Source organism: Mesocricetus auratus, unplaced genomic scaffold (assembly GCF_017639785.1).
Source record: "Mesocricetus auratus isolate SY011 unplaced genomic scaffold, BCM_Maur_2.0 Super-Scaffold_100018, whole genome shotgun sequence".
In the NCBI taxonomy this organism is placed as follows: Eukaryota; Metazoa; Chordata; class Mammalia; order Rodentia; family Cricetidae; genus Mesocricetus; species Mesocricetus auratus.
This window is the reverse complement of record NW_024429199.1, coordinates 11,337,922-11,410,010: the sequence shown is the minus strand read 5'-3', so window position 1 is coordinate 11,410,010 and position 72,089 is coordinate 11,337,922. Positions and strand designations below refer to the sequence as shown.

At 39.0% G+C, this 72,089-nt stretch overlaps 1 long non-coding RNA gene across 2 annotated transcripts; it reads right to left on the bottom strand.

Annotated features, from left to right (window-relative positions):
• Positions 1-14,173: 14,173 nt before the first annotated feature.
• On the bottom strand, positions 14,174-67,943 carry LOC121144457. 2 transcript variants are annotated; one of them, XR_005881811.1, is made up of 4 exons: positions 67,781-67,943; positions 60,792-60,952; positions 26,647-26,730; positions 14,174-17,888 (listed from the first exon to the last, which is right to left on the bottom strand). It is a non-coding gene; the product is annotated as an uncharacterized LOC121144457 (long non-coding RNA). The 2 variants fall into 2 exon arrangements; XR_005881812.1 differs by lacking the exon at positions 14,174-17,888 and adding an exon at positions 20,636-24,260.
• Positions 67,944-72,089: the final 4,146 nt, after the last annotated feature.

Sequence of the window (72,089 nt, the reverse complement as noted above, 5' to 3'; positions counted from 1 at the left end):
TAATTCTTTTTCAGCCTCAGCTGATAGTACTCGTGGGCTGTTTAGGTCTTTATCTCCTTTTAAAGCCATTTTCAGGTGTTTTAAATCATGCCCTTCTACACCAATAATCGTCTGTAATTGAGAGATTTCTCCTAATAGTTTTGAAGATCATTAAGAGTCTGGTAACGATTTCTTCTGATTTGTACTTTCTGTGGTCTAATTTTCTGAGCATCTATTTTATAACCTAAATAGTTAATAGAATCTCCTCTTTGTATTTTTTCTGGGGCAATTTGTAATCCCCAGCGAGGCAAAATTTCCTTTACTGCCTCAAACATCTTGTCCAAAGTATCCTTATTTGAATCAGACAATAATATGTCATCCATATAATGATATATTAACGAATGTGGAAATTTTTTACGAATTATTTCTAGAGGTTTATTCACAAAATATTGACACAAAGTTGGACTGTTTAACATACTTTGAGGTAGTACCTTCCACTGGAATCTCTGTAACGGACGGGAATTATTATAGGTAGGTACTGTGAAGGCAAACTTTTCTCTGTCGTTTTCTTGTAACGGTATGGTGAAGAAACAATCTTTTAAGTCTATAACTATAATTGGCCAATCCTTAGGAATTAGAGAAGGTAACGGCATCCCAGGTTGTAGAGACCCCATAGGCTGAATTACCTTGTTTATGGCTCTAAGATCAGTAACCATTCTCCACTTACCAGACTTCTTCTTGACAACAAAAACAGGCGAATTCCATGCACTAGTTGATTCCTCAATATGTCCAGCATCTAGCTGTTCCTGAACTAACTTCTCCAAAGCCTCTAACTTCTCAGATGTCATAGGCCATTGACCCACCCAGACGGGTTCATCTGTCAGCCATTTTAATGGTAGAGCTTTTGGTTGCTCTGTAGGTTTGGCACTAGCATCTTGCTTCTGTACAGCCTGTACATTTGGCATCTGTTTTCTGTACTGTCTTACTATATTCTTTCTACCACTAAGAGCTTGTCTATAATTCCTAGCTGATACAGGAGGAATGTTGATCTGCGTATTCCATTGCTGGAGTAGATCACGACCCCAGAGGTTTATAGCAATATCTGCAACATATGGCTTTAACCTTCCTCTCTGTCCTTCTGGCTCAATAAAGTCAATCCATCTGACACTCTGTTTAACTTCAGATAGGGTTCCAATCCCTAAGAATTGAACATTAACCTCTTTTAAAGCCCAGTTGTGTGGCCAGGACTGCTGATTAAGGATAGTGACGTCACTTCCGGTGTCCAGTAATCCGTAAATCACCCTATTATTTACCTTAACTGGCAGCTTGGGTCTATGATATTGTATAGAAGTTTGCCAAAATATATGTTTTGTATCTCCTCCTGATGTAATTGATTCATCCTCTGGAGCTAATGTATTATCCAGTGCCGTATTATTTACAATGGGCAGTGGATCTTCTAATTGTCCTGGGAGAGGCTGTCCTCCACTGTCACTGGGAATGACCGGATAATCTTCCTTTTCGGGGCTCCAGTGAGCCCCGGAACCCCGTTTCCCTGCTGTAAAGATCTACCTTGTCTGTCTATTGTGGAAAAGCATTCATCAGTCCAATGGCGCCCCTTCCCACACCTCCTGCATAGACCAGGAGGCTTAGGCCTTCTGTTTGATGCATTCCTGGTAAAAGCATTATTTCTAGGAATGCGTTGTCTACAGTTCCTACTAAGATGTCCTATTCTACCACAGTTAAAGCATGTTGCATCTTTACGCCTATTTAAATTCTTTGAGATTGCCTTCCCTACCCATGCCTCTATATCATCACAGGTAGGGTATTTGGCATCCTGGTACGTCCTCAAGCCTGTAGAAATAGCTTCACCTACCCAAGCTCCTGTATCCTGACTTTTACATTCCAGGTTCGCTGTATGTAGGACCCATTCCTCCAATGGCGCTGATCTTATTTTTAACGGCCAAATTACCTGCCTGCATTGAAGATTCGTGTTCTCATACGCCAAAGATTCTATAAGGAGACGCCTGGATTCTGGGTTCGCTACCTGTACTTCTACTGCTCTGGATAATCTCTCTAAAAATTCAGTGAACCTTTCCCTTGGGCCCTGTAATACCTTGGTGTAGGGTTGCATTATCTCTCCTGTTTCACAAACCTTATCCAAGGCATTTAAAGCAGCTGTACGGCACAAAGACAACATGTGCTCGTCATATGCAGATTGAACCTGCGTGTCAGCGTAAGGACCCTCCCCAAGAATCTTGTCTTGGGGTACTTCATGACCGTTCTGTAATTCCTGAATTTCTATAGCTTTTGCTTCTTGCCTCCATAAAGCTCTCCATTGAATTTGACAAGAATTTTCGAGCACTGCAGAGGCTAATTGGGCCCAGTCTTTTGGGGTTACTTTATTTACAGTAGCCCATGAGGTTAGGAGCTCTCTGACAAAGGGAGAATGAAGACCATACATGACAATGGCCTCCTTAATATTTTTTAGATCCTTCATCTGTATAGGCTCCCAGTGATAAGCAATGGGACCATTTGATTGTTTTTTCGTTGCTAGTTTTTCTGTTACAGATACTGGAAAAACCATAGGGGAACGCATAGCAACCTTAGGGAAATCATTCCGGCATTTGAGAAGCTTTGGAAAACTCCTGTCCTGACCTGTTGCCTGTATTTCTGATTTTGAAGTATCAGATTGAGCGTCTTCTAAATCCTGCAGTCTATTCATCATTGTTTCTCTGAGCTCTTGAAGTTCTTGGGACAAATAATTTTCTAAGGACGTCATGGAATCTTTCATTTTTTTACATTCATTATTTACATGTGATTCCAAATTTCTAATATTCTCATCCTTAGCAAGTACCTCAATAGCATGTAAACTGCCTTCTACAAATGATATTCTATCAGTTAGTTTATCATTGCTCTCAGACATGGAACAATTCTTTTCTGCTAGCATTTCAATTTTATGTTCCAGTCTTTGTAATTTGCTAGTGAAATCATCAAACATGGAACCGTGTTTTTCGTTAAATGTTTCCACATTATGTTCCAATTTTTCAATTCTATCTGTGGAACACATTTTTCCTGATAGTAATTCAATTTTGTGTTCCGTCTCTTTAAACCTGTTCGTCAGACCTACATTATCATTTTTTAATATCCTGAATATTATCTACCAACCCTTTCTTACTCTCCTGCAATGAATTTTTCACTTCCTGAATCCTTTGTATTAAGATTTCAAAACTATCCTGCGATGACTGTATGACCTGTATAAGTTTATTCCTATTTTTGAGCCATTTCATTAACAAAATTATATTGATTATGAAGCTAATAATCACCATCGTGGGTAGGAAGTACCTTTCAGGTAGGTCCTCAACCCTTTCTAAAATCCCATCCATACAAAAAACAAGAAAATTCTTAACATCCTGCATCATAGTGTTAGCTGTTGACATTGTATAAAGCAGTTACGTTTGTTACCAATGGAGTAATTCAGGCCGAAATCAACAGGCTGCCAGCGAAAGAGCACGTGGCCGGAGTCAGCAGGCCGCCAGTAAAACAGCACATGGCCGCGAGAGAAATCTTGGAATACCGCCTAACCTTACTGGCAGGTAGAAGGTGCTGGTTCCTGGCGGCAGGAATCGTGCCTTGCCGAGCGAAGTGGTGAGGAACTTAGCGAAAGTAGAGTCCACGTGTGCCTGGTCGGGCCGAGAGAAGCCGCTTTTCTGGGTGCCTGGGTCCGGATTCCAATCCCACCGCTGCCACCAAACTGTAGGCTTTAACGGACGCTGTAACAATACGCGACACACAATTACTGACAGTAACGCTAAGTATTTAATGTAGAAAATTACTCACAAGATACCAAACCCAAAGGAGCAGTTTTCAGTGGCCGAACCGGAAGCCGAACTCCAGGAAAAGAGACCGAGACTTCCTGTGTGCTGTCTTTTATGCCTTCCCCCGTAACGCCCCTAGCCATGCCCAAAAGTGGGCCTGGCTAGTGACATAGTTCCGCCTATGTACGTATACGTCTTTACGTCCAGCCGTATACGTCTTTAGTCCTGCCTAAAGTGGGTGTGGTTAGCGGTGTGGTAAACCTCCCTTTTACTACCTCATCTGTATGCGCCTCTAATAAGTCACATGTTTAATGGCGGCATCAGACTTCCTCCTACAGGAGATAAAGGGGACACAAATGGAAAGGAAGAAGTCAACATACAGTTATTTGTAGATGATGCAATAGTGTACATAAGTGACCCGAAAATTTCTAAGAACTCCTACAGCTTACAAACAATTTCAGTGAAGTGCTAGATTCAAGATTAACTAAAAAAATTCAGCGGCCACCTATATAAAAATAACAGACTGAGAGAGAAACCAGGGAAACAACACCTTTCACAATAGCCTCAAATAATATAAAATATCTTGGGGGTAAATCTAGCAAAGCAAATGAATGATAAAAACTTCAAGAAATTGAAGAAGATATCAGGAAAGATCCCCCGTGTTCATAAGTATATCAATTCTTACAAGCCCCAAATTATAGTCTTTGAAACTACTATAACTCAAATGAATCTTTTAAACAATAATTTAAAATGCATGATAGGGTTTATAAATTTTGAAAATCATTCTGGGGTTATTCAAATTAAAGAACATTCAGAGTGCTGAAAGAGAGTTGCTCATGACAGCTAAGTTGTGAAACTCACAGCTCTGTGGCAGACTGGTATGACAGGAGCAAGAAAGAGCTTTGCTCTCTCAACAATTGTGTAACAGCCACCAATGTTCTATTTTCCCTTTCTCTGAGCATGCTGGTCCTAAACAGGAATGTTGTTTACACATCCATTGTAGTTGTAGTTGTATCTTTCTCCTCTGACCAATTGGTACTCTAACTAGGAATTTGTATCCTCACAAGGAGACTGGGTGAATTATTACCTCTTACACACAGCTTTTACTACTGAATAACAAACTTTCTTTTATCTCTTATCCAGGAATGTCAGCATCAGCAAAGCTATTTTCCTAATCATTGTGTGCAACACATGTTCTACAACACTATTACCAAAAGATTTTTCAAAATGAAAAAAATGAAATGTGGACATTATTTAAAGGAAGCTACTTATATACAAAACATTTCTCCTTTATTAAGACATCACAGCTTCTGAGTAGCCAGGCTTCCATAACTTGTCTCAGAACACACTCTTTTTGTATAACTAGAACTTTGAATGGTAGCCAGAAGTATGGCATTTGGGATGAAGGTTAAGAAGCTATAGAAAAACTTGACCCTTTATTTTCTGTAACTTTCCCCCCAATGAACACATATGGCAACCTTTTCTTCCAGGAAGATAGAAAAATGTAATTAATCATTTGTCTCCAAAAATTACAAAATATAAACCTTAAAGTCTTTTTGCTATTTAACTGCATGGAGAGATGGCTCAACATTTAAGACCAAGAGTTGCTCTTCCAGAGAACCTCAGTAGTGCAAAGAAGTCAGCATTCCTTTCTCAAGGACATCAGGGCAGGCTTTTCCACACACAACTGCTGCTGCCTCGGGACACCAGGCCCTGTCTCTGCCTTACTTTGAGCCTCCAGAAAGCAATCATCTTTATTCTACAGCATTGTTTTATACTCATAAGTCTGTTTATCTGATCACCTTACTCTGAAACCCCAGTAAAGTATCTCCTTCTTCCCTGGAAGCTGTACTGTTTAGAAACTAACACATCAATTAGTCAGTTCATCAGATGCCTGTGTTCTAGACTATGGTGTCAACACCTTCCATCTATCAAAGAAAAGAAGTGTTCAGGCAAGTTTTACATAGCTCATTCCCTTTTTAAAGGCCAACAAGAATTCGGAGCAGGTGTCCAAACTGAACGATTTTCTATCGTCCAACTACCTCCTCTTTTGAAAAATTGAAGTCTTCTGTTTGCTTTAAATAGTAACTTTATCAACATACACAAGCCAATGCAATTCCTTTAATTTAGGCTTTTGATGCAGTACACAAGGCTCCCAGGAGGGAAGAAAATACATTTTGCCTTCCAAAAACTCAACTTCCATCCACAGGCAATCAAGGCTAAATTATTTTAAACCTGCATGTGCTTGAAACTACATCCATCAAAAGGTATTAGGCCAGTGAGGCGGTCCTTAAGACACATCTATAATTTCCTAGATCTGCCTATTTACCTAACAGCATATATACTTTTTTCCAGCCTGGCCAGTTTTTTCCATATCATTCTGTACAGGCAGCCTCATCACCCAGTACACACAACCATCACATTTTCACTTCCCTGTCACGTCTCATTACCATAAACGTTCCCACTCCATCAGGCTGCAATGTGTCCTTTATTTCCAACTACTGTCTGCGTGTATTGTTATGCCTTTCGTCTTTCACCTTTAAATATCATGCCCTAGATTTCTGTGCTGGGAAGGGGATGTGAGCCTATCTGTGGAATTCTAGGAAACCCTTTACCCGTTTTAAGACTCTATTTCTTTATCTATAAAATAGAACTAACAGTACTTACCTTAACACTTACAGTTAGAGAAAACAAATGAGATAATTTATGTAAAACACCTGGCTCCACACCTGGTGATATCAAAGCAAAATGGATGAGGCTTTTGAAATATAATTCACCAGATGTGGTTTTTAAGACTCATTCTATTGTTCATGGCTAATAGAGGTTTGTTTCAAACCCCTAGAGGAATTTCCCCAGATGTCATATGATTTGTTTCTAGAAACAATCCACAACTAATCAAAAGGCTGTTTTATAAGTTCTAGGTAATGTGTATTCTAGGTAATGCCTGACTGCTCAGATAACAGATGTGCCAATGGTCTTGCTCAGCCCTGCCCTGCCTCCAACTGTCACTTTTGCCATTTAAAACAGCATGCTCCCAGCCACATGTTTAAAGTTTACTTGGGACAGAAATTATGCCCCTATGTCTTCCCAAGTCTAAACTCAAAGTGTTCAGCATTGCTAATAATGTATCTATCATTCTACAAGCAATCCCAATGTCCATATAAAAATTTCAAAATCAAGTGATTTTTCCCCAAAGCACAAAGTAAAAATAGACATGAAAACATAAACTGTCAATCAAATCCATTTTAGAACTGGCAATTTTTCTACCAGTTTTCTTGGTGTTCTGACCTGTGTGCAGGTCCACAATAAGGGGTAAGCAATATGTTTATATCACACAGGAAATCTAAAGGTGACCTGTCTGGTCTTATGTATCCCTGGGATGGACCATCTCCTGTAAGTGATGAAATAGATGAAAATGTACCACTCTACAGGATAGATTTCAACATATACTATCTCCTAACAGAAGAGATTCCATTTTCTCTCTTTTCTGATGTAGATCAAATGTCATTATATTGCAAAGGTCACATACTAAATTTAATATGCTTCCACAACAAGGTGTTTAGTCACTAAGAATATTGTTATGAACAAATTTAAATTGCATTTAAGTAAACTTAAATAATCATGTAAGTAAACTTATCAGGAGTATTTTGGTGCTAAATATTTTTAGAGATGTTCTACAGAAGCAATTATTTCTTATTTTTGAGACAGGGCCCCTATGTACCAGGATGACCTTGAACTTTTCATCCTCTTGTTTCCACCTCTAGAGTGCTGAGGCTTTAAGCATCTTCACACTGGGCTTATGAAGTGCAAGAGTTTGAGCTAGGGCTTTTAGTATGAGTCATGTACTCTGCCAATTGAGGTATATCCTTAACAAAAAATGCATTTTATAAGAAATTTGTGCAGAAGTAAATAAAAATGCAAATTCAACATTAATCTTTACATTTTAAGGAAAATTTCCTAATGACATATAAAAATGTCCATAATGTAATCATCCAAAACTTTGAACTATTCCTTTTCCTACTTCCCTTTGAAATTATTTGAACTAGTATAGCTATGTGATTTTAAAGACTGAACTTTCAAATCCATCATTATAACCTGAATACTCTTTATATCATATATAAAAAGTATTTGTAAACATAATTATAATAATTCTGTAATACTACACAGGTGTATATAATTTGCCTAATTATGCTCAACATGTATGGTTATTTTGTAATACAGTGATAGCAGTGTCCAATTAGCAGGTCAAAATTCTTTACCCTTTTAACATTCTTTATGTAATATATAGTGGTACAGGAACATGAACTCTTAAGGTCATACATAACATGAATGGATTATTGAATCCATCAAAAGTATAAGATGGATGCTTTTTGGTCTTAATATCCCTGGTATTAAGTAAAACAGGGATCATTTTTGACAAACGCAGTTCTAAGATAATGATATAAAATATTTATATGGTATAGTGTCAAAAGCTCCTATTAACCAGGTTTTAAACCATAATTTAACCAAAGACCAGTAGTGTGCTCTTGACTTTATCCATTTATGATTCAGGTTGTTTTGTTATTTTAATCTCAAAAAATGGAGGTTGTTGAGGAGCGTGATGCCTACTTCCTAGGGTTATTTCCACACTAAAATAAGATAGTCCATTGAAAGTAAAGTGGGGGTGAACAGTGGTACATGTTGATAATTCCAGTATTTGGGAGGATTGTGAGTTTGAGGCCAGCCTGGTCAAAAAATGGACCCTGTCTCAAAAAGAAAGATGAGATGGAAAGATAGAAGGAGAAGCATAAAAGAAGAGAGAAGATGGAAAGAAGAAAAGAAAAAAGAGAAGTAGAGAGAAAAGAAAGAACCAAAGAGGAGGGACAGGAAGAGGACAAGAGGGGAGAGGAGAAGAGAGGAGTACATAAGAGAGATGAGAGGAGTAAAGAAGAGAGGAGGTGGACAGGAAGGGAGAGAAGAAAAGGCAGGGGCAGGTGGAGTAAAAGGGATGAGTCTGGTAAACAGCCAAATAGTAGGTTTTACTACTGCAATAGTTGTAGAAAGCCATTGCCCTGTCCTCACAAACAATAAGCTCCACTGCTGTATTTGCCAAAAAATTGATGCACATATTTCTTGCAGTCAACATTAAAATGCACATATGAGTTGTCTGCTCTGCAAATTAACAAAACAAAACTGCCAGCAATGTTAGGGATCATATGTTTTAACTTGCCACTGATGCTTAGGATGACTGATAATGGGATCTTTTTCTTTAATGAAGACACGTCTAAGTATTGATCTTGATCAACCCAATTATTTAATAGCAGTTGATCACCATCCTAAAGGTAAAATTATGTCAACTCTCTTCTTAAAATCCAACACAGTAGATCTTACATTCTTTTTATAGATTTTATTTAAATTAGAAAAAAATCTTATTTTACATATCAATACCAATTCCCTCTCTCTCCAATCCTTCCAAGCCCCCCACTGATCTCCCCATCCCATCCCCCATCTACTCCCCAGGGAGGGTGAGGCCTTCCATGAGGGCTCACCAAAATCTGTTAAGTCATTTGGGTCAGGTTCTAGGCCCTCCCCTGTGTATCTAGGCTAAGAATATCCCTCCCTGGGAAATGGGCTCCTAAAGTGCTTTCTTGCACTAGGGAGGGATACATCCTGGTTCCACTGCCAGAGGCCCCATAGACTGCCCAGTGCTACTAGCTGACACCCACATTCAGGGGGCCTGGTTTGGTCCTATATTGGTTCCCCAGCTGTCATAATGGGGTCCATGAGCTCCCACTTGCTCAGGTAGCTGTTCCTGTGGATTTTCCCAGTGTGATCTTGGTCACTTTGTTCATCATTCATCCCTCTCTGAAACTGAATTTCATGAATTTGCCTGAGTGCTTGGCTGTGAATCTCTGCTTCTGCTTCCACCAGCTACTGGATGAAGGCTCTAGGATGGCATTTAAGGTAGCCTCTCCACTATTGCTTAGATTCTTAGTTGGGGTCATCCTTGTAGATATCTGGATTTCCCTAGTGCCAGATTTCTCTTCAAACGTATAATGGTTCCCTCTGTTATGGTATCTATTTTCTTGCTCTCATCTATTCTCCCCTGACTCAACCTTCCTCTTCGCTCATGTTCTTCTCTCCCGTCCTCTTCTCCTCTTCTCTTTCTCCTAACTCCTTATCCTTCTCCCCCATGCTCCCAATTAGCTCAGGAGATCTTGTCCCTTTCTCTTCTCCAGGGGACTGTGTATGTCTCCCTTATGATCCTCCTTGTTTCCTATCTTCTCTGGTGGTGTGACTTGTAGGCTGGTAATCCTTTTCTCTATGTCTAATATCCATATGAGAGTGAGTACATACTATGACAGTCTTTCTGTTATTGGGTTACCTCACTCAGGTTGGTTTCTTCTAGTTCTGTCCATTTGCCTGCAAATTTCAAGATTCCATTATTTTTTTCTGCTGAGTAGTACTGCATTGTGTAAATGTACCACATTTTCTATAACCATTCTTTGGCTGAGGGCCATCTAGGTTGCTTCCAGGTTCTGCTTATTAAAAATAATGCTGCTATGAACATATTTGAACAGATGTCCTTGTTGTATGAATGTGTATCCTTTGGGTATATGCTTAAGAGTGGAATTGTTGCCACTCTTAGGCATATATCCAAATGAGGCAAGTTCATACAACAAGGGCATCTGCTCCACTATGTTCATAGCAGCATTATTTGTAATAGCCAGAACCTGGAAGCAACCTAGATGCCCCTCAACTGAAGAGTGGATAGAGAAAATGTGGTACATTTACACAATGGAGTATTACTCAGCAGAAAAAAAAACAATGGAATCTTGAAATTCGCAGGGAAATGGATAGCACTGGAAGAAACCATCCTGAGTGAGGTAACCCATTCGCAAAAAGACAAACATGGTATGTACTCACTCATATATGGATTTTAGACATGGATCAGGATAGTGCCAGTCTGCACTTCCACTGATAGAGAGTCTGGGAAACAGGAAAGAACCTAAAAGATATGCATATATGCATAGTACCCAAGAGAAGAGGATTGAGACAAGATCCTCTGAATGGATGGGGAACACGGCGAGGGGTGGGGAGTGGGACATGGGAAGAAGAGAGGGGGTGAAGAGGAAGAGAGTTGGTCATGGGGGAACAGAAAGTTGAGGGGGTGGGGGTAGAATAGGGGGAAGAGGGAATCATAGGATCAAAGACAGATCAGTGACCTCGAGTGATCTAAAGGGATAACACCAATTGGCAAGCTAAGCAATAGTGGAGAGACCACCTCGAATGCCCATTCCTGATAATGAACTTGATGTCTATAACCATCCGGGAGCCTTCATCCTGTGACTGATGGAAGCAGAGGCAAACACACAATTAATCACTGAACTGAACCCAAGGAACCCAGTGACAGAGAGAAAGGAGTGATGAGCAAATTGGCAAAGAATGGGCTGGCAAAACCAGCAGAGACAGCTGATCTGAACAGGGGAGAGCTCTTGGACCCCAGACCGACAGTGGGGAGGCCAGCATGGGACTGATCTGGACCCCCCCCAAATGTGAGTGTCAGCGAGAAGGCCTGGGCAACCTATGGGGCCCTGAGCTGTGGATCAGTGTCTATCCCTGGAATACAAACAGTCTTCGTGTGCCTATAGCACAAAGAGGGATGCTCTCTCAGCCTGGACTCTTAGGGGAGTGCCTGGACCCTACCCAGAGTGAAATGACAGACTCTAGCTATCCCCTGTGTGGAAGGATTTGGCAATAGGGTGGGAGGCTGGGGGGGGAAGGGGAGTGCGGGAGGAGGGGAGGGAGAGGGAACTGGGATTGACATGTAAAACAAGCTATTTAAAAATAAAATTAAAAAATATTTTTAAAAAAGAGTGGAATTGCTGGACCTTGAGGTAGACAGGTTCCCATTTTCTGGAGAAACGGCCATACTGATTTCCAAATTGACTGTACAAGTTTGCACTCCCACCAGCAATGAAGAAGTGTTCCTCTTTCTCCACATCCTCTCCAGCATAGACTGTTGTTGGTGTTTTTGATTTTAGCCATTCTGACAAGTTTAACATGATATCTCAGAGCTGTTTGATTTGCATTCCCTGAGGGCTAAGGATGTTGAGCACTTTCTTAAGTGTCTTTCAGCCATTTTATATTCCTCTGTTGAAAATTCTGTTTACTTCTGTACCCCAATTTTTGTTGTATTATTTGGTGTTTTTGTGGCTAGCTTCTTGAGTTCTTTATATATTTTGGATATCAGCCCTCTGTAAGATGTGAGGTTGGTGAATATCTTTCTCTGTTTTGTGGGCTGCTGTTTAGTCTTGTTGACTGTGTCTTTTGTCTTACACAAGCTTCTCAGTTTCACGAGGTCCCATTTATCAATTGCCAATCTCAGTGTCTGTACTACTGGCATTATGTTCGGGAAGTGGTCTCCTGTGCCAATTCTTTTAAGGGTACCTCCCACTTGCTCTTCTATGAGGTTCAGTGTGACTGGATTTATGTTGAGGTCTTTGATCCATTTGGACTTAATTTTTGTTCATGGTGATAGATATGGATCTATCTGCAGTCTTCTACATGTCCACATCCAGTTTTGTCAGCACCTTTTTTGAAGATGCTTTCTTTGTTCCATTGTATAATTTTAGCTTCTTTGTCAAAGATCAGGTGTTCCATTGGTCTACTTGTCTGTGTTTGTGGCAATACCAAGCTGTTTTCATTACTATAGCTCTATGATAGAGCTTGAAGTCGGGAATGGTGATGCCTCTGGAAGTTCCTTTATTGTACAAGGTTGTTTGCCTATCCTGGGTCTTTTGTTTTTCCATATAAAGTTGAGTATTATCCTTTCAAGGTCTGTGAAGAATTACTCTTGGATTTTGATAGGGATTTAATTGAATCTGTAGATTGTTTTTGGTAAGATTGCCATTTTTACTGTTGTAGATCTCATACTGTAAAATGTCATTATCTCTTTCTTCAGATTACCCTTATCTTCTGTATAATACCATCATTTTGTACAAATGCCACCATACAGCTCTTATGTATGTTCAGGCTACTGAGATGAGTTCCTTAACAGACATTCATTATTTACCTGTTATATGCTGTTTCTTAAGCGGAATAGAATACAATAAGTCGTATGGCTGCACTGTGGAAAACATAACACTACCCACAATATTTTCCTCATTCCTTTTCCTTCCCTGTCTCATTCACTCACACTTAGACAGGTACAAAGGTGTAGCATGGTGCATCAATTCCTCAGAGAAATGTGAAAGAAGCACATCAAACAAGGCTTCCTTCTTGTGTGCCTCTCAGTTAAAGAAGAGAATCCGCACTCTGGAGCAAGGAAGTAGTCAAATAATAAAACACTGAAGATGACTGGATAGTGTTTCCCAAACAAAGGGTTTCAAGCCTGCTTTTTCAGTTGGTATGAGTGAGTGGTACATGGTATTCAGAAAATGACATAATTGAAGAGTACAAAAGGCACAAGGTAAATTCATGGGAGTGATAGATACATTCATCGTTTTTGCTGTGATGATGGTTTCCTGGTAATACGCATGAAGCAGAAAATCCAAATTGCACCTTTAAGCATATGGAATTTATTCATTTCCACTAATATTTCAATCATGTTGAACAGAAACAGATATGAACCGTGAGAAAGAAAATGAAAAAGAAGCAGAAATATGGAGACCAGGAAAGAAGTGTCATCCACTAAGTTCTAATGGAATGCCAGAGAAAGTGCAGGACCCAAAGAACACATGGATGCAGGATTGTGGAGACAGATAGGGTCTCCTGGTATCACAGGAGCATCTGGTCTTTGCTGAGGCCTGGACCCCCAAATGAGATTCTAGTCTCGGAAGTAATAAAGGAACAATTAAGGACTGTCCTGATTTTGTAGTGTCCTGTGGTTGAAACAAATGTTAGTTACAGTCCAGTATGTGGATAGTTGACGGGGCAACTGATGAAGCTTAGGCTATTCCAGCATTTTACTGTGTCACCAGGTGACAGCACAGACCTGTGGCAATTTCCTTCTCACCCAGCCCCTTGATTTGCCTTAGTTAAATGCTCAGGAACTCTGACACCATCAAAATATATCATGAGGTAGAAGCTAAGCAGGCATAATTGAATAAAATATCATTTGTTGATAATGTATATATATATAAATTTGGTGACTTGGTAATGAGACCATATGTGCTTTCATCAAGGAATATTCTTATCAAGTAGCCTACAAATTAAAATATAAGATGTACAAGTATAGCTTTGTATGCCTACTACATATCTTGATATAGAGCACATAATTATGTTTGTTGTGTATCTGTAGGATGGATTCATGAAAAGAAGGGAGTATGGGTGGATGGATGGATGCATGCATGGATAGGTTGATGAATGGATGGATGGATGCCTGGATGGATGCATGGATGGATGGATGGATGCATGGATGCATGGATGCATGCATGGATGGATGGATGGATGGATGGATGGATGGATCAAACTAAAATGCACAGTAAACCACTAGCAGTCACTCAGAATAGCAAATTATGAGTACAATGTGGGATACTATAGCACTAAGTAAGAAGGTACTTCTAAGACTGGAGAAATGGCTCAGCAGTTATGAGCAATGGTTGTTCTTCCAGAGAACCCAGGTTCCATTCCCAATACTCTCATACGCAGCTTATAAACTTCAGTAACTCTAATTCCAGTGGATCCAATGACATCTTCTAACTTCTTCAGGAACCAGGCATACACATGATGTGTGAAGGCAAAACACTCATGCACATAAAATAAAAATAACTGTTTATTTATTCTATTTTAAGGAGTGACCTCTGAAGACTGAAGTCAGTACTTATTGCTTCATTGGAGGAGAAAGAAGTTGAGTTGATTCAGAATTAGAGAAAAATGTGGGCAGATAAGTCAGGGTACAAAGAGGACAGCCAACAGCTACACAGACTGAAGTGATGTGGTGATAACCCAATATAGTTTCTGTTACTCTTCTTTCTAAACACAGTATGTGGCACAGGATATGCTGACAACATATGATGGATGGAGGAGCAGGGATTGACTGGAAGAAGATAAATAGAAGGAAACATAATTTTTAAAGAATTCAGAGAATTGGGTATGCACTCTCCAGACAATTTAGTCTTTACCAAAATTTTAGTTTTCCTTTAAAAGGGAGTATTTTTATTTCAGTAGTAGATTCTACAGTACTTGAAATTATATTTGAGCTGATCAGGGTCCATTTTTAACCATGCTATTCAATGTCAAACTTTGTACAAGATGTCTTACTATGGCCACCTACAAAGAGCTCAAGTGCACAGCATTTCTCTTGGTCCATCCCCACAATAATTTCTCTATCAATTTCTCATTTCCAACCTTGTAATAATTAGATGATACTTACAATTTACAACATCTCTTACATGGTACTATCTTGTTTATTCCTCAAAAAAAGTGATTTGGGAGGCAAGTGCAGTTATCTCTCATTTTATACCTGGAGAACAAGACTTGTGGGACAGAAACACTTGTTTTAGTTCACTGTCCAATGAAAGGGAAAATCTACATTTCTACCCAGGGTTTCCTGAATACCGTGTTGCCTGTTACCACCTGATATCCTTAAAGAATGAAGGAAAGATCCTGCCCCACTGGGAGAGAGAGGAAAAAAGATAAAGCAGTTCGGTAAAGGATACTACATGGGACAGCATTCATTGTCCCTATGCATTAAAGTAGGATCTTTACTCTTTAGTGGGAGGAGAGAGTGTTCTTTGTTCTGCTGCTTCATATTCATCACAGGAACCTGAAAGACATTTTAGATGATCTCCCACGCCGTCCCCTCCTTTGTAAAGTTTGCTTCCTGGAGCTAGAGTGCCAAAGAGGATTTTTTTAATGGAGAAAATAATTAAGCTTTCTCACAGAGAAATCCCCCAAGTGATTCATCACAAAGAAGAACTGTAACAACAACCTTTCCCCCACCCAAACGCACTAATGTAATTTTACAGCAGATCAGCTTTTGTGATCCCAAGAGCAGGCTCAGGAGAGGAAGCCCACCTATTTGATTTGTAATTCAGTCCCTAAAACCACAGGTTTGAATCATACTGAGAATGGCTTTACTTTGTCACACGTGAGTCTACATTTGTTCTGGTAATGATGCTTAGGTCACTTAGAATGGGACAGGCTACTGTACTGGTGAGTTTTATTTTTTTTCTTCTTGTTTAAGACAACTAGGGCACTTTTCCAGAGTAGGATTAAATGATGGGTGTCAAAAGACAATGATAGCTGGCTGATATTCAAAAATGGGTGTGTAGGAGAGAGAGGGACGTGAATGTGTGTTTGTGAGTGGGTGAGGGTGTGTGTATGTTTGGGGGCAGAGATCGATATCAGGTACCTTATTCTGTCACTCCCCACACCCACCATGTTTTGTGAGGCAGAATCTCTCACTGAGTCTGCAGCTCATTGATTTGACAAGACTTGCTGGTCTTGCAAGCTCTAGGATTTTAGAACTGCGCGTATAAACCCAGCACTTTATGTGGGTGTTAGGGGTCCAAGCACAGGTCCTCATGCTGGCACAGCAAACAGTTCACTAACTGGCCTATCACTGGAGTCCTTCTAGACCTAACAGACTTTTACATGAGAGTTTAGATACTTCAAATGAATCTAGCTTTCCCTTCCTTCCACTCCTTCCTCTCGCTCTCCTCGTGCTGATACAGTAATTGTATTCAGCCAAAGAAGCTAAAGATTGAAAATGTTCACTTGGGAGACTGTTCTGACATTGTTCAAGGGGGAACAAATTAAAAGGTGCTATACCGTATTTTGATTATTTTTGCCACACAGAAGAATTGTGCATACTCAAACATATATGACCTGTCTTAAAGGCCTGTTTATACTTCTGATGCTTAGTCATTAGAGGAGAGCACAATTGAATAATTGACCAAATTCCTGATATGCCAGACTCCAGAGTGACATATTTCCACAGCATCCTGCTGATGCAGAGATCTTAACAGTTCTGTTATTACAGTACCATTCTCAAAACCTGTCAAAATGTAAAGTCACCATTTTAAATTGTTAAGTAATTATCATGGCTCTGTTGTCTGATATCCACGTTATACTTAGTCCCACCCCTCACTCAAGTCACTTCCCCTTCTCACATACGAAGCTTCTGATTGTTTACTTTTTAAAAATACATATTTATTTCATCCTTAGATGAAAACACAAATTACTTTGACTTTAATCTTTGAGAAGCAGACTAACCCCTTAATATCCTGTCATCCTACCATAGTAATACAGTGTTTTGTTATATTAAGGTGCTATAAATAGTCACTGAATTCCAAGAGGACTATTAGAGAGCTAATTGAGAGTTAATTGATCCTTGGGTACTTTAGGACTGAGAATAAGACAATATATTTTTGGGAAACTGCCAAAAATGGTGTCTATGCTCTAGATTTTTAAAATAGAAAACAGAGAACCATTACTAAGCAGACAAATCAATTTACTAATTATAAGTAAAAGAGTATATTCATTGAAGTTTAATATTATATGCAAACTCTTCAAGGTTCATAGGAGAATAGGTGAGTACTTAATACTGCTTCACCTGATAGATGGACCTGTATGGGAAGAATGAGTTTAGTGGACATAAATCTCCAATTTTATGGGATTTTCTCTGTGTTTGGTATGAATTTAAGTCACAAACTCAACTGTGCACAAAATCAATTTTGTGTCTCTATAATTGTACTTTGCATGAAGCCCCTGACAGGTTAGTTCTCTGCTATCCAGGTCTGACTCCTGCTATTTGTCCCCGTATCTCAATAGTATGCTCCATGTAGACTCTGCATCCTCTCAGTCACAACCCTTCTCACCTCAGGCCTGGGGACATGACGTGTTACTCTTTGCTCACCTCTGTGTGAGTCAATGTCAAGAAGGTACAGAAATTAGGATTGGAACATGCCATAAAGAAAACTTGGGGAAAGTAGACAGTGAAAAGAAAAATATTTGAAGACTAGTCAGTCAGGATAAAAGGCAAAGATTGACTGTGACCTTGTAGAGATCTCCATAGCCTTCCCACTGCCCAGTTCCTCTTGAGGTGAGTCACTTGAATTTCCGTAGTCTTCACTATGCCTTCAGTGGAAACAACTTAAATCTCTATTGCTTGCAGCCATGAAGAAAGAAAAGAAAGACACCATTAGGATGCTAACTGTGGGGAAGACATTTGCTAATAAACAGTCAGCCACATTCCCACATAACTACATAGAATATTAACCAAGTAAAGGTGTGTATGATTTCTAAGTATGGAAAATGGCGTAAGGGCATTCTAACCAAGAAACACCTGTAAGAAAGTTTGCAAAACTATGCCTAGTCCCTTGGTTATTTCTATAGCCAGTCTGACACTCTGTGGCTTCGACAAAACCATTCTGTTGGATACTGAAAAGGAAAGAAAACTGTGAGTTTACAGTTGGGCAAGCTACTTATGTTTACTCTTGATCTTCATTCCTGTGTTTCAGAAGCAAAGGGGAAAAAAAGAAAAGAAGAGAAAAGAGAAGAAAATTCCTAAGGTTATTCTATAATCAGACATAAAATTAAAAGGCAGACTCCCTCGGTTAAGTACTGAGCTGAACTCAAGAAATCCAGTGACAGAGAGGGAGGACTGATGACCAAAGGGATTAAGACTGGGCTGGTTTAACCCCCAGAAACAGCTGACCTGACAAAGGTTAACTCTTGAATCCCAGGCATCAGCCTGGGAATCCAGCATGGGTCTGATCAAGACCCCCCTGAATGTGGGTGTCAGTTAGGAGGCCTAGGTAATCTATTGAGCCTTGGGCAGTAGATCAGTACCCATCCCGAGTATGCACATGGATTTTGGACTCCCATCCAACAATGTGAGATGCACTCTCACCCTGAACTCTTGGGGAAAGGTCTAGGCCCTGCCCTATATGAAATGACAGACTATGGACACCCCCATGGAGGGCCTCACCCTCCCTGGGGAAATGAGGGGATAATGGGGGGTTGGGGGGGAGGGCATGGGAGGAGGGGAGGGAAAGGGAGAGGGACCTGGAACCGACTTGTGAAGCAACCTTGTTTCTTATCTAAATTTAAATTGAAAAATAAAAAAATAAAAAAACTTAAATCTTATAAAATGTAGGCTAAATTGCAAAACATTCTTGAAAATCACTGGGAAGGGTATCAAGAAAAGAAACACTCAAATGTATCCCTTGTGAATTAATTAAAGTGAACATATACATTTCAGTGTTGTGTGTGTCCTGAGTAATTTGCCTTTTATTTTATTAAGAACCCTTCAATGAAAGAAGGCTACTTCACAGCTGTGCTGATGTCTCGTGAACTTTTGAGATGGGTGGGGTAGGTACTAAACATTGCGGTCATGGGTACAGGCTGTTTTCCCTTTGCCTCAATAAATTTCCAGGTAAAAGATAAATAACCTGCGCTTTAGATGTGGCAGACTTGCTTACAGTTTTATCAGTATTTCCATAACATTTTGTGTTCCATTCACAGGATTTAAAGTAATCTATATCTCCATACGCTAAAGATCTTACATTTATAAAAAAAACTGACAATTAGCACTCACTGGATGTTAACTACACACTTTATTCATATGTCATGAACACTTCTACTTTGATAAGGATTTTGCCACGGATCTCCACTTATAATAATACTAAACAGCAAGTTTCTTTAGATATTCATGAGTATCTTAGTGACATTTAAATAGAGAACTATTTCTAAAAGCACTGGGGAAAAATAAAAACTCTCATTAAGAGAACAAATAATTAGGATTCTTGTATTATCCCCTATATTTGAATGTCTCATGGAAATGTTTCCATACCTGACATTCTAATTTAACTACAATGCGGCAACCCAGCACTGTGGTAATAGAATATTGATTGTACAGTGTTCAAAGACAAAGAACTCATGCTGGTGTACATTTTATATATGCATGATATTACAACACAATATCCATGTCAATAATTTTCAGAAAAATGAACCCTACTCTCCCTGCGGTCAATGGCAACTTAATTATGAAGTAGTCTTTCCTCTGATGAAACACTTTATCTCGCATTAACCTAAACATAACTGAACATGCTGATCTCAGAGTACTGCAGAAAAGGAACACAGTGAAAATACACTTAGGAAGTTAGTTCACTCAAATATACTCTTCCTAATTTTCATTACTAAGATTTTTATTCTCACTCTGAGTATTTGAGAGAATTTTCTCGAGGAGATTATAATCTTATGGAAAACAAGTATTAACACTGTATTCTGTATTGCAGCAAACAAAAAAAAAACAAGATAAGAATAGCTTTATTAATGCAGATGAGTTCTTTTACCTCCCATGAGACTGTTCACAGATATGGTGTTCATGCCTGTTAGAAAGAGCTTACTCATGAAGAAAATAATTAAGATGTTGTTTTATTCACTTGTGAATGCAAACAGAGAACCTAATGAGAATTGTAAATAAAAACTGGAAGGTTTTGCTGGCATACAGATCAACAAGTAATTGTGAAAATGGTTTAGAAAAGTTGGCAATGGGGAACAAGGAGCAGGAAATGGGGCCTTATACTGGAGCAGTGAAAAGGCTGTTAGACTTTGTAACCAACTGCCACCCAGTTTGAGTCCCCCTTCCAGCACCCTGACAGATACTCACACAGCATTTGCTTGAGTGTCCTCAGGACAGCTATATGGTGAGAATCATATTTCCCATAGTGAGGCAAACTCGTTTCTATGTCTTATGCTTGTCTTGCTCGGCTGGTGAAGGCCCAAGGAAGATGAGTTCTATGAAGTTCATTTTGACAAAACAAACCACCAGATTTTTAAAGTACCTATTTCATGGCCCTAATTCTAGGGCTTATGCTATTAGAATATTCAAAGTTCAGTGTGCCTTTGGATTTACCAGTTAGAAACGCAAAAATTTATTTCACTTAGGTTATGGATACTTTTTATTGATAAACATTTAGAAGTTGCTAAGAGAATAGTTTTAAGTGTAGTCACATTAAACACTGAATGATGTAGTATATATATTTAAAAACTAAAATGGAAAGAGTATTCTCTAGTACCTTTGGTTTGGTAGAGTAAGTCACTATATCACTGACAATCAAAATTTTAAATCTCTTTCCAAGTTGGAGAACAGTTCTAGTTATTACAGGTGTGTGTGTATGTGTGTGTGTGTGTGTGTGTGTGTGTATTCAACAGCAAAAGCCATGTTGTCAAAGTAAATATGCAGATATATAGATATCCTATTTTAACTATCAAAAGTTTTGATGAGACAAATTTTGGTATCATTTTAAGTCTAAGAAGTCATCATTATACCATACACATAATGAAACTTTTGTAGAGAGGATCAGAATGGCTATGAAGGCCCATATAATTGTAGAAAGGGGGGAAGAGGCCTTTAAGACCCTTCATTTGTTGAGAGGATTGGAGGGACCCTGGAATCCCATCATTATCCAGATGGTTTAAGGAGCCAATAGCTAAACAAACTAAAGAAAAAAGTTATCAAGGTCTGTAAAATGATTCCAACATTTGTATCACTTGTACCTTCAAAGGATCAAACATAGGAGAAGCAGTGTTGATGCAAAGAACTTTATTAGCTGTCCATGGCCCACAATCTCCATGAGTCAGCTCCTTTTCTCATCCAAAGTGCTGTCATGGCACTTTGTCCATTTATTTTCAACCTCAGTGGGGCTATCACAGGCTATTTAGCTTAACCCATGGCCAAAGGAAAGCAGGGCAGGCTTGACCTGCTGTGCCAATGGCTCAGTCTGACTCTGGATGGATGCATGTAGCACATTGTTGTCTGTCCTTCACCCACACCTGGCTGCTGAGAAGACATTGTGTTAAACAACAGGACCCGTTGGTATTTTGCATGCATGGACCTTATATGCTTTTAAAGCCTATAAATTTTGTATAATATAAAGTTTATATATAAAGCTGTAAAAGTGTTTCTAGTAACTGATGCTAACTGCATTATATATACAAATGCAAACTTGTAATGGTTGCTTACAAAGCAGTCATTTAACAAACTTTAACACTTAACACTTTTGTTAAATTTTTGCCTAAAGTAACAAAAATTTTTAACTCAGAGTGAAAAAATAATACAATTCTTATCAAAACATAAAATTTGGTTTTAAGTTCATCACAAATAGCAAAGCAGTCTATTAAACAGTGTCTTGATGCTTTAGATACAGGAATCAGGCTCTAGTTTTACATTGTTATCTTTATATTAGGACATTAGCAATGTAGAAAAGATGACTCTTACTCATTCTCAAACAGTATTTTTACATTTGTATGAAGGATTAATTTTTATCCTGTACTGCTTTTAGCCTTAGTATAATTTATGTTAGAGACAGTTAAATACATTAAGATACAACAGTATTGGTTAAATTACATAAGTTTTAAATTATCCAAAGATGACTAGCAGCCATTTATGGGACATACACATGCACTAACATACACAAACATAGAGATAAGATAGATGATATATATACAGATATTCCTCAACAGAAACATTATATACAAAGCACAGATTTTTTTAAATGATCACACAGATACACCTGTGTCATTCTAATTGTTGCTGGTTCTATGTGTAAGATGCCTCTAAAAGAAGTCCATGGGTATTGAATAGTTATAAGTTTGTGCACAATTACTTAATTTTCAAAATGATTCTACTCCTTTGGCTGTGTTTTTGTAAAACTGTCTGAGGAATTATTGTCTGTTACTTTATAATTGTGTTTTTGTAAAACCTTCTAACTAAATGTTAATGTCTAGAGGACAGCTTCTGAGAAAGAAACCTGAAGAACATTTTAAAAATGCTGGAACATCATCTACAGGACAAGCATATCAACTTCAGGTATCCCTGGCCTAAGAGCCACTTCTGTATCTCAGTTGTGTAAATTGAGTCCAAGTGGTTTACTGGCACTAACTCCTTGACAACTGTCCCTTATCTATTCTCCAAAAACGTAAGAAAAACTCAGAACCACCAGGGTGAATCTTTCCCTGGCATCATAGAACAATGAGGAGCAAACTACCTAGTGGTTAATCAGCAATGTCTTCAGAGAATATTGTTCAACGACAGGGGAAGTTGTCAGAATTGAAATAAAGTGACACAGAGGGTGGTGGTGTGTTCCTGTAACCCCAAAAACTTGGGAATTGGAACAGGAGAATGTATGTTCGAGGTCATTCTAGGATTGCTGACAGGACCACATCTCAAACCCACAAGGCAGAGCTCCTAGTGCCAGCCCTTCTAAGTATATATGAAAATATAGTTCTTACACTGTCACGGACTGGTGTTAGTGGGGTTGCAGTCGGGACCAGCTGAGCAGTCCCAGGTCTGCTCCTGAGTGGGGGGATGTGGATGAGAGAAAGGCTAACTATAGATGCTAAAGGAAAGACGAAGACATTAGATAGTGTCAGGAGGGCAGTTTCAGTCCATACTGAATGTGCCTCAGTTTATTCATACATCATCTTAAGTAACCAACCAAAGGTAGGGACAATGGCAGGAGCTTTCTATTATCATGTATAAAGGGCAAATAGCAATTATTTCCCTTAATCCTAAAGACACTCCATAGCTGAAGATACTACTTGGCCATCAGGTGTTTCAGAGCTGCATGTACCACCTAGCCTTAAGGATGAGTGTAAACTTGCCTGGGCCCGAGTCTATTGTTATTTAGATGGAGTCATTTACCACCAAGGCCAGGACATCCTGTAGCCATTAAGCTAATGTCTTAAGGTCAGTAGGAGTGATTTCGAGCTCTCTGAACTCATGGCAAGACTGAATGATCTTCCAAATACAGTCCAATAAACATGGCTACCTGACACTAAGTGTATTCTAATCTTGATCTCTATTTGTGTTCTGTTATTATGTTTGTTACAGACACATTCCACCTCAGGATGGAAGTGAGGAAATAGAAACTAGCCAACATGCCTGGCCAAAAAAAAGATATCCTAAAAAATATTTGAGTCTCTCTATCTAAATATCAGACTATTGAAACAGTGGATAACTAAATGAGAATCTCATACTGGAAAAAGAAAATAAAATGTGTTTCCCAAAAAGAGGCATCATACATTCCTAAGAACTCGTCAAACCATCACACTGATTTTGTTTAAATAGGTGCTTCTAGGAATAAATGAGGCTGTGAGAGTTTGGAAAGAGTTTTAAAATTTCATGTTTCAATTATTTACATACAAAAGAAAGCAAAGGACAAGTTGCTGACATGTTTCAGTTCTGTATGGTAAGTATAATCCTCCTGAATTCCTGTCCACTTCTTCAGAGATTAGTAGTGTGCAGTGTTTTAAAGAAAATGACCCCCAAAGGGAGTGGCACTATTAGTTTGGTGTGGCCTTGTTGCAGGAAGTGCATCACTGTTCGGTCAGGCTTTAAGGTCTCTTTTTCTCAAGCTTTCCTCGGTGTGACAAGCAGTCCACATCCTGTTGTCTGTAGCACTATCGGCTCCAGCACCATGCCTGCCTGCTGCCATGATCACCTTCATGTTCATAATGGCTGAATCTTTGAAACTGTAAGCGAGCCACCATAAATTAAATGTTTTCCTTTGTAAGAGTTGCCAGTGGTCATGGTGTCTCTTCACAACAATAGCAAACCCTCTAACTAAGACACAGTATAACAAAATGTAAAACATTTTTTAAGTTTTCTCTTTTTTGTGTGTGAGCTTTTAAAAACACTAGAATAGGATTTTTCATATAATATAGTCTCCTTACCCCTCCCAGATCCTCCTCACCTTTCCTGCGGACACAAATCTGTGCCAGTTCTTGCTCTCTCATTAGAAAACAAGTAATAAATGAGCACTGAACTTCAAGAAGTATTTTAAGAAGTAACAAATGTTGAGCATACAATTCTACTCCTCCATCCTAAATTCCATTTATATGCTCACCAAAAAAAAAAAAACACTAAGGATGCTACTAGTCTACTCCACAGACTAGCACAAAACTGGAATTTAACTTCTACCTCTAAGGAGCAACGAAGGTCAATAGCAATGGTCTATGATGCATTGGGATTCTCAGAAAACCCTGATCAATCACTCAGAAGAGGACTTCTCATGCCTAGTGTTGAGAGTTTTGTTGAGGGGGGTATTATCAGCCAAGATGGGAAATTTTAATTTACCCCATTTATATGTATTTATATACAGACTTACATGTATATGGGTGCTTTTAGGCAGTTATCAGTATGATTCCTTATATCTTTTTCAGATATACTTAATGTTATTTTGCCTTCCTCCCTCCTACTTATTTATTGATCTCTCCCTTCCTAATTTTTCCTTCATTTTCCCATTTCCCCCTTCAGGTCATTTGTACCCTGATATTCCCCTCAATATTGTTGCCCTTCCTAGTGGTCCCTTTTTCACTTCCCTGGTTTCTGCAGTTGTTCCAAGTTATAGTAATTATCCCTGCAATTAAGGAAATTCAGATCAAAGCAACTTTGTGAAGAAATCTTATTTTAATCAGAATGCTAAAGATTAACATAAAAACCAACAGCAAATGCATGTTGGTGGTATTGCAAACTGATCCATTCACTTTGAAAATCAATGTGGAGAATCGTCAAAAAATTTTTAAAAAGTCTACATTATGACCCAGCTGTGCCATACCTTGGCATATACCCAAAGGACTTAACATCCTATTCCACAGATAGTTGATCAGTCATGTGCATTGTTACTCTATTCACAATAACCATGCAATGTAAACAACCAAATTGCCCATCAACCAAAAGAGGGATAATGAAAAGGTGGTACATATACACTATGGTATACTATTCAGCTGTAAAGAAAAATAAAATAATGAAATGTGCAGTTAAAGGGTAGAACTGGAAACACTCACATTGAGTGGGATAACCTAGACCCAGAAAGATAAATGCCACATGTTCTCTCTCATATGAGGTTTCTAGAACCAACCTTTCATATGTGAGTCCTGTACTTTACTCTTAGAAGGAAAAAATGTAACCCCTTTCCACAATGGTGTATCTCCCAGAAAAAAAAAATAGTAACTTTGAAAAGCCAAACCCTAAACGTATATTCTATGTGATTCCATTTGTAGAAAAATAATGAAAAAAACAAACATGAATCCATGATGATAAACATCGGAATAAAAGTTACAACTCAGAGCAGGGAGAAACCTTGAAGGAAAAGTGCAGTAAGTTTCAATGTGGCACACATATTCTGTCTGTTGTTCTTGATAGTATTTACTTAGAAATATAAACATATAAAAGTTTCTTTGTGAATCAGTTTATGCTGGCTAAATTTGTGTCAAGTTGATACAAGCTAGAGTCTTTATAGAAGAGGGAACATCAACTGAGAAAATTATCTCCACTAGATTGACTTGTGGGCTAGCCTCAGATAAGGCTTGATTTATGATGTGGGAGGATTCAGTCCATTCAGATAGTGCTACCTAGCGAGGTGGACCTAGGATGTATAAGAAATCAGACTGAGCAAGCCATGAGAAACAAGCCAGAAAGAAGCATTCCTCCATGATCTTAGCTCTTGTTCCTGCCCTCAGGTCTCTGCCCTGACTTCTCTGAATGGTGGACATATAAGCTGTACACGGAACTATACCTTTTCCTTCACAATTTGTTTTTAGTCATGATGTTTTATCACAGCAATAGAAACTCAACTAACAGTTCTACAAAAGTTTTATATTATAAGCCTCAAAAATTATTCAAAAAACTTTTCATTTCATTTACTTTTATGGTATTGTGGGTGTACATGCCACAGAGTGCACATGGAGGTCAGGGAACAACTTGCCAAAGCAGGTTCTCCTTCTGTACTGTGAGTCCTGGGATCAAACTCAGCTCATGAAGCTTGGAGGCAAGCATATTTAGCCACAGAAAAATCTTACCAGCCCGAACTGTCTTTATGACAATAAATCATACCCTTGTGAATTGCTTATATCTTACCATCTTCCTTCTGCCTGTGGCATCCTGTTGAGAAGTTGAATGTGAATTTTCATTGAAATCATCCTGCAATTTCACTTGAAAAACCTACGAAAAGCAAATCAGATGTCAAACTCATCCTCTTGCCTGCTAGTTTACATTTTAAAGCAGTGTTCTGTAAAAATGTCTATCTTTTATGGAAAGGAAGTAGGAGTAAGACTATTAAAAAGAGCACAAAATCAAAAAGAATAAAACTTAAAATAACTATACAGCCCAGCTCCCAGTCAATCTATGTTGGTGTGTGTGTGTTAAGAAGAGAGAGTATGAGATAACAAAAGCCACTCAGTTACTTAAAATCTTGCATGCTTTTGAAAAATAAGCATCCTATTATATTAAAAAGAAATAACATGGTAAGGCTGTTTTCCTTTTGAAAGCAACATCAACTATTTTATTTTATTGGTGACACCATTGTACTTAGCTTCTAAATGTGTATTGTTTAGATAATACAAATTACTATATAATCAAAAATGAACAATGTAATAAATAATTACATCTATTTTATATGCCTCAAACAGCACTTCGATAGTGAACCAGTTTTTATACAGCAATACCAAACATCCTATAAACACTCATTAAATATGGGCAATAACACCATCTAGTACATGGCTGAATTCTCTGTAGAATTTTAGTCACTTAAAGCCATTTAATTAGTCCTATGACAACAACTCTGCTCTATGGTATGCAACTTAAATAATCACTGTTTCTGTGAGGGATCAAGGGAAGAACAGTCTGTTATTACTTACCAATGTCTTCAAGCAACACTCCAATATCATTTTTTAACAACACAGCCATTTCAGAGGAGAGTTATGCAATCAATCAACGACAAATATGAAAATAATTTCCAGGGCCCTTTTTATTACACAGAATTGTTTCATTGCTCAGAGTTGTCTTCATTCCTATTCTATACCTGTTTCCAGATTAATATCAATTTTAAAGCCAAGCAATCAATCTCTATGCAACAGTAATTTAGCATCTGCAGTGCTGTGACTACATTGGGGCATTACTCCACAATATTTCAGTTGAAAGGTAACAAAAGCACAATAGCAATTCAATCTAAATTTAAAAGCAGGGGTGCTAATGCATTAGTGTGTAGAAGCTGAGAGTCTAGCTCTAAGTCTAGGGTTGCTTAGCTAGACTTTGGCTTTCTGCTCCTCCTCTCTCTGCACCTTTGCATGTTGACCTCAATTTCTTGTACAGAAGAAGCAAAGGCCTGGTTTCAGAGATTCCAACTTCATTACACTTTATCAATCAAAGGAATATGTAACCCTCCTTTTCTCTGTCCTAAGAGCCGATGATTCAGCTGGGCGATGGTGGTGCACGCCTTTAATCCCAGCACTCGGGAAGCAGAGGCAGGCAGATCTCTGTGAGTTCGAGGCTGGGCTGGACCGACAGCCTCCAAAACAATACAGGGAACCCTATCTCGTAAAAACGAAAAAAAAAAAAAAGAGCTGATTCAAATTCTAGAGACAGCTTTATCTGTCTATTTGGAATCACATGATCAAGACTCATGGGAGAAACATGAAGAAACATAAGATCTCATTGAGCATTCTGATCATAAATCCACTTCATATCCCTACCCCCAAAATGTCTCATATCATGTCTTCCCCACAGGCTATTCCCACAGACGTTGGAGAGCGATGCTACTGGAAAGATTAGTGCTGAGGTGATGAGAGGGGCAGTAATGATGAGCAAGCCAAAGCAACAGATGTTCATCTTGTCCTCTCACTTTGGAGCTAATTCTTGTCCTGTACACAGTAGAGGAGTACTGGCTCACAGAATGCCACTTTCTGGCTTCTCCATCAGATCAATACAAAGTACAAGTGTTGTGGTTCACCAAAGAAACTGAAATCATGCGAGAAATTCAAATGCATGGAGAAAACCTGATTACAATTACTGTCCCATAGACTTGATAATAGAAATGTTCACATATCCTTATGAAATATCCTGCACCAATCCTGAACAATACATTTTGGAAATTAAACTGATAACCCCAATAAACATATATCTTTTGAGTTGATAATTCCAAAATTATGACCAAGAAATGTAGAAGCATTGTTACTACAATATTTTTGTTTTAATTGATAGTTAAGTTAAATGATATCTCTGGTCTGTGTCTATCTATCAACTCGATCCCTGGCAAAGCTGGGAAGCAAAGAGTGTAAGGGTTGTTAGACATTAGGAGAAGTTTTGGTAAATATTTCTACAACTGTAAGCCTGAGTTTTAATACAATTTAAAACAAAACATCAAAATCATCAAGGAAAGAAAAATATATTGCACAAAACATAAAGAATAACAATGAACAAAGTTACAGGAAAATGGGAAACTGGTAAAAATGTTTGGAGCACACATAAAAGACAGAGGATTAATATTTTTAATATAATAATAGCTTTTACAAATCAATATGGGAATAGCAAGCCCAGCAATAGAAAAATGATGACAGAATATGTTTTAGAAATTCCAACAGAAGAAAATACATACACAGACTCTATTGACATGAAAAACTGTATTCAAATCCATCACTAGTCAAAGACACAAATTCATACATTATTTGATTTTGTAATGCTGGTAAATATTCAAGAAAAATCTACTACTGTTGAACAACAATTAGATTGATAGAAGTTTTCAGAGGAGTCATTTGTCATTGTATGCAACTGTGTTAGTCAGCTTCCCAGCACTGTGACAAAATACTCAAGTAAAATAACTTAAGAGAGCTGCAAGGTTTCCAGGGGTTTTGCTCTATAGTTGGCTGTCTCCGGTGCTTTTAGACCTTTGCTGAGGAAAAACATCAAGGTGGCTAACATGCTGGAGCAGCATATACCTACTTCATAGAAGCCAGAAATCCAGAGTGTGTGCAGGCATGGGGAGTACCAGGGATTCAAAATATGCCATAAAGATTCACCCAACACTGACACACTTCTTTTATGACAGCCCTAGCTTCTTGAACTTTCCACCTGACAGGCACACCGACATCTGGCAGTCAAGGCTTTAGCACATGACTTTTCACATTAGTTTCAGATTCAATGCATACAATGATTTCAATGTATATTTCCTTTGACCCAGCAATCCTGCTTCTCAGCACCAAGGAGAAAATAAATCCTTATGGAAATAGTGTGTGTGTGTGTGTGTGTTTGTGTGGGTGTGTAAGGGAGTGTGTAATGTCATGTACATATGTGTGTACAAGATCATTTGTGTATGTGTGTGCATGTGGGTTTTTGTGTTTGAATATATGATGTTTGAACATATGTGTATAAGGACTTGAAACTTTGTTTTTACACTTTTTGTTATATATTTAAATTAGAAACAAGCTTACTTCCCATGTCAATCCCAGCTCCCTCTCCCTCCCCTCCATGCCCACTACCCCTGTCAGCCTCCCCAGCCCCCACCCAATCCCCACTCCATTCCCCAGGGAGGGTATAACCCTCCTTGGGGGATCTCTAGAGTCTGTCATTTCTTTCCAGGGAGGGTCCAGGCCCTTCCCAAAGTGTCCAGATTGAGAAAGCATCGTTCATTGTGGGATGGGTCCCCAAAGTGCCAGGGATAAATACTGATTTACTACCCCAAAACCCCATAGGTTGCCTGAGTCTCCTCACTGACACCCACATTCAGGGCATCTGGATCAGTCTCATGCTGGCTTCTCAGCCATCAGTCTGGGGTCCAAGATCTCCCCCTTGTTTAGGTCAGCTGTTTCTCTGGGATTCACCAACCCAGTCTAGATCCCTTTGCTCATCACTCCTCCCTCTCTGTCACTGTGTTCCAGGAGTTTAGCTGTGGGTGTCTGCCTCTGCTTCAGTCTGTCACTGGATGGAGGTTCTAGGATGGTATGTAAGATAGTCATCAAAATCATTATTATGGAGGGGCATTTAAAGTAGTCTCTCCACTACTGCTTAGTTTGCCAGTTGGTGTCATCCTTGTACATCTCTAGAGTTCTCATTAGTGCCAGCTCTCCCCTCAAACCTAGAATGGCTCCCTCTAAGGACTTGAAGCTTTTACTGAAACAAATCAGGTGAGGTTGCTCATGCCTACATGAAACACTGAAAGGAAAAGCAAAATCAGATAAGCTTCATTGCTTCCACATTTCTTTAAATTTGACAGTTACTAACCTAGTTTATGTTTCTCAAGTTAGTTTTGTCTCATCCAAATCTTTTGAAGAATCTTTCTCACTATATGTATGATCCAAGAACAAGAGTTAAGTAAACACTGTGACCAGTTCTGATACCCCTTAAGTTCTGTTATTTATAAGTGGGCCACACCAATAGACATGGTACACTTTTTTTCTCTATGGATACGGCTTACTTCTTCTTTTGTTACACAGACACTTTCTCTGTAGACATGGCTCAACTTGTCTACTGTTACAGAGTTCACCTTATCTTCCATAGATGCCATTATCTCATGTTCCGTATGTGTAGTTCAATTCACCTGTTACAGAGTTCACCTCATTTCTATAAGTATGGTTCACTCTGTCTTCTAGAGCCACAGCTCACTTCATTCTTCTGTAATGCAATTCATCTCATATTATGCAAGCATATGATTTGAGTGTACCTTCTAATGTTCACATGAAGGAAATTTTGTGTCCAATGAGGAAATACTGAATGATGGGAGCTTGAAGGGGTGAATGGGTCATGAAGTGCCTGACTTGATGAATGTATTAATGTCATTGTCATAGAAATGGGCTTGAGTTACTTCCAATGCAATCCTTTCTTTCTCTCGTTGTCTGTCAAGCTCCCTCTCCTTTCCTCACCCTCTTAGTGTCAACCATAGGATGATGAAGTTTCCACAATTTCCCAACATATGGTAACAGCACAAACGGAATAATAAACATTCAAAGCGTGAGCCTGTGGGGCATGTCAGAGTCAGACCACAATATGGCTGAAGATGGGATTTTATTGTTGCTCTCATATCACTGTTTCTGCCCTCAGCACTTGACAAGGTGGACCTTTGCATCTGTGAAAAGACCTGTTTTGTTTTTCTCTGCTTCTTCTGACATTGTTATTAGCTTTCTTTGCCGTGGTTACTGCACTGTTCACTCGCTCTACACATTTTGTGTCTTAGGTGTAGATTTCCCCTAGAGGTTCTCTCTGGCAGCCATTCTTGACCCTAAGTACTCCCTGGGTGATCTCATTCTCACCTCTTATTCCAACAATAAGCTCTAATAAGCCCTGATATATAAATCATGAGATTTTTATACTGAATCATTCCTCAATGTTTTGTGTTTCCAGAAACTGTCCTCCTCAATTTCTCTCCTTGTAAGCCCCATAGACACATCAAACTAAATAGATGCAAAACAGAACATTATTCTCACTCCTTCCATGCATGGCATGTGCTCTCCATCTGCAAAAGATGTCTCTCATCCACTTCCAAGAATATCACTGATCTCTTTGTATCTCACCAAGAACTGTAAATAATCAATTTCTGTTGTTTCAACTTCATGGTTGCTTCCCAGAGATCCACTTCTCCCCAATCCCTAGAGCTGTTTCTCAGTCTATTATATTTTTGTCATCAGATCTACTCCAGGCCTCTCAGTTCAGACTGAGTTCAAAAATAACATGCAGACATTTTTGTTGACTACATAAATAACTTTCATTGGACTTTCTCTCTTTCTATCCACTCCCCAAACTCCAATCATTCCATCTCACCTGGAAGGGTAACTAATGTAATGAGGAAAAAGAATAAGTATGAAATGGTAGCCAGTGCAATAGTTCAGTGGGTGAAGTGCTTGCCATGCAAGTCTGACAACGGGAGTTCAGTCTTTGGAACATACAGTGGAAGGAGAGAACTGACTCCACATGTGTGCTTGGTGCTCAAGCCCACACGCCCACATGCACATAGAATACATAGTATTCATAAATAGACTATTTTTAATTTTTACATAAAAAGAAATAAGAGTTTACTTTAACACCAAATGCAGCCTCACCTATCACCCCTCCACTCCACATGTCAAATGTGTCTCTATCTAATCACAAAGAACAGCCATAATTCCTTACGTGACACCAGAGTGGTGTTTCTATTTTCTTTCTATGTTAAATTCTTATTCAGCATTCTGTATTGAACATCAATGGTCCCACCTTAGTAAATATTCTCAGTTGCCAACACTAGTCTGTTATCCTTCCCATAGGACTCTGTTACCCCAGTCCTAACAGCAGTTCATATTTCACTAAGGGATAGACTATAATTTCCTTAAAGGGAAGATTCATGATTCCATCATATTATGCTTGAGAACCACCTACGATCTGACACAAAGCATTCTCAGATTCAGGATCCTTATTTGCCATCCTGCAATCCCAGTCACTTGGGAAGCTCAGAGAGATCATGAATTCAAGCTCTACCTGACTAACAAAGTAAGTTTCAACTTGAAGAGACCCTATCTCAAAATAAAAGGTAAAAACAGGGTCACTGATATAGTTCAGTGGTATAGTGCTTGCTTAGTAGATGCAAGAGCAGAAGTCCAAAATCCAGTACCAGAAAACAAAATTTTCTATGTGTAGATAATATTATCAGAAAATCTAATATAAGGTTGCCAGATAAAATATAAAACATCCAGTTAAATTTGAATTAATAATTGTACAAATGAGCTTGCATAGCAAGATAACCATGACTGAGATAGTGGGACAAATGTTATGGAGGTAACCAACAATCTTCTCATTGAATTTGAGGCCTACTCAACAGGAGGAAGTACATGCCTGTCACTGTAAATCTGGCCAAGAACCCATTATTGGGGGAACACAAAGGTCCTAGGAGAGGATTTACTGCTATTATTCTGCTAAATGGAAATATTATCAAACTGTTCTATAGATTCATATCACTATATAGATAGATTAGTGAAGTTCTCAGACATCATCAGAAAAAAAATCTTTGTATGGTGGATGATGGTTAACACAGAAATTCAGAAATGATAAATGTGCATAGAATAAAATTCAGTGGAAAGCTCAACAGCAATGGAACTACTACTCACTAAGACGCAGGAACCATCTTGGAAGAGTAGGATGAGAATTTGTAAGGGACACAGGCTGTGTAGTTAAACAGTGTCTTCTAGATATAAGAGGAATGTTGCATTCATGAACTCACAGTAGTTGTGGTTTCCTTCAGAAAACCTACATAAGATCAAGTGAGCCAGCATTATAGCATGGAGGCAAGGAGCCTATAAGCCTTTACCCCTAACTGAGGAGATATTTATGATTTTTAGAAAAGGGAGAGTCATTTTTTTCTAAGGATGTGACCTATAGTTAGTCTAGTCGATGGTCCTAAACTCCTGAGAATATGAGCAGCATGAAATGGATGTGATGGGTCATGTAAAAAGGAAAAGGAAAAGAGGACACAAAATTTGGAGGAGATGGGGAGGATCTAGGAGAAGTTATGGGAGTAGTTTGGGAGTGAAAAGGAACAAAATATATTGTATCAACAAATCAACAAAATATATCTTTAGAAACAATGAATAATTTTATGTATAAATGCATGCATATGTGTGTGTTTTATTGAGTATTTAAAATTATAATTAAACACTAAAAATTATTTTGTGTTTATAATTCAAATTTAACTTAGTGTTTTATTTTGTAAATCTAACAACCTGCTAAAATCATATATCTATTGAAATGTTTCATTATCTACAAAAGTATAAGCAAATGTAAGTTCTGTCATCTTACATGTCCAAAACAGATTTTAAATTAATAATGAGAAGTGCTTTCCTGTCAGGCACTCTAACTTCTCTCCATGAAACGGTTTTTTTTTTCTTAAAGAACAATATTTTTCCTAAAGAAACATGTTTAATTCCAAACAACCGACACCATAGAGGAAAAGTAAGATCAAGAGAAAAAGAATGGAGAGAGGAAGGAGTGAAGGAAAGGAGATTTATTGTACAACAGAGGACTGTCAAAATAGAATATTCTAAGGCTAAGGCTTCTTTAATATCTCTGCTTGCATGTAATGTTGTAAACTTGGAACACAGTAACTTACACTTCTTCATACTTCTAGAACAAATTCATAACATACAATTAAGATTTAAGATTTAAGAGGCACTGGTAAGAACTTGGAAGCAACCTAGATGCCCCTCAACCAAAGAATGGATAGAGAAAATGTGGTACATTTACACAATGGAGTACTATTCAGCAGAAAAATGGAATCCTGAAATTTGCAGGCAAATGGATGGCACTAGAAGAAACCATCCTGAGCGAGGTAAACCAGTCACAAAAAGAGAAACATGGCATGTACCCTCTCATATATGGATTTTAGACCTATATCTGGGAAGTGCCAGCCTACAATCTCATGGCCAGAGAGTCTGGGAAACAGAACCTTCATTCAGTGGCTTATGGAAACAGAGGCAGACTCCCACGGCTAAGCACTGAGCAAAACTCAAGAAATCCAATGACAGAGAAGGAGGCCAGATGACCGAAGGGATTAAGACTGAGCTGGTTTAACCCCCCAAAACAGCTGACCTGACAAGGGTTAGCTCTTGAATCCCAGACTGATGCCTGGGAATCCAGCATGGGACTGATCAAGACCCCCTGAATGTGGCTGTCAGTGAGGAGGCCTAGGTAATGTATTGATGTATGTATTTATCCCGGGTATACAAATGGACTTTGGGCACCCATCCAACAATGAGAGGTGCACTCTCAGCCTGAACTCTTGGGGGAGGGTCTAGGCCCTGCCCTGGATGAAATGACATACTATGGACACCCCCATAGAGGGCCTCGCCCTCCCTGGGTTAATGAGGGGATATTGGGGAGGTAGGGCATGGGAGGAGGGGAGGGAAATGGAGAAGTACCTGGAATTGACATGTGAAGCAACCTTGTTTCTAATTTAAATTTAAATTAAAAAATATATATATATAAAGAGGCACTGGTAAAAACTCAAACTTCTGTGGTCTACAAGGAACAAAGATGCTTACTTTTCTGGTCTAGCTCTTTCCAACCTTAGTATCTAATTTCTCACCTCTGAAAAAAAGTGTATTGTGTTGGAGTGATAGCTGGTATGTAGGGGACTTGCTTATTACATGTGAAGTTCAGAGTGTGGTCCCCTGTGCCACCACAATCATCACCGTCATTACCATCATCATCATGGTCATCATCATCACAACCTTCAACGTCATCATTACCACCATCCTCATTGTCATCATCAATCATCAACATGTTACTGATTCAGACTATCAGATGCCTCTAACCTTCTGAAGCTTTATGAAGTACTCATCAATGTCTCCCTGATGAAAACATTAGTACAAACAAAATATAAAAATAATCTGATTTGCAGATTAATTTGAACTAAATCATATCAAGTGAAATTCATAACTCCTTCTCTAATCTATTATAGTTATAAAAATCCAGTCCACCAACAGATATTAGACAAGGCTAACAGAATTTCAGTGGCAGCAGAATTGCACTGCTCAGAATTTCAATGAAATTAGAAGGAGATGCACACTGAAAATGATCAGACAGAAATGACATAGAAAGCCACCTTTCCTTCTATTCTTCTCTTCCCAGAAGGGGAGAGAAGTGACTAATTTGGAGCTGAGCTTGAATGTCACCAGTGGTAGGACGTTACACACAAGGACAATTACCAGACTCACTGGACTGGAAGAGGTTTAAAGAATCATCACAGACACACACAGATCATCCTGATAAACTTATTCCCTAGCAACTAGCAAGGTTAAAGGACAGATGTTCCTGTTTAACATATGCCAACCAGTACCAGAGATGGAACTCTGCAAAGTATACCTAACCCTGAGTGTGCTAATAAGCCACTGTTGCTCTGTTTACCTTGCCTATGTCCTTTCTCCCTCCCGCACTCATTGAAACCTCTCACTCTGTCATTGTTTGGGCTGAGGGTCAACAGACTGAAGCCAAAGTTTCTAGGGGCCAAATGTCCTGTGGAGAGATGTAGGAATACACTAAAGTGGGCCAGGAAAATATAAGCCAACAGTAAAGGGGGTGTTTACCATCTGAAGAAATACTCATATTCCCTGTTTCTTCTGAGAGCCCCATCCTCGTTCTACAAGGCGCTTCTAGCTCCTCTCCCCAATTCCACTCTGGGATGCTCCCAGACAAAACAGACACCTTCCTGAATGTCCCTACTCTTGGGAGTAGAATGCTTTATCCAGGTGGCAAGTGATCCAAGTTGGACCAGCCATCATTCTCTTTCATGATTTTCTAAAGGACAAAGAAAATGCATTCATTGTGTCTCTGGTGGCAAAGTGATGGGAAATGTCAGGCAATCTGTTGTTGGCAGCCACATACAAAGTCACATGGAATAAGTAGAGCTGTAGAAGTAACGCTGTAGCCAAGAGGTCCACACCCTGTTACAGTCACAGCCTACTCCCAATTTTATTCCTGTCCTTACTGGTTTGCTTTCTATGTGAGTCTGTGACATCCCCCACTTCCTTTTTCACACCAAGTCTCTGCCAAGAACCTGGAATTATACCATTAGTGGCCTAGGGAACATAATTCACAAAGGCAAAGAGCACTGACAGGATTTTAAAATGTCTAATAAGAGCCCCTAGTCTGTACATCTCCCAACAGTTCTGGTCTACAGAGCAAGCTCCAGGACAGGCTCCAAAGCTACAGAGAAACCCTGTCTTTAAAAAACAGTTGGAATATATACCATATGATAACGAATCAGAAAACATGTGCTTTTCTCTGATAATATATGTCATCATGAATTTCAGTGAAGTTGTTTTATGGAGGAGAATAGTAATTTTGAATTATAGCAGGGAAATTTGACAAGCATGGCAATGCATTTGGGAATTGATTAGACCCTCGAGGGTATTTGATATGGCATTTATATTTGACTCTTCAACAGTTCAGCCAATTAAAGACCAAGAAGGCAGGGCTTCAATTTTATTGCACAGAAGACAGAATTATAAGATCAATGGGCAACTTGTGTTCTAGAGAAATGTATGCTCACACGAACTAGGAAACACCATCAATGAAGCCTTCTGCTTATTACTTCTCAATCAAAAACACAAAACAGTATTGGTAAATATATCTACAAAGTTTAGTAGCTGAACACACAGACTTATTTCCATATAAACAGATAAGATTCATTCTTCTCCTGCTTATCAACAAATCCCAAAGCAACATATCCTTAATTCCATTAAAGATAATGTGTTGTAGACATGGACTTAAAACTTCATGAAGATTTATCCAATTTTTTTCTTGTCATGGAGACTCAGTGGCAAATTGTGTGTTCTGGTGCCATAAAAACACAAGCAGAAACTGAAGAATTGCTGGAAATTTTCATTTCAGTTCTGATAAATTTTATTTACATGCTATTTGTATTAAAACTTGCTGGTAGCCAATAGTAGAGAATGTAATTCTCCAAATCTTTTTAAAAATCAACTGGCTAGATGTAAGGTAAAGCATTATGTGAGTGCCTGGATATTGTAGTTTAAGTGAGATGTCTGTCCATCAGAGTCCCAGAGAACTGAATATTCGATCCCCAGTTGATAATGCTGCTTAGGAAATTTAAAAGGTATGCCTTGTTGGGAAAGGGTTTGGGGAGTTTAAAGACTCTCACCATCTCTAGTGCTTTCTCTGTACTTTGTGGTCACCATTCAAGATATGAGCTCTTAGCTTCCTGTTCCTGCTACCATGCCTTCAATTCCACAACCATGGAAGGCAGCCTTGGGAACTCCTTTTTTCTATAAGTTGCCTTTGTCATGGTGTTTTGAAAAAAAGTAACTAACAAGCTGGACAAGAAGGAAAAACCAATATGATCATCCAAGGACTTTAACTTGAAAGAAATCCAAGGTGCACAGCACAGTAGGGCAGGATAGGGAGATAAGAGCCCCAGACATGGTATAAAGCCAAGGATATAAATATACAAAGGCCATAACCAGGCACTGGTTGCAAAAGGAGTGAGGGAGAATCATGGAGATGTGGCGCTTCTAGCTGCGTCTTCTGCCATGTGGTTGTGTGAAGATAAAGCAAATAACCCTCACTCATGCTAGAAACAGAAATGCAAAATTCTCTCCTTCTTGCTGAGTTAGCTCTATTTTCTCATGTCCCTCCTGTCATTATAATGTCAGAGCAGTAAGGGCATTTAAATCAACCCAAGGTGACACAAACAAGTGCACACTGGGAACCTGTTTGTTCACTGATAAGCACATCACTGTAAGTGTGGAGAATCATTTATAGCTAGCTATTGGAACTAAGTGATCTGGCAATACACACTAGGCAAAATAAAAAATATAAAGTTGGCCCAGCCTCACCTAGGCAGAATAAATACAAAATAACATTCACTATTAGGGCTCTGAAGAAAAAGTTGGCCATGTTATAACAAGAAGTAGCAATCGGTAGAGATAATTTTAAATGGCACACAAACACAAACCACCAGACAAATAAGGAACTAAAAGCATTATGAGCTGACAACCCTTACAGAACTGTCACTAATTTGGCACTAATTAGTAATTTAACAATACTTTAATACAACTGGGATTCTTAGAAGAAATCATTTCCATTTTGCACTATTGAAAACAACCAAGAGCTTTTTACTAATCTCATTCAGCTATGGCGAATGCTCCACTCAACCATATCCAAAATGTTACACAAAAAATCCAGGAAATGGTCTGGGATGAAGATTCTTTCATGATCAAGATTCTTTTCTAAATATGTCTGGTGAATAATTCTCTTGTTTCTTAACAGAAAATTGGAGTTCAGTCCTCAGTCCTCAGTCCTAAGGACAAACTTGTTCATATGCCACCATATTTCATGCCTCTTTCATCATTATCTTTGGTTTCTTTCTATTACTTTTATTTTCATTGTTTTTATTATGCTTGTGTGAGTGTGCAAGTGTGCATATGCATGTGCAGTTGTGCATGCCAATGCAGGTGTGCATGCTGATATATGTGTGTGCCAAGACCAGAGATGTGTTTCAGATGCTCTGGTATATCAGTCTTCACCTTAGTCCTTTAAGAGAGGGTCAGTCAGTGAAGGTGGAGATAGGCAGACAGCCAGGAAATACTACTGTCTTCATCGCCACAGAGCTGGCACTGGGTTACAGACTAACATGCACCCACAAGCATTTTTTTCAATGTTTTATATGGATGCTAAGGAGTCAAACTTATTCTTGTACAAGTTTGCTACCTAACCAATCTCCCCAGCTCCATTATCCTGAATTCTTAAGGAACAAATTAGTGAGTTTAGAAATATTCTACATTGTTAATGTTTTCTGATTAATTAGGCATATGTGTGTCTTTTGTGGGTGTTTCAGTTGCTTTTGATCTGCCACTAGTCATGTGACTTAGCGTAACCAATTTCTTGTAAAATAATTTCTGCTAGTGATGCAGATTTAAAAATAATCTGTTCTTTACCAGCTCCCAATAAAATAAAACATATAGTGGCATTAAAGAGTAATTTGGATATTTTACCAACTTTATATTTTGGCAATGTTTCATGCCCCATTTGCCTTAAAACTCATTAGATTAGTGAAACACCACGTTTTAATTCAATAGGTTTAAACCTATTTTTCCAAGTAAGTTGAGCCCTGCTTGTTTTCTGTACTTTCATGCTTCAGTTAATAGATTGTGATGGTTCCTTCTTCTGTTTGCCCTGTTTTCCTTTATATACCATTTGTTGGAGGTTCTTTATCTCAAGCAAGAAGGAACAGATGAAAAGTAAATTATCCCCTTGGGCTTAGGAAATAGTTTGTCTCTACAATCTACAATCTCAATCATTTCTTATATTTTACCGAGCCTTCAATTTGTGACAAGTGTATGCACTAAAACTAATGTATCAATGGGAAAAAAGCAGAAAACAGTGTTTGGGAAGTTGCCAGGTAATGACAGTGGCAGAGATTACTCATTTCACTGAGACTAATCACTCCAGCAGTAAGAGCAGCCAGGGCTTGGACAGGAAGCAAACTTCATTATTCCCTAGAACAACCCTGGAGAATGCTTGGACCCAGTGGAGATCATGGTTTGGTGTGTGTGTGTGTGTGTGTGTGTGTGTGTGTGTGTGTGTGTGTGTGTGATGATCTCACTATCACTATGTAGCCCAGGCTGGCCCTGAAACATGCTATTCCTTGCTTAGTTTCCCAAGTTCTTATATCACAGGTATACCACTACTCCTGGCTCTCATTTCTGTTCACTTAGTTTTCCATATCTCCTTCCATTTCTTCTCCATGTTTTAATTAGATATATGAGTCAATTGTCCTGCCAAAATGTGAATAAACGTTAAGGACATTATGCTAAACAAAGCAACAAAGTTACAAATGGAAGAAGGCTGTATGATTCCACTATTTTGTTTCTATTTTTGACATAAACAGAATGAATGTTGGCTACTAGTAAGAACATTAAAAAATAAGTCAAGTTATCCACATAACATATAACTTCAGTCTCATAGAATGAAGAGTTTCAGAGACAGATATGGCAATGTCTGTACCATACTGTGAATGTATTTAATATCACTCGATGGTACGCTGGAAAATTATCTAAGGTAGGGGGCTGCAAAGATGGTTTAGCAGTTATGAGCTAAGTTAGGGGCCTGCAAAGATATAAGCACTTTCCCTTCTTACAAAAGATGAATGTTCAGTTCTCAGCGCCTTCACACTGGCTCACCACAGTTTGTATCTCTTAACTCCAGAGACTCTGACACCTGGTTTTGACCACCACAGACACCAAACATACATGATAGGTATACATTTATGCAGGCAAATCTAATACATATAAAATTGGTTGAGGTAGTGCATTTCACATTGTATGTGTATTTGTCACACTAAAAATAATTATGTACATGCTTAAAGGTCTGATTTACTCTCCACCCCCCACGCTCTCCCTCTGTAACATGCATTCTTCCCACCAGCCCTGGGCCCTGAGCCATGTCAGTCCCAAATGAGCATGCAGGACACTATATTAATTACAAAGCTGTTGGCTGTTTGCTATGATTTTTCGTTTCGCTAGCTCTGACTTAATTGTTAACACATAACTGCTAATCTGAGTATTTCCACGTGGTCTTCTCTTACCAGAGAATGGGTGGGGACCTCTTCTCTCACATCCTACATCATGACTGACTGTGCCTTCGTTTCCCAGAATCCTCCACCTCTCCCAGTCCCACCCATCTTGCTTCCCTATGGCCAACAGTGCTTTATTTATCAACCAATAAGTAAACATATACACAGAAGGACTTTCCCCATCATCTCTCCCTCCCTCTTAATTTTCTATCTTTACATTGTCTCTATGATCCAACTCTGACTTCAAGCCACGTCTTCCTGCCCCTTTACATCCAGACTTTCTTTTTACACTGATCACAGCAGGAAGTTCTGAATGACAGCCACTCCACTACTCCACTACAATTGTATATTAGCTCTTTCCTTTCTCTTTACAGTATCTGGCATGGAGCTTCCCAGAAGTCCTGTGTACACTTATATCCCCAAAAGAGTATGTACTCAATTAATCTGTACTACTTTGTTAATCGCCCTCCTCTTCAGATGAGATGGACAAGAACTGAACATGGAGCTGTACAAACCTTAAACTCACATCTATTAACCTACCTGTATTTCTTATATTTTTGGTTGTGAGCCTAGCCTTTAACGACTGAGCCATCTCTCCAGCCCCTTCCTGTATTTCTTCCCCAAGTAAGATTTCTTTCCTTAATATTTCAAGAACCGTGGTCATGATTTCACCAAGTCAGAAAATTGAACTTGACTGTCACTGGATAGGACCCTAGGGAATTCCAAGGATGCTTTCTCCTGTCTATTGGCTCCAGTCCAGATGTCCTTCCTTCTTTCCACATGGGTTTGTCTTCACCCAACTTGTGGAAACCTCCAGCCACTTCAGCAATATTTTTGTTGCTGTGTGGTCCCTAGCTGAAAGATCAAAATAGCACATTTGAAGACTTATCACTGTAAAGTTATTTTTGTTTTGGTAGACCAACCTGTATATGTCTCTATTTTAATTAGAGTCTAGTATCTTTATCTCCTGGATAAGGAAATGATAGTCACAAACAATTGTACTGGGATCCCTCTCTCCAAAAAAACTTGAATAAAACAAATTACTCTTTTCCATCTGGATCATAAGTGATACCAAAAGAAAGTTGTAACTGTCGACGGACGGGAACTATGACATAAACCATGACCACATTACGTTCTAAATTTCTTAAGTGAATGTAGGATGAAGGCTGGACAGTAAGCTTTATACATTGGTACTATAAATAGCAGAGCTCTGGAGTCTCTGTAGCCATACTGGACAATGTGACACCTACCAGCCCCTCGTGGCTATGGAGCATTGGGCAAGGAGAGGGTGGGTGTCACATAGTGAAGAAATAGTTTCTTTGATTTAGTTATCTAAGTTATTTCCCCCATCTATTTACATATTACTACAGAATTCTTTGTACAACAAGGATGACATTCCTCCTGTCTGTGCTATGAGCATCAGCAGGAGGAAGAGAGACTCCCTCCCTACCTTAGGACACCCTTGCTCTTCACCACAGCCATGGTGCTCAAGCTACCACAAGTGAGATGTGACTCACAGAGACCAATCAATCAGCAGTGCATTTGTAAGAAGCAATTGTCTCTTGCCATCTATCACTGCAGTCATATAGACTGGGATTTTCCTGGATCTGCTAGCACTTGACAGTTACCATAGCCCCCAGCGCGTAGCATTTGTTCACAATGTGAGGAAGCAGTGTGCATCTTTGGTAAAATAGCTTCTCTCCCCTTAACACAAGCAATCTACGGTGATGAATACTAATTTATTTAAACTATTCCCATGAAAACAAGTACCTGACAAAACCAAGTACTTTATAGAAAGGTCAAGTTCTGTTAACAAAGTTGATTGTGCTTTCTATCTGCACGTTACCATTGGGTTCTTTCTAACTAAAGACTTGCTGGGAAACCTTTGATGCTCAGTGGATAGATACAATGGGAATGAATTGTGACATTTTTTTACCTACTAACTTAGCATTGAAATGTTCACAATGTCAAGTGGGAAATTAATAATTACACCACTTTTTACTGCTGAATGTCTGTCAAAGAGAACAAAACCCTGCCAGGTAGAAGCAAAGTACAGGGATGGGAAGCATTTGTGACACCATCTCCTGTCCCCACGTGAAGCAGCAAATTAAAGACAAACTCAATATGTTCCCCCCAAGCTAATAGACACATAGTACTAGTATAATGGGACAAATTAAATTAATTTGATATTCTGCCTGCCTCAAACTATGGATCAAGAAATAAATCCCATCGTATTAAATTGCACAGATTTGAGCTGGTGACATTGCTCAGCAGGGAAGGGTACATGGCACTGAATCTAACAACCTGACTTCAATCCTCAGAGGAGCCCATATGCTAATAAGAGAGAACCAACTCCAATAAGCTGACCTGAGATCTCCACACATGTGCTGTGCTATATGCAATCCCTGCTCAGATTAATGTCAATTTAGGTCAAATAAGGGCAGAAAGTATCTCAATCCGACAATAATCAAACTTCAATAATATATATAGATTCAACCTTATCCATAGAACTTCTCCTTCCACATTAATGAAAATAAGTCAAATCAAATTTCTATTAGCGACATTAACAAGAGAACTCATAATATAGATTCTGTCAGATTACCCCTTTCCATCTGATTAATGTATGTCCTGGCTACAAGATGGACCAAGCCAGTTTTCAGTTTAATATATTTAACTGTGAAAGATTATATTTTCTGTTATTTTTCTAAAAAGGCAGGTGACTAGTCTCATAAAACAAATATGTTAGCATTTTGTCTCAGAGAAAATGTGTAGCATAATCACCTTAAAGACAGTGTGCTGGGGTGCAGGGGCGTGGGGGTGGCTCAGCAGTAAAGATCACATGCTGTTCTAGCAAAGGACTCAAGTTCAATTTCAGGACCATGTCAGGCAGCTCACAGCCACCTGTAAGTGCAGCCCCAGCTGTAAGTCCAGCACGAGGGAGACTTCATGCTTTCTTTTGGAGTCCAAGGGCACCTGCACTCAGATGTGCCCCTGTACATACACACACATACACATAATTAAAAATGAAAAATGAGGAATGGGAGACTTGCTTCTGCAGTTAAGAACAATGTCTGCTCTTTCGGAAGGGCAGCGTTCAATTCCCAGTACACACGTGGCAGCGCAATACAGTCCCTGGGATCTGATGCCCTCTTCTGACCTCAATGGACACCAGGCACACAAGTGGTATGTAGCCTTACATGCAAGCAAGACACTCATACATATAAAATAACAATAAAACCTAAAAGCAATTCAAAATAAAGAGCAGATGATATTTTTTAAAAGAATGACTGGTTTTAAAGAAGGACTCCCAGTTTCACAGTGCTTCTGGAACCACTGTCTGTCTGACCATAAAGGTGGGAAGCAGGGCATAGAAAAAGGCAATCAACCTTCCATGGACAGGAAGCAGTGAAAGGCAGAGGAGGGGGCCTGATGCAAGCCGTATCTCCTGTAAGCATGCCTCCAGTGACCACTTCCACCAAACATTCCTCACCTCCCCAGAGTTCCAGAACCCTTGGTCACCCTTCTAACAGACTTAACAGCTTCACACCAAACCAGCACTTGAGCTCCTTCTGGGAACCCCACATGTAAACCTTAGTAGTAACTATCCCCTGTGTGGTCTAATTAAGAAAGTCCCTTCAATAATAAATATTTTCCAACAGCATTGGAAACCTCATCCTTGTTGAGGATCATGGATGTTACTGGTAGTGTTTTGAGTTCCAAATTCTATCATTTATTATTTTGTTGAATTATATAGTCTCATCTAGTCTGACAAAAAGAAAAGCAAAAGAGGTAAATATTAAAATCTAAATGGAACCGAACTCTTGTATTTTTGGCTGTGAGCCATCTCTCCAACCCAACACACCTGGGAACCGAATTGAATTCCTGGAGGAACCCAGTTGCAAAGAGGAGTGATGAGCAAAGGAATCAACATCAGGCTGGCGAAACCCACAGAGGCAGCTGACCTAAACAAGGGGAACACACGAACCCCAGACTGATGACTGACCCAGACATCCCTCTCACCGAACCTGGGTGACCGAGAGGAGGTCTTGGCAATCTGTGGGACCTAGAAGAGTAGAGCAGTATTTATTCCTGGCATACAGATGGACTCTGGGAACCCATACCATGTGGAGGGATGCTCTCTCAGACTGGACACGTGGGGAACAACCTAGGCCCTTCTTGGGATGATGTGACAGACTCTAAAAATCCCTCATGGAAGCCCTAGCCCTCCCTGGGGAGCGGAGGGGAGATGGAATGGGGGTGAGGGGTTGGGAGGATTGGAGATGGGGGAGGAGGGGATGGAGAGGAAACTGAGAGTAACATGTGTAAAAAGTTAAATAAAAAATATAAAAAGAAAAGAATATTTGAGACATTAAAAGTAAAATTTATGCTTAGGAAAAAATAGTTAAAACTAATATTATGAAAATGTTTGAGGCTTAAAAATTAGAAAAATGTTTAGAATTCTGAAATAAAACTAATTCCAACTAAAAGACAAAATAAAATCTAAAGGGGGGTATATTAGTCAAGGTTCTCCTCAGGAAAGGAATTGATGGGGTGAATATGTATTATGAATGTGATTTACTGGATTAGCTTACACAATTAGCTCCAACAGTGGCCATCCATGTACTAGAGAGGCTGCAAACCCTGTATGTAGCTCCTCAGTTTACAATACTGGATATCTCTGCAATTCCAAGATGGCAATGAAAGTTTAGAGTGTTCTCAGAGACTCAAAGTTCTTCAGTCCATGTGGAAAGAACAGGGGAGCTATCTCTAATGTCAGTGAAGGATATAGCAGCATAGTAGCTGCACTCCCCAAGGCAGAAAAAAGGCAACAGCTTCTCCCTTATTGTCGGCTACTCCTAAGGGTGCTGCCACCTCGGTGAATACTTCCAGGATTACCATTAAAGACCAAGCTAGAAGCATGTCCCCTAGCTCATACCAACCTAATCAAGTCACTGAGTGACTATGGAGACAGCTCAATTCAGTCAAGTGTTTGATACATGGGCAAGAAGACCCGACTGAGTTCAATCTCCCAGAATCTACATAAAAGGCTTAGGTACTGTACTAAATGCTGCTAAGCCCAGCACTGGGAGAGGGAGACATGGGTATCTCTAGCTGTGAATTATGGAGAATTCTACAAACTCTAGGTTCAATGATAGACCCCATCTCAAAAAAAAATCAACAACAACAAAAAACCTGGAGCACAATTAAGAAAGACACCAGTATTAACTGCTGGCCTCCATATCTATACAAGCATGCATGCATATCTGCACACACACACACACAAAGTACAGATGCACATAAATCTAAAGGGAGTGGGTGGGTCAGTGGTTCACAAAAGCTAACAGAAACAGGAGAGAGGGTGTCATAAAACTCATCCCAGATGCCACTGTTTCCTCAGCACAAGCAATGGTTTGGGGGAAGACTGTGGAGGTCTCTGACTTAATCCTTGTGAATCATATTAAACACAAATATACACTTTGCCTTTTTCATGAGACTAAACATCAATGGACCATCCCTTAAGTCCTGTGGCTAAGTAATTTAAACACTCATGTGCGCACAAACACACCCACCACACACACTAGCCTGACACGGGATACTCACCTTAGTAACAGTTCTGAGACTCTACACACCTCCAAGTCCCACTTTCGTCACCTGCTGAAAGCCAATAAGACTTAATTGTCTCTAAACCATCTCCAGCTGTGTAACCTTCTTTCCAGACAAGATCTTTATAAAAGAAAGGCTCATAAAATAGTTTTCTCAGCACTATATTTATGCCAGGATTTAAATTTCAATTACAAAGAGAAATTATGGCTACCATTTAATGTAAATGTGTTTGAACACGTTATGGCTATAAAAGTAAAACCTGCTTAATCCTCTCATAAACTTAGTAATTTTATAAAACTCATATTGTTTCATAGACATAAAAGGAGAAGGCATTGGCATTCTGAACAATACCCAAAGTCAGGAGCACAAGCCTCCATCAGATTGCCATCCTCTTCTCTCTCCATTTGCTCTGTGTAACAAGCAGAGTGAAATACGCCTCCCATATGCCTAAAAGAAGTATGGTGTTTATTGCTTGGTGGCTTATGCAGTTGGCATAGCTGCTGTTCTAGACTGGAGGCTTTTAGAAACCTTTATTATTCCCTCTTTCAGTTAACACTGAAATTAGCCTACACAAATTAGCAACACAAACTGACTGTCTTAAAAACTGATAAGCTTCTCTTCGCTATTAAAACACTCAAGCTGTTACTGAAATCCCAGTCTCGCTCTGATATCACATCAAAGTGGGGACCTCCAGCACTTTGGTTGGAAAGGATTTGCGTAGTTCCCAGGCCCTTCTGATCCATATAAAGTCTCCAAATGGCTGGAGCTAAAAGACTTCAATTACAGAGAAGATAGCAGGAATTCATACCATGACATGGAAGATCTTACTTCCATAGGGACTGAAATGGCCAAAAGGAAGGATGGGACATTTTTCTTGAATTTTAAGCCACATCATTAAATATACTTTAAGAACAAATCCCTGTTCCCAGCTTTGTAACCCAGATCAATTCCTACAGTAACAACAAAGTTCCTCTCCTGGGCATTCACTCCCCATGCCAATCCAAGAAGCCTTGGAGACCTCCAAAAGTGTATGACTCTGTCACAACCATCTTTCCTATCATCCGATGCAGCCATTGAACAGGATTTAAGTGAAGTTTTGGATTTGTGGCAATTGGGAGTGGGGAGCCATGAAAATGGAGGATGAACATGCTATCTACCAACACTTTTTCTTTTTCCTGCTTACCATACATTTTCCTAGAAATGCTAGGATGATGGTAAAGAATTATAATGTTTATTTGTGGTCATATTTCAGGAAAGTTTTTTTGAAAAATGTATTATAGCATATAATGAAACAGGCAATTAACAAGCAAGTGACTGCTCTGTTCACTATTTCTAAGGAGAACACCAGCTTGGATTCTTTGAGGTCAAGGAGGTATCTTTGACTAAGTCAGAATGCATGAGAGGAAAGTTACCACTGATTAGGTAACAAAGCAAAACCTGCATGTCATGTTCATGCACTATGGAATGGGTGGAGTTAACCCAAGAAGCTTTGATCATGAGTCTGTAGGAACTCCATGGCCTCCCAGGCTAATAGCTACCCCCCTCTGCTGTGAAATTCTATTTTAGTCAAGCTTTGTGTATGCTTAGAGAATCAGAAAAGATCATTTGTCTCCCTTTCTATGAACCAGACCACACAGTGAGTTGCCACTGTCTTTTTATCCTTTCTTTTTTTAATTTTATTTCCTTCGAATGAAAAGGCAATAAAAGTCTTCTAGGGTTGACTCCACATGAATAGGATAAATTCACAAGAATGATACTTTTTCATGAGGAAAAGAATCTTCCAGCACCATAGGCAGAGATTAATATCTTGGAGTAAATAGACCACAGACCATTTGCTAAATTTTGTTTCAAACACTGTCTCTTAAGAATGGTTTCAACAAGCCAGGACAAAATCCATCTTGTTAATTTGCAGTCATACCATGTAAATCAGGCTTTTTACAGAAATGCATTAGTCTCTCAGGAATGGCTAGAGAATTGATGATATACAACTGTCTGTAAACCTACTGCTGAGCACCAGGCAGGAATGATATGCATTCTCAAGCTATCCCACTGCCTGGGCAAGAGACAAAAAGGAAGTGACCCCTGCCAGCAGACTTCCAAGACATACCATGAGCACCTGGCCACATGGAGGTCTCTGGATGTTCCCATAATGCAGTTCAAGGGAGAGGAAGGAAGGAAAGAAGAAAGGAAGGAAGGAAGGAAAGAAGGAAGGAAATGGCCTCAAATAAGCATTGCTTGACCAACATAACCTAGGCAACTCTCAAGCTTTATTGGTATGATGGAGTCACCATGATGTCACCTTAACTTGCTTTACTGGACAGAACATAGAACAGTCTTGAAGATCCTCCAGAATTTGACTCCAAAGGTAAGAGAGATTAATAGTCAGGATGTCAAGAGAGCCATTGAAGGGGACTTCTCATTCAACTCCATGCCGAAGCACTCAGCTGTAGCAACACGAGACACTTCTACTCTGAAACTCCATAAGAACAAGAACAGAATAAAAAGATTTTTTCTCCAAACCAAAAATGGTAGCAGTGGTTGACACAATGACAAATCAAATTACAACACCTAGACTAATTATCCTTCAGCTGCTAGCTACCAAGCATCTTTCAAGAGGTACTGGTGAAAATCCTAGCTATGCAAGGCTAGAATAAAGTTTCTGTCCTAGTTGTAGAGAGCAATTCCCCTCCTTTCCATTCTGCTTTTGTTTTCCTTGCAGAAATTAATGCTAACCTATCCTAAGCAGCTAAGCAGCAATTATGGTTACAGTTAGACACACACACACACACACACACACACACACACACACACACACACACATATATAAATTCAGCTAAGGTAAAATGGAAAGGCCCATCTGCCCACTTTAGCTATCCCAAGTTAAAATGTGCTGACAATGTGAGAGAGTGAGAACAAGTGCGAGATAGAGTGGCAATGTGGGGTGGATAAATGGGGAGAGGCAGGAAGCAGAGGAAATGAATGAGTGTGTTTCACACTTTCTGTCTCTTATACCTCAATAGTCCCAACTTTGTTGTCTCTTTAACGCCTTCCTCCCACACTATGCTACTGTTCCCTTCTGCCTCATCTATGATTCGAACATGTTGCCCAGAGTTACTGAATGGCAGAGCCTAGTGAGAGGTGACTGGAGTGTGCAGCCTTTGCCCCCATGGGTGAAGAAGAGCTGCTTAGGGTGCTGTGATAAAATGCCACAACAAAAAGTGACTTATGCCTTGGGGTTCCTGGGAATTTCCCTAGTGCCAGGTTTCTCCATAACCCCATAATGGCTCCCTCTACCAAGGTATCTCTTTCCTTGCTCTCCCTCTCTGTCCTTTCCACAACTCTACCCCACCTAAGACTTTAAGCAGTAGTGGAGAGTCTATCTTCACTGCCCTTCCCCTGTAATCAGATTGATGGCTACTTAATTGTCATCATAGAACCTTCATCCAGTAACTGATGGAGGAGGATGCAAAGATGGAGGCAGATGCACTGGCCCGAAATCCTGGAGTCCAGTTGTAGAGAGGGAGGAGAGATAATACCAGCAAAGGGATCAAGACCATGATAGGAAAACCCGCAGAAACAGGTCATCCAAGCTAGTGGGAGCTCACTGGCTCCAGACTGACATTTGGGGAACCTGCAGAAGACTGAACTAGGCCCTCCGAATGTGAATGACAGTTGGGGGACTTGGGCAGTTTATGGGGCCACTAGCAGTGGAACCAGTATTTATCCCTAGATATGAACTGGCTTTTTGGAGCCCATTCCCTATGCTCATCCTAGATACAGGGGGGAGGGGGATTAGTCCTGCCTCAAATGATGTGACAAACTTTGTTGGAGGCCTCACCGTCTCTGAGGAGTGGATGAGGGAGGAGTGGAGTGGGAAGAAGGGGGGAGTGGGAGGACTGGAAGGAGAGGGAACTGGGATTAGCATGTAAAATAAGATTGTTTTAAAAATAAGAAAAATGACACAACAGTAAAAAAAAAGACAAGAAAGATCACACAAAAATGGTTTATAAAAAACTAACTTGTAGAAACAAGAGTTTATTTTGGTTTATCATTCCAGAGGTAAAGTCCATACTATCAGGGAAAATATGGCAGCCGGTGACCCTAGCATGAAGCTGAGTGATTACTTCCACAACAGCAAACATGAAGGAAAAAACTAGAAGTGGGGTGAAGCTATAAGCAATCCAAGCCCTGATGTGACTATGTAATTCCTTCAAGATGTTACCTCCTAAAGTTTTCAGAACCTTCCCCAACAGTGCTACCAACCAGGGAAATAGTGCTTATGTATGTGTGCCTATAGAGGACACTTCTTACTTGAACCACGGCAAATGCCATTATCAGGAAAGTTAATTGAGAATGGACTTAGTATAAAAGTGAGTTAGGTCACATCTCATTCTCCTTCTTTTCTACCCTCCACCATGAATGACACCACATAAAGCCCCTTGCTAGATACTGACACTTTGATATTGTACTTATTAACCTGAACTATAAGAGATAAACCTCTGACAATTTTTCAGACTTGCCATAGGTTTGGATTCCTTCTATGTTTAGACTTAGCAATACCTATTCAAGGACCTTCTGTTATCCCCTCTCATGTGACCACAGGTTTGAGGCATTCATTAACTCATACTCCATTCAGTCCATGTAAGCAACTAAAGAGGATTCCATTCCCAAATCTCAAGTGAGGAGAGGGTTGGTCAGGGTTCCCAGACTGAGAAGTTTGATGAGATAGAATTTGGTCTTGCCAACACTAGTCACATGCAGCTATGGTAATTTAAATTGAACCTGGACTGATACACACTCCACAACCTTCTGTCAAGCTTGGCAGAGGATTGGAAGCATCATCTCCTTAGCACAGGGCATCTAAAATAACTTAAGACCAAACCAAAGGCTCCATATTTAGCTGAGCCACAACCCTCCCCAAAAAAACCCACACGACTTCCCAGTTCTGCTAACCAATTGTACTTTGGAAGGTTCCAAAATGAGATTAAAGAACTTCCTTTAAACCAACTGACTGGCCATAATGTTAACAGCATAATGTAACCCCTGACAGGCATCTCCCACCCAGGAACTATGCTGTCACCTACTGGTTAACTCTCAGGCCTAGTTACCTTAAGCACTGAGGACAGCCTGCCACTTCTATAATGATGGTGACAATCCAACCTCTGGCAAACCACACCCTTCTTTCTGACTCTGCCCATTTTTAGCCTCCTGCTGTTCCTTGACACTTGTCTTACGGTAAATTCAAAACACTTTATAGCCAAAAGATTAGTTGAATTTTGTTGTTTAAGGGTAAAAACAGCATTCAGATGCCAGATAAACAGTCAGGACTTTTTAAAATTAATTTTCAAATTCAACATGGAATCCTCTGGGTTTCAAAGATCATATTTGTCCTCGGCAGATGTTTCATGGTACTGACATCTCCAACCATATTGGTTTCTCCTTTGGAATGTAGGCTTCATCTTCATAGCTTCAGAAAGTGGCCTCTCAGAATGTTTTTGTAGCATGGCTTCTTTTATGATGATGCATGCTTTACATCTACAAAACCAGGCTCTCATGAATGATGCTGCCAAGTTCTGTTGCCATCTCAGGATGGAGACTGACCCCAATGGACCAAAGATAGTGTAGTATTTGTGTTCCATGCCTGTTAAATATATGAACACACTCTGCTGTGTAGTTTGTTTTGTTGTTGTTGTTGTTGTTTTAAGTCGGGAACCACTTAAAGGGAATTCCTAGATCAGATTCTCTTTTCAGATAAATTTGTATTTCAAGGGTCAAAGCCTCTAATGGATGTTCAGTGCACATTAGGACTTTTCTTCTCATCAAAGTAATTTTTGTTTATTCCAAGAACTACATATTGATAAAAAATTTCACTTTATCACTCAATGACCTTGCTTCTATAAAAAATCTGCATCAATTTAGAGAAAATATCGCCTCATGAATGAACTGATTAATTAGATCAATTACAAATTTTAAGGTAAAATTATGCCAACAAATTGAATGAAATGATCAGCTTTATCATTTTAACTTGGTATTGACAAATCTTCTTTACAAAAATTTCCATAATAGGAGAGAGCATCTGTTGCAGTGAATAAAATTTCTTATCAGTTTACCGTTTCAAATGAACCAAACAAACCATTATGCGAATGGTTTGTAATTTATAGGACTTTAAAATCTCCACAATTAGGCAATGTCAAGGTAGCCTTAGAAGCACCCTGGCATTTCTGAGTAATAAATGGTCACTTCTAGATTTATTCATAACCCCCTTATTCAAGTAATTTTGTACTAAATTCCCTGCTTTAGAATCTGCTACCCACTTAGAATTTTGTTATTTCCTGGCTGTGAGGTGTCGCCTTCCCCCAATGTGTATTTTAATCTTGTCCTATTAGTCATAATGGAAAGGGCACTTCACTGAACATCATCAACATGAATTCTTGAAAGTGCTAATTGATTATGAATGAGAATATGACTAACCTGAGGAGAAATGAGGATGTGAACATTTTAAGAATAAATAGTGCTCTGGAGCTTGAATAAGAACATGAAGAAGGGTGATGTGAATATTGCAGAAAGAAACACAAAGTTAGGGATGAGTAAAAGAAATAGAAAAAGAAGCAACTAGTTCCTAAATTGCCATTCACAAAACAAGTGAAATAGATAAAAGATATGAATATTAAAAAAGATTTTGTCAAATGGCTTTTAATTTCAAATGAAATGATTATTTTCTGGAAATCCTAAAAATAAAACAAATCCACAATGCTAACAACAACTAAATTCACAGAGAATATGAGATACAAGGTCAATATTAAAAATAAGCTATACTTCTATATATTTGCAATAAACAAACGAATGGAGAGATTTAAATATTCCTGTTTGTAACAGAATGAGGACAATCTTTATGACTATGATAATAAATATTTGATGAAATACTTATTTGTTCTAAATAAATGAAAATATATACCTTGATGGTAGTTGGGAAAGAATAGTATCAACATGATCATAACCGTAATCTATGTAGATTTCTTACAGCTCTTCACAAATCAATTCTCAAATTTACTTAGATGTACAATAGTTCTCTATAGCCAAGGCAATCTAAAACACAAGTAGTCACTTAGTCTTAACCTGATCAAAAGTTTCAAATGCCAGGAAGAAGTGGTATACTGTTGGAATAAGGAACAGGTAGGTAGAGGCTAGAATAATATAATAGGAAATCAGAAATAACACACATTTAAACAGTAGAATGACGACACCAAGGCAACTTACTGGTAACAGAAAATCTCAGTAAGTGGTTCTGGGATCACTAGATATTCAGAAAAAAGAAGTAAAAAGATCCCTGGATTGTGATTAATTTAATAAACAACACAAGATGACTCATAAACCTAAAAGTAAAGGCTAAAACTTTAAATTACTTTAAAAATATTGGTTGACAAATCAATAAAGACAAAAATAAAAACCTCAAGTTAAAGGATTAGAAAAATATGAAATGCACTTAACCCGATAGGATATTTCATCCAGAATATGAAAGATGAACACAGCTTTGGAAGAAAGGATGAACTAAAAACAGCCATAAAGGGGAACAAAAGACTTAAATAGCCACTTTGGAAAAAGACAGATACAAGTGTACTGTAGGCACATGAAAAGGTACTTGACATCCTTAGTCATAAGAAAAACACAAATTAAAATTATAGTCAGAACGACTATAATTGAAAAGACACTGACAATACCAAATGTTGAGGAGGATGAGAACAACTTGAACTCCCACATGGTGCTTGTAAGCTTGTGAAATGCTATAGCCACTTTTGAAAGTAACTGGCTTTCTCCTGTAAAAATAAATGCACATCTGCCCTCTGACCCAGCCACAGCCCCCACCACACAAACAAAATACATCTCCACCAGGAAACCTGTACAAGAGTCTGCAGACCTGTTTTTCTTGAAACCATCCAAATGTCACGTATCAACAGAGAGGATGAGCCCACAACGTGGGAGTCTGTTCAGCAATCGACAAGAAGCAAACTCTACTGTGCAGCTATATGGCAAGTCCCAGAACACAGGCTGAATGAAAGGACTAAGACCTCTAAGACTATATACTAGATACGCTAACTTACAGGAGTCTAAAACCAAGCAGAATTCTAACTGTAGATGAAACATTCAAAAGTGCTCATCTCTTGTTAGGAAGACGACCAGAAAGGGGCAGGTGAAATGTTGAACTCCTAGGACAGTTGTATGTCATATTTAAGATTATTTTCAAAATCTCTCACACCATAAACCTAACATCGGGATTCTTTCTTATATAAAAATAATTATACCAAACCTATCCATCTCCCCAAAATAAACTGGAAACATTATGATGAACAACACTGGTTAATAAATGATAAAGAATTAGTGTCTGCATTTCTTTATATTAAAATACCTGAAAATTAACATTTTTAAAAACCTGTACCTAAGTCAAATGAATTGGTTTAGGTTTCAACCCAAATAAGCAACTGGTATTCCTATGCAGAAAGAAGTGTAATTTGCAAATAACCTACATATCCCTGTGCACAAGGTACATGGAGCTGTATCTTTACTGACATTCCTCAATCTGGAAACACTCCTCTAGAAGGTTGTTCCAGGGTGCTGGCATTTTTTAACACTTGTCTCAAACCACTAAAATTTAGAACTTAGAAGAAAATGATAATGTATTTTTAAAACCTTTCCTTTAAAAATATATGACATTTACTTGTTTACAGAATACACTCCCTTTCAGCAGCACAGAAACCAGGGAGCTCAGCACCTCACTGCGAAAATAACTAGCAAAAATAGTCAGGGACCAGATGGCACATACTGGTAATAGCACTGTCTGGGAGCTGCAGCATCAGTCACACAGGTGATGAGTGTGTTACATTCTACTTGTCCTGAGTTCTGAAACAGTTCTGCTTTGAACTTTCAGGTCATAAGGTTGTGTTTTTCCACACAAACTGTGTCAGCAACGAGACTTCAATTAATGGTAGCAGGACCTCTACACAGCGGTACCGCGCCTTGGAGGGCCTTATTGCATATCCGCCTCTAACCTTAATTCAATCACATTGAAGGGCTCCATTCAATCGAATGCTGAGTTGACTTCTCTACCCCTCGGTATGTTTCCTGTACTATCCCCGCTCAACACCAGCAGGGAACTCAGGACCTGAATGGCGGAGAAAGCTGTAGCCTCTTTTAGAATTATTTTCATAAATTGTAGTAGGTCTTATTTAAGAGGGAGTTAGAAACATTGCTCATAAAATCGCAAGGTCTCACACATGACCGTCTTCCAGAGACCTCTTCCAAGGACACTATGTGGGACAAATTGTGCTACCTCAGAACAGTGTAGCATTAAAGTATAAATCTTTTTGCAAACCGTAATCTCCTCTGGGTTAGCCACTAAAAAAGCTCCAAATTCAATTTGCAATCCAGTTTTAGCAATGTTCCATAAACTTATTACATGATTTATTTTTATCTATTTCTCTTATATAGTACTTTTCTGTCTCTGGTCCTTCATGAAATCTTGCCTGGAAGAAATAAGGTTATAAAAATAAAATTAAAAATTCATCAAGCATCTAATTTTTTGTTTATTTATATCTATGTCTACTTCCAATGGTTGTGTCAGATATATCTAAAAGTAAGCTGGAATTCATACTGAATGTACCCAGTTCATTTTTGCTTCATGGACATATTACATGAATACCAGACATCTGGATAAATGCTTTTTTTTTTTTTTTGCTTTTTCGAGACAGGGTTTCTCTGTGACTTTGAAGGCTGTCCTGGAAGTAGCTCTTGTTGACCAGGACGGTCTCAAACTCACAGAAATCCACCTGCTTCTGCCTCCCAATTGCTGGGATTAAAGGCATATGCCACCACAGACCAGCAATAAATTCTTCCTAACTAAGAGAAGAAACTTCAGTAAAACCATAAATTAATATGCTGGAACATTTTAAGATGTGAATTGGCTCCTTAGGATAACTTAGAACAGGAATAAAGAAAATCTTTTTAATATCTTTATGAATGGAAAGATAACATTTAGGACCAGGCAAGCTATATTAGAATATCTTAGTATAGTAGAGACCCATTTTCCCTAGCCATGACCTTGAGTGGAATACAAGAAACTCCAGACTGATAAGATGAAACTTATGCCACTCCAGAAAGCTAGGTGCTTGAAATGGAAATCACAATGTTAGAAACATAAAACTATTGCTGTTATATATGGGTTGATCAGTTCACTACACTTGATACTGAAGCTAAGAACATCAAGCAAGATAACACTTTTTTTTTCTACATACATGTATATAGGAGTTCCAGGAGTATAAGAAATTGTGTCAATATTTCTACACATGTTTGAGTTTTTTCTGCTTATAGTCTTTCTTTGAGCAAGTATTGGAAGGAAAATGCAAATAATCCATTATCTGAAGATCTACATGTTGCAAAGAAAATATTTTTGTCTTTTTCTGATGAAATAAAAATTGGCAATTTTTTGATATTATCTAAATGGTAGGTTGGTTTGTTTTGATAATGTAACATTATAAAGTAAACATTGGTAATATCAGTTGGAAAGCTTCAATTAATTCATTTAATACCTTTTCAAATTGAAAAAGTCTTATTCATAGCTATGAAACATTTTGAAGCCATTTTCTTCTGCTAATCAGTCTTGATCACATATAAGTCAAGGACAGAAATTTTCATTTTCAGATGGAAGAATTACAGCCTAAATCTTTAAATGACAAATAAGTCTTGAAGTTGGCACAGTGGGTCTCCGATGATAGGATGAGCAAAATAGTCTTTATAGTATTTGACCTTGAAGATTTACATATATTGATTAATAGAAGCCATAATTTTATCACAATGAGCCATTTTTCTTTACCCTTCTTATGATGTCAACCTTTCTTCTATAAATCTGACTCATTTTGAATCTCATGTATAGAACAGATAAATTCTTTATTGTGGAATTTGTAGGGAAAGCTGAAAGGACAAGGCTATTAAAGAATGCAAAGTGATTGGCAGGAACTATTGGTCACCCGTGGTTTCAAGACCCCAAATCCTAAGAACCAAAACTAGTTCTACAATATAAAATGATCTTCACATCCTTGCTGTGGCCAACTTCCTGGCTTTGTGTATTACCTGAGGGTAGGCTTGGACATGGTTCCATCTAAACTTACTGCTTACTACTTATATGACCTCACTTCTTGGATGATAAACTTCTTGATGGAAGTAACTGAGTCACGTGTGTCATCTTTGTATGCCTCACAGGACCCAGCATGGATTTTTGCACAACTGGCCTTTAAAATTTGTGTGGTTTTTTAAAACAATACACACGCTGATCTAAAGGAAGATTTCATTTGTGCAATGTCTTACATATAGTCATTGGTTTAGGGGTATAGTGCGGAGTCCAGCCAAGAACCAATTCCAACCTTAGACATGTAGAAAACATCATCAGCCTATTCGTGTTTCTTCGCTGCTGCCTGTCATGCGTCTGATGTGACTGCAGTGCCAAGGGTTGATGGAGTGCCCTTGCCATTAGCCTATGGCCATCTGCTGTACTAGGCTGTGAGTGGCAGCAGGTCAGCGGAAGCAGGCAAGGAGCCAGAACCAAGAAACTAGGATACAGATCAAATAGGGTCACAACAGCAAGAGGGCTGGCTAGTCAGAAGTCATTAACCAAAGAAAACATTTAAAGGTCACTAACAGCAGAGGTCAGAGAATAATGAAAATATTCAACAATAAGCAATAAGAAACCAGGAGGTCAATGAACTTAAAATAAAGGATTATTACGCCCAAATAAGCCTAAGCATATATATATATATATATATATATATATATATATATAGAGAGAGAGAGAGAGAGAGAGAGAGAGAGAGAGAGAGAGAGAGAGAGAGAGAGAGTAAGGCAGGACTGGAAGAAGACATTCACCACATAACTCTGAACAGTCCCATATTTGAACCTACTATTGAAATTCATCTGACACTACCTTTAATCACTCTAAAATATCCTATGAAAAGCAAAATTGTGTTATTGTTCAATAACAGCATGAATTTATTTAGTGTAAAAGTCTTAAAAGCAGTATTTGCTATCTTGCTTTTGGATTTTATTCTGTTTCATAACACATCAGGCATGTCACAACAGTTCTCAAAGGGGACCAAGTGTATTCATCACATGGATTGTCTTTATCATCCTGATAGACAAATGTGTGTCCATCTACCAGGGGTAATGGTGGATGCCTGCAATCCTAACACACAAAGGAGGAAAGCAGAATAAATGATCAGGAGTTCAGCTACCTAACAACCTCAAGATCAGAATGGACTACAAAAGACTGTCTAAAAACAGAAAAATAAGGGCAATGATACAAATAGCACACAAGTCAAACACATCTAATCTTGATCCCATTAATAAAGTCTTTAGCAACATGGCTCTAAACCTATAGTTCTAGCCTAGAACTACTCATATAATACATAAGAGTAAAGTCACTACCTCTCCTAGGTGAGCTTGGGGGAAGTCCGAGCCTTTCTCCCTGACTAGTGGCAACAAGAGAAGGGAACTTGATGATTGTGTGCTCCTGCCAATGTCCCCCTCATGTCCTTTCCTATGACAAAAGCAGCCACTGCAAACCGCGAGCTGAAATTCTCCCCTTGCAGTCATAGCACCTCATCACTGTGTCTCACTCATTTCGTGAGGCTCCTCTACTGCATTTGACATCAGGTATAGTTTCCTCACTTGCATGCTTCTCTGCCTTCCTCTACTACAGCACACTTCCTATAACAGGAATTTTGATCCATTACTCTCTAATTCTTTTTTGCTTAGAACATTATCTGAGACATAGTGGGTACAGAGAAAATGTTTATCTAACAATGGATGGGAATAAAAACCTATCCAAACAGTGAGCAACCACTAGATCTTGGATACAAGCAGATGTCACGTGACTCCCCATACACTGTTCCAGTCACTTCTGAGTGCTGAGACACAGTCCCTCAATCACTCTTGTCTGCCTGTGCAGAGCCTCCCTGTCAAGCCCACGTAGGATCTCTCCTCTTCTGGACAGCTTTCTCAGTGTGTCCCTGCTCCCAGGTATCTGCTCTCCTCTGAACCGCTTCCGTGCTGCTTTCAATACACCATCATTATTCTGCTGAGAGTTCTGCACTGTGATGCAGAGTCACTGCTCATGTTGTCAGTGGTTCTTTACCTTATGACTTTCTTTTGTGCCCTAACAATTCAAACAAGAAGGTTACTTTTATCCTTACTTATTTCCAAGGCAAGGCTTTCCACAAAATGGATATATTAGCAGATTATTGTTGAAGGCATGACTGGGGTTATTAAGAACACTGTCTTCAAAGAAGAATAAGTTCAAGATGTGTTTTTCCCCTCTTAAGGACAAGAATTGGGGTTTATTTGCTATTGCTTATCTTTGGGGTGAAAACGGAATGTAGATGGGAAAGTGTTTGGATAAGTGGCATCGACTAGGTGCAGCCATAGGAAAAGCAGGAGGTTGTGGGTCCCCCCTCCTGGCAACCCTCCCTGTGGTCAGGTGCCCACATTTCTTTGCACTATCATTGCTTCAAGGAAATTTCACAAGGCTCACCTGAAAAGGTCAGGTTCTGAATACTTCAATCAGGTTTGCAACTATCTATAATATCCGTTGCTTCAGTCGATTGCCAAAGTCTAGGTGCTGGACTGAATTCTAAGCAATGCATAGTGAGATAACAAAATCCATTTTGGGCATTTCAGGAAAGAGTCCTTGACCTTAGGAAGGAGAGAAAAAAAAGTATTCAGACAAAGTTCTGTATCAGCCAACTTCATTACTATAACAAAATACTGGAGATAATCAACCTAGAAATGGAAACCCTGATGCAAGCTTGGCTCTAAGCATGGTCAGTTGAACCCATGACATGAAATACTAAAAAGATAGCATTTCATGGTATGAGTATGTAAAGGAACAGCTGCCCACCTAACAGACAGCCAGTAAGTAAGAAAGAGATTGCCTTCTAACAACACTTTCAAGGGTTATCAGCAGAGAACCTAGACACACCCGCTAAAGATTCCAACATGTCCACATTAACCTTACACTGGAAATCAAGCCTCCAACATAGGGGCCTTTGGAATTATCCCATTTCCAAACTGTACATGGCCTCATCTTCTACCTCTGATGTGACATCTGTATGGAATGTGATTTTTCACAGCTATTTTGTAATCAGAAATGAAACTAGCCTTGAGGAGCATACAATGCACAGAGTATTGAAGTCCTAGACAGAGGGCGTCCAGGCCTCTGTGTTTTACTTGAATTATCAGCCCAAGAACCATACCTGAAATATTATATATCTGTCTTTCAAAGTTGTTTTTTTGTATGTTGAAGCCATAAGGATGTTATATAATATAGGGGTTTAAATATTTCCTCAAGACTAAATACTATAGCCCCTAGAGAGAGAATTTCAGGCGTTGAAGATACACTAGGAGAAACAAATTCATCACCCAAAGAAAATCTTAGCCCTTGGATCCCTAACACAAAATATTCAGGAAATATGGCACACTGTGAAAAGATCAAACCTAAGAGTAATTGGTATAGAAGAAGGTAAAGAAACACACCTCAAAGATGCAGAAAACATATTCAACAAAATCATAGAAGAAAACTTTCCCAACCTAAAGAAAGACATGCCAATGAAAGCACAAGAAGCCTACAGAACACCAAATAGAGTGAACCACAAAAAAGTCCCCTAGTCACATAATAATTAAAACACCAAACATACAGAATAAAGAAAGAATATTAAAAGTGGCAAAGGAAAAAGGCCAAGTAACATACAAAGGCAAGCCTATCAGAATTACACGACTTATCCATGGAAACTCTGAAAGCCAGAAGGTCCTAGATAGATATTCTCAAAACACTAAGGGACTATGGATGATAGCCCAGGCTACTATACCCAGCAAAGCTTTCAATCACTATACATGAAGAAAACAAGATATTCCATGAGGAAACCAGATTTAAACAATACCCACTAATCCAGCCCTACGGAAAGTACTGGAAGGAAAACTCTAACCTAAGGAAGTTAACTACAATCACAAAAACATAGGCAAAAGATAATCCCACTTTACCAAAAGCCAAAAGAAAGAGAGTGGTAAATCCATACACAATACCAATAACAAAAAAAAAAACAAATAAAAAACAAATAAGAATTAAGACTCAATGCTCCTTAATTTCCCTCAATATTTATGGTATTAACTTAGCTTTATAAAAAGCCAGAGGCTAAAAATATGGATACAAAGACAGAATCAACCCTTCTGTTGCATACAAGAAACACACCTCAACTTCAAAGAAAGACATTACCTCAGAGGAAAGGGTTGAAATAAAATTTTCCAATCAAATGGATCCAAGAAACAAGCAGGTGTAGCTATCCTAGTACTTAACAATTAGATTTCAAACTAAAATCAATCAAAAGAGATGAAGAAGTTAATTTCATAGTCATCACAAGAGAAATCCAGAAAGATGAAGTCTCAGTTCTGAACACTGCCCCAAATACAAAGGCACCTAAGTTCAAAAAAGCAACATTACTAAAACTCTAATCATCCACAAAACATCGCACACTTATAGTAAAAGACTTCAACACCCCACTCTCACCACTAGACAGGTCCACCAGACTAAAACTTAACAAAGAACAAAGGTCATATCAGACATTATAACCCAATTGGGTTTAACAGACATCTATAGAGCACTCTATCAAAATGAAAAAAGAATATACCTTCTCAGCGCCACATGGAACCTCTAAAATTGACCACATACTCAACAAATAGCAAACCTTAATAGGTACAAAGAAATTGGAATAACCCACTGTGTCTTATCAAAAACAACACAAATTGCAGAAACCCTACAAATTCATGGAAACTGAACAACCTGGAATTGTACCATTCCTAGGTCAAGGGAGAGAGAGAGAGAGAGAGAGAGAGAGAGAGAGAGAGAGAGAGAGAGAGAGAGAGAGAGAGAGAGAGAGAGTTAAAGACTGCCTAGAATTCAATGAAAATGAAGACACAACATACCCAAACTTATGGGACACTTTGAGAGCAGTACTAAGAGGAAAGTTCATAGCACTAAGTGTTCACATGAAGAAGTTGGAGAATAGTCACACTAGAGAATTAGCAGCACAACTGAAAGCTTTAGAAAAAATGGAAGCAAACTCACCCAGGAGGATGAGGTGTCAAAATGAGGGCTGAAAACAATAAGATTGAAACAAAGAAAACAAAACAAAGAATCAATATAACAAAGAGTTGGTTCTTTGAGAAAATCAACAAGATAGACAAACCTTTATACAAACCCAGAAGCTAGAGAGAGAACATGCAGATTAACAAAATCAGAAATTAAAAGGAAGACATAACAACAGACAGTGAGGAAATCCAGAGAACCTTCAGGTCATAATTTGAAAACCTGTACTCCACAAAACTCGAACATTTAAAGAAAATGGACAATTTTCTGGATAGATATCACTTGCCAAAATTAAATCAAGAACAGACAAGCAATTTAAACAGACAAATAACCTCAATGAAATAGAAGCAGTCATCAAAAGTTTCCCAACCAAAAAAAGCCCAGGGCCAGATGGTTTCAGTATAGAATTCTACCAGAAATTCAAAGAACAGCTAATACCAATTGTCCTCAAAGTATTCCATGCAATAGAAGAAGCTTCATTGCCAAATCTTTTTACAAGGCTACAATTACCTTGGTATCCAAGTCACACAAAGACACAACTAAGAAAGAGAATACAGACCAATCTCCCTCATGAACATTGATGCGAAAATACTCAGTAAAATATTGGCAAATCAAATACAAGAACACATCAGAAAAATCATCTGCCTGGATCTAGTAGGCTTCATCTCAGGGATGCAGGGATGGCTCAACAAAAATCTATCAATGTAATCCATTGTATAAAAAAACTGTGAAAGAAAACTCACATGATCATCTCACTAGATGCTAAAAAGCCTTTACAAAATCCAACACCCCTTCATGATAAAGGTCCTGAAGAAATCAGGGATAACAGGAACATACCTACATAGTAAAAGCAATATATAGTAAATCAACAGTCAATATCAAACTAGATGGACAGAAACTCAACATGATTCCTCTAAAATCAGGAACAAGACAAGGCTGTCCAGTCTCTCAATACCTCTTCAATATTGTACTTGAAGTTCTAGCTAGAGCAATAAGACAACAAAAGCAGATCAAGGGGATACAAATTGGGAAGGAAGAAGTCAAACTTTCAATATTTGCAGATGATATGATAGTTTACATAAGTGACCCAAAAATCTACCAGGGAACAACTACAGCTGAAAAACACCTTCAGCAAAGTGGCAGGATAGAAGATTAATTTTAAAAAATCAGTAACCCTATTATATATAGACAATAAATTGGCTGAGAAAGAAATCAGAGAAACATCCACCCTTTACAATTGCCACAAACAGCATAAAATACCTTGGGGTAACGCTAGACAAACAGGTGAAAGACCTGTATAGAAAGAATTTTGAGTTTATAAAGAAAGAAATTAAAGAAAATACCAGAACATAGGAAGAAATCCCATGCACTTAGATAGATAGGATCAACATAGTAAAACTGGCAATCCTGCCAAAAGCAAACTACAGATTCAATGCAATCCCCATAAAAATACTTTTCACAGATCTGAAAGAAAAATAATCTACTTTATATGGAAAAACAAAAGACCCAGGATAGCCAAAACAACCCTGCACAATAAAGGAACTTCAAGAGACATCACCATCCCTGACCTCAAGCTCTATTATAGAGCTGTAGTCCTGAAAACAGCTTGATATTGGCACAAAAATAGACAGGAAGACCAATGGAATTGAATTGAAAACCCTAATATTAACCCACACAGCTATGAACACCTGATTTTTTTTACAAAGAAGCTAAAATTATACAATGGAAAAAAGAAAGCATCTTCAATGAATGGTGCTGGCATAACTGGATACTGGCATGTAGAAGACTGCAGATAGACCTATGTCTATCTCCATACACAAAACTTAAGTCCAAATGGATCAAAGACTTCAACATAAATCGAGTCACACTGAACCTCTTAGAAGAGAAAGTGGAAAGGACCCTTGAATTAATTGATACAGGAGAATGCTTCCTGAACATAACTCCAGTAGCACAGACACTGAGATCAGCAATTAATAAATGGGACCTCCTCAAACTGAGAAGCTTCTGTAAGGAAACGACACTGTCAACAAGACAAAACAGCAGTCCACATCTGAGAGACGACTGATCACTAAAACTTAAAAAGAACTAAAAAAGCTAGCCTCCAAAACACCAAATCATTCAATTAAAAAGTGTGGCACAGAACTAAATAGAGAATCCTCAATAGAGGAGTCTAAAATGGATGATAGACACTTAAGAAAGTGCTCAACATCCTTAGCCGTCAGGGAAATGCAAATCACAAACACCATCTTACTCCTGTCAGAATGGTTAAAATAAAAAACACCAAGGACAGATTATGCTGCAGAGGATGTGGAGAAAGGGAAACACTCCTCCAATGCTGGTGGGAGTGCCAAATTGTACAGCCACTTTGGAAATCAGTATGGAGATGCTTTAGGAAAATGGGAATCAGTCTACCATAAGATTCAGCAATTCCACTCTTAGGCATATTTTCAAAGATATCTGTTCCACTACGTTCATAGCAGCATTATTTGTAATATCCAGAACCTGGGTAAAAGGACAAGATCTCCTGAGCAAATTGGGAGCATGGGGGCTGGGAGAGGGAGCTAGGAGAAAAAGGAGGGGAGACAAGGAGGGGAGAGGAAAACATGAGGGAAGAGGAAAGTTGAATCGAGAGAAGAATAGAGTAAAGCAAGAAACGAGATACCATAATAGAGGGAGCCATTCTAGGTTTAAAGAGAAATCTGGCATTAGGGAAATTCATAGATCTACAAGGATGACCCCAACTAAGAATCTAAGCAATAGTGGAGAGGCTACTTTAAATGCCCTTCCCCGATAATAAGATTGATGACTACCTTATATGCCATCCTAGAGACTTCATCCAGTAGCTGATGGAAGCAGACACCCACAGCTAAACACTAAACACTAAATCCAGTTGCAGAGAGCAAAGAGTGATGAGCAAAGGGATCAAGACCAGACTGGAGAAACCCAGAGAAACAACTGACCTGATCAAAGAGGAGCTCATGGACCTCAGACTGATAGCTGGGAAACCAACTTAGGACTGACCCAGACTCCCTGAACATGGGTGTCAGTGAGTAGGCCTCAGAAATCTATGGGCCCTCTGGTAGTGGATTAGTATTTATCCCTAGCACAATAATAGACTTTGGAAGCCCATTCCATATAGAGGGATACTCTCTCAGCCTAGACACATGGGGGAAAGCCTAGGCCCTGCTCCAAAGGATATGACAGACTTTGAAGATCCCCCAGGGCAGGCCTCACCCTCCCTGGGGAGCAGAAAGGGGATGGGATAGAGGGTTAGTGGGGACAGTGGAGGAGGGGAAGGAGAGGGAACTGGGATTGACATGTAAAACAGTGTTGCTTATAATTTAAATAAACAAATAGCCTAAAAGACTAAATTTTATTTCATGTAAATTCCATTTCAATAAAATTAATAGAAAACAATGGACTAATATGACTGGTGATATAGCCCAGTGGTTAAGTCTTGCCCAGCACAAGAAACTCCTGGATTTGATCCCCAGAACTAACAACGTTGAAAGAAAAAAATGAGAAATAAATTTGTTACAGAAATGTATTATTACACTTATTCTGCTCGTCTTCCCCATTAGCTATTTGCTTATGTTGCTTCCAGTGTCTAGGAAACAAACCTTCTTCATCTGGAGAGAGCTGCTTCAGTCACTCTCAAGCATTAGCTCCACCCCAGCCCTTCTGTTTCAAACCTCCACCCTGTCATCTCTAAGTCCTTGTTGCATAGGTGTCACAGTCTTTTGACATGGAATTTCAGTTTTCTGGCTCAATGTCAGGCAGAGACTATGAAGGACTTAGGCATAGCAATCGTGTTCAAGGGTGATGAGTAGGACCACTGAGCTCTGGCTGGACTGGATCTAAAAGCTAACAATTGGTTGCTACAGCTTAGGACCTAAATATTGGGTTGTTGTTTTACATATCCAAAGTGTGGACTCCTCGCTGGCATAGCTTACCTAAAGCCAGTGTTGGCTTCTTTTTTTTTTTAGATTATTTTTTATTTAAATTAGAAACAAACTTGCTTCACATGTCAATTCCAGCTCCCTCTCACTCCGCTCCTCTCCCACCCCCTCCAATCCCCCAAGCCCCTGACCCAATGCCTACTTTGCTCCCCAGGGAGGGTGAGGCCCTCCATGGGGAATCTCCAGAGTCTGTCATTTCATTTGGAGCAGGGCCTAGGCCCTTCCCAATGTGTCCAGGCTGAGAGATCATCCCTTCATGTGGAAAGGGCTCCCAAAGTCCATTTGTATGCCAGGGATAAATACTGATCCAGTACCCGAGGCCCCAAAGATTGCTGAGGCCTCCTCACTGACACCCATATTCAGGGTGTCTGGATCAGTCCCATGCTGCCCTCTCAGCCATCAGTCTGGGGTCCATGAACTCACCCTTGTTCAGGTCAGCTGTTTGCCAGTGACTTCTCATTATCCCAATTTAATGTAGAAAGCTGTATATGGTTCCAGTTTTAAGGGTCTCTCCATGGTCAGTTGACCCATGTGCCAGGCAGATGACAATGGGGACATATAAAGGGACATCTTCACTTCACTGTGTGCAGAAAACAGAGTAAGAGCAATGCACAGGAATGAGGAATAATATTCCAAGGCATGAATTCAATGACCTACTCTGTCCATGAGGGCCCTACCTCCTGAAGTTTTCAGAGCCTCCTGAATTAGCATTATCCACTGAAGAACAAGTATTCAAATGTGAGCCTAGGCAAAAACAAACAAACAAACAAAACTCCTATTTAAACTGCACTAGCCAGCACTATTCTTTATCATTTTGGGAACTTTTCCTTTAGGAATAACTTACCCTATGAGCAACATGTGAAGGTCTGCAATACCTGGAATACTGACCTCCACTTATCCTTGAGATGCAGGAATACTGTGATCTGGTGACAATAATATCCACTCCTGAGTGAAATCCAACTGTCCCTGGGCCTCATAGACTCCTAGTCCTCATAGGATACCTTTTGTTCTCTGTATTCTGTTCATCTCAGAATCCATAGATTGGTAGTTGGTAACTGTCTTGATGCTCATTGCTGTCTTGAGAAACATACTCTTCATTCTCTTGAAGAACAAAAAGCACATTTTCCTACAGAACACAGGACTCTGCTGTTCTGTTCTCTCTCCCTCTGCTCCTTTCTGTACCTAAATGCTGCATCACCCATTCTCATTTGTCAACATCTTTGGAGCTTGGTACCAAGCCTTCTCCTTGGTGAAACTTATTGGCCCAGAATACATTTTATCCAACACAAACACAGACTTCTAGTGCTTAAATTGAGCAGTTAAAACTGTGGTTTTTATGGAGTTAAGCCTCCTAGGCTTTCATCTCTTCATAGTCCTGTAAGATTCTCGAGACTCTCCTGAAGCAAAGCTTGGGAAAGAAAATAATCTGCAAATGCTGAAAAGCCACACTGAACCAGGGTCTAATTTCATTCTTCTGCATGAGGCAAGTGAATTGAACAAACAGTTCTAGAAAGAAGTACAAATGGCCAATAAATATGTGAAAAAATATTCAGCATCCTTAGCCATCAGGGAAATGCAAATGAGAAATACATTGCAACTCGATCTCACCCCAGTCAGAATGGCTATTATCAAGAAAAACAACAAGCAACAAACACTGCTGAGGACACAGGAGAAAGGAATTCTTTATACACTCTTGGTAGAAATGTAAATTAGTACAGCCACTGCAGAAATCAGTCTACATGTTTCTCAAAAATCTGAAAATAAGATTACCATATAATCCAACTCTAGCTATACCTCCTCTGGATGTATACCACCAAAATTGAAATTGTCATAAACCAGAGATATTTGTACATCCATGTTTCTTCTAATACAATTCACTATTCAAAGAAAAAACAAGATAATCTAGATGATAATCAACAGATTAACAAATGAAGAAGGGAATACACAGTTTTATTCAGTCATACTTTTATGCAGCTGTAAGAGCAAAATTCTTATTTGAAGGACAATGGGTAGAACTTGAGTATAGTATACTAAACAAAGTAAGTCAGACTCATAAATGAATGCATCATATGCATTCTCTCACATGTGGAATTTAGATTTAAATCTAGACATAAAAAATTGGAAGAGGGTTATGTGGGAAGAGGAAACAGTGATTTGAGGGGGGCAGAACATGGTTATGGGTGATGAAAGTATGAGCAAAGTGTATGATGTACATATATGAAAATATGATGAAAACCATATTGTTACATAAGAGTATATGCTAATGGAAACAAAATACATGTATACCCACATGCGTACTATGGAGCTTTATAAAATCTCAAAAGGAATGTTCTATTCTAAAGACATCTATTGTTCCTGTTCCAATTTTAAAAGTTGATTTCACAGTTCAACATGAAAATATTAAACAAAATTGCCCTACATTAAGCAAAGATACCAGAAATTCAAATAATGTACAATTTCATCAAGCAGAAGAAAATCTCTAATCATTTTACTGTGCATCTCTTTGGAGACCTTCCCTTGTAAGCATCTTATTGATTTTTTCTTTTTTATAAAACAACAAATTGGTAAATATTGTACTTAGTAACCTGCTTTTTACATTTAACATGACATAAACATCTTTCTATATTAATAATATACTTTACATTATAGTTCTACCATAATTTAAGTAATTCACAACTGTTAACCACTTTGCTCATGTACAAGTGGTTCTATTATAAACTTAATAAAATGATTATCTTTGTGTCTATTCTGATATCCTCAGAGTTACTCTTTAAAGAGATTGCTGTGGTTCAACTATTTGCAATGTAGTGTCCACATTATTATCTAAGCATATTTTAGTTAGAACCTCTAACACCAAGTGATGAAGACAGGGAAATTCTTCTTGCCTGCATGAAGCTCTAAAGAAAAGGCACTACTAATGGCATCATAATGTCTGACCCATGATATATGATTTCTTTCAGGCAACCATTAGATAGGTTGAGTGACCTCATTGGGTTGAAAAAGGAATAACACTCTAAGAAAATACACACAATATGACCAAGGCATAAATGTATGTGTCATTTTCTTTGACTGGGCTATGGGCCACCAGCCTCATCTGAAACCTAAAAGTGAGGAAACACTTGTTAGTAGTGAGGAAAATAGCTCATGGAGACTATATCACTAGACTAATATAATCTCTAACTAATTACCATACTGTGTTTATTTTTCATTAATCTTCTACAGTTCTGTTCATCCTGAATAAAAATTACTTCTATTTTTCTGTTTGTAGCAAAACTAATGTCTGTCCTAGCAAGGGGTCATTCTGGAACTGAACTATTGTGTGAACACATTTCTGGAACACACAGATGATTGAAGTCTAGAGCCTACCCCTGGAGGATGCATTTGACCAACACACTAGACTTAATTTTCAGATGTTAGACGCCTGTGCAGTAAGAAGAGGGCAAAATTCTTTTGATCCCATGTTTAATCAAAAGAAAAAGCCCATCTTAGATGACTTTTTCTTGCTAAAAAAAGTATTTTAAATGCATCATTATACCTAGAAGCACATTTTCCTACGTTCTGCAGCTTTAGAAGTAAAACCTTCCATTCTTGTATAGCTTTGAACATTCAAGGGAACTTTTACATACATTTAAGGCTCAAAGCTACCTTGGCAGGTCTTAAGGTGTGAAACGACCTTGGAATAGTTTGCCTTATTTTACAGACAAAGCTGAATGCAAATGGCTTGCAGTGACCTCACAGAATCATGTGTGTACAGCTCATTGAACAGAAATCAGCTTAGCTCTCAGGTCATCTCAGCAGCTTCTTGGATCTGGACTAAGTGTTTTTCCTTTGAAGGAACTTGTGGCCCCGGTGCACATCCAGCCATTGCACTCACTTTACCCATGCTTCCCAGACTTCACTGTGCATATCAGCTCAGATTTGCCTCAGTGTTTATGATTCCACTGATTTGAGAATGGGGTCTGTGGTACTGCATCCCTAGCACGCTCCCAAGTGTAGCTCGTTCTGCTGATCTGACGCCCACACTTTGGAAAATCAGGCATTCCGATCATTAGCCTGATGTTGTTTCATCTGCCTCCCTTTGGCTCTAAGCTCCATAGGGCCATGATCTATGCATTATTAATCACAGCATTTCCAGCATTTAGATCAAGTTATGACAGGGTGTAAAACTCTCAATAAATATGAAATGAGTGAATGAGCAAATGAGCAAAAAGGCAAAGAAAGGAATAAATGAGGCCCATGCCTTCCAGGCCAGAGTCCTGCTACATCATGCTGTCATTCACACACGAGCCACATCTACCTTCTACTTTTGTCAGGTTCATTAAGGTAAACACCATCTATCTTAAGAAAGCTAAATATCTGTAGCTTGACACACTAAAAGGCTTCTTGACTATCCACTTAGCGGTAGGTAAAAAGTGTTCTGAGTCCCTTAACACCCTAAATCCAACGTGTATCCTCTTCTATATGAGACTTTAACAAACTTCCAATCAATCAATATGGAACTCATGTAAGAGCTGGAAATGACCACCCCACATCTACCTATATTCGCAGGAAGAAGTCTTTAATTGAGGCTCACTCCCCAGTAGCAGCAGCATGCTGGCAAGAGACAAGAGCCATGACCTAGGCATTGGTGGCACGAGCCTTTAATTCCAGCACTCAGGAGGCAGAGGCAGGCTGATCTCTGTGAGTTTGAGACCATGCCTGGTCTACAGAGCAACTTCCAGGACAGGTTCCA